At 41.4% G+C, this 72,089-nt stretch overlaps 1 long non-coding RNA gene and 1 pseudogene across 1 annotated transcript; both read right to left on the minus strand.

The window, feature by feature from the left end:
- LOC136849334 (uncharacterized) overlaps positions 1 to 6,983 on the minus strand; it is a 25,299-nt pseudogene extending 18,316 nt beyond the window's left edge.
- Positions 6,984 to 19,269: 12,286 nt separating this feature from the next.
- LOC136849335 (uncharacterized) lies at positions 19,270 to 46,662 on the minus strand. Its single transcript, XR_010856293.1, has 2 exons — positions 46,494 to 46,662; positions 19,270 to 22,083 (listed from the first exon to the last, which is right to left on the minus strand). It is a non-coding gene; the product is annotated as an uncharacterized lncRNA (long non-coding RNA).
- Positions 46,663 to 72,089: the final 25,427 nt, after the last annotated feature.

Genomic DNA, 72,089 nt, shown 5'->3' on the forward strand with positions numbered 1-72,089 from the left:
TCTTTGCCCGGAAGCAGAGGTCATATGACTTAATCCCGCCAACTAAAAATGCACTAAGGGAACATGTAAGAAGAGCAGCCTATCAGGCAGGTCATATTTGGGGACAATGTGTTAAATGTGATCCAGAACTTCAATGTCCTTCTAGGTGGGGATGGACGAAAGTGGGTGATAGTTGGAGAATTGTGTGGACCACACTTGAACCGATTTCTAAATGCTGCTGGGAACTGACTAAATGTGGTGGAAGACGGACTGTGGTGGAAGGTGCACATGCAAAAAGACAGGATTAGACTTTACTGCACTCTGTAGCTGCCCTTGGATGTCATGCATCTTCAGCAGCAGTCTACAACACTGATGTTCAGCAATGACACAAGGAGAATAGACGATAATATATTCACAATCATAATTCCTCAAGTTTGGACAGTTAATAATTAGTTAGTATATTTGTCACACACACACACACACACACACACACACATATATATATATATATATATATATATATATATATATATATATATATATATATATATATATATATATATATAATATATATATTCCTTCAAAAAAAACATCGTGCTTGCCCCATATAAAAAATGGGAAAAAGCACGTTAAACGAAGAAGATATATATATATATATATATATATATATATATATATATATATATATATAGCTTAATGATAAATAATATTGCCAAGACCAGGAAGAACATTCTTTATTGTACAAGCTTTGAGGTATAAAACCTCATCATCAGGCTGAAAAAACCGACAAGGATGAGAATCAATAAAATTACAATAAAATGAATTGTCATAATAAATCTTCAGCAAAAATACTAACGAAATATATAAAATGAACAAGTAAATACAAACTAAAAGGGTGAGATGTAAAATAACGAAAAATTAAAAACACAAACATAAAAATATGAAAATAAAACTAAAGTGAAATGTAAACAAACTACCACTCACAAAGTAAAATATTTAACGACCTAATTGAGTACCTACTATGAAATTACACGATAGCTAGTTGAATACCAGACGAGTTGTTGTTCAATTCCGGCTTCATCTTTTTAATAGTCAGCGACTCTGAAATTAAAAGGTCCAGTCTATTTGAACAAAAAGACAGTACCCGAAAATCCAGGTCAGTGAAAGGATGGTCCTGTGTTAAACTGTGTTCTCTAATGGCAGAAAAAAAAGGGTGGTTTGGAAAGGGGAAACCTAGTTCTAATAGAAAGACCTCTGTGTTCCAAAATTCTGTGTCTGAGCCAGCGGGAACTAGATCCCACGTATCGCAGACCACACTGCGAACAAGTGAACAAGTAAACGACACAGGAATTAAGGTCCACAGGCAGAGTAGGCTTCTCTCTCAAAAGTGATCTTATTGTAAAAGGATTACAGAAAACAAACCGGAAACTGATTTGAGGGAAACAATGCTTAAGTATTTCTTGTAACTTTTTTCGGACCATATAGCTACTATGACCAAGGTAAGGCAATTTAATGTACTTTACATCTTTACTAGCAGTACTGTACACCGGTCTGGGACAAAACTTTTCATTTAAAAATTTTTCAGAACTTTGTAAAATACAAAAATGGGATATGAGTTTTCAGAAAAATAATTCTGGAGGAAAACCATATCTTGATGAAATAAATTAAAATCACAACAAACATTGTAGGCTCTATTAATCAAAGTGCGTATTGAGTTCATCTTATACAACTTTGGCGAAAAACTGAGGTAATTCAATCCCAAGCCAGTAAAAGTACTTTTCCTATAAACAGAGGTCTCAAATTTGCCACTATTTCTGTATACCTGTACATCTATAAATGACAACTTATTATCCTGTTCCGTCTCACAAGTAAAAGAAATGTTAGGGTGACGAGAATTAAAATATTCAAAAAACAAATCAACATGTGATAATTCCTTAAACACAAGGAAAGTATCATCTACATACCTACGGTAATACAAAGGTTTGAAAGCACTAGGGCATTCAGACATCCAAATCCTTTCACAATAACCCATGAAGCAATCCGCATATACAGGTCCAAGGGAATTTCCCATAGCTACATCAAAAGTAAAAATGCCATCAGCAGTTGCTAAATGTAATAATTTTTGCAAGTCTATTTTATTAAGTCCAAACACTGATAAATGGTTTTCACATATATTATTAAGAATAATGTCGGTTGTTTCTTTTAATGGGATATTGGTGAAAAGAGAGGTTACATCGAAACTAGCCATTACAACATCTTGGTTAAAATTGAAAGAGCATAATTCTTTAACAAATTTGGAAGAATTAGATATGTTAAATTCACCTAAAGTTAGAGGGTTTAAAACTGGAACCAAAAACTTGGACAGGTTATAACTAAAAGTACCAATTGAGGAAATAATAGGTCTTAAAGGGTTTCCTATTTTATGTACCTTAGGCAGGTACAAATAACCAGACCCTGAAGCAAATAAAGAGCTATATGTATAATCTTATCTCTCAGACCTCTAGCAACCTATTTAGTTTGTCTTCAATTTCAAAATGTGACCTATTCATTTAAAATCCTAAATTTTGTATTGTCAGAGAGTATTTCATTAATTTTATCTAAATAATCAGACCTATTCATTAATACAACACCCTACCTTTATCTGGCTTGGTAATAACTATACTATTATCGTTCTTAAGGTTACGTAAAATATTGATTCTGTCTTTATTTAACTGATTGTCACCCTCCTTTTTCGATTAAAATTTTTGAAGGTATCGTTTGCAATTACGGAAATTTTGCTAAAAAGTGAAGTAAGGGTTTCACTGCCAAAAATGTCACAGCCTCTCAAAGTAGAACATAGTTTTTCAAAACTTAAAAAATACTTAAAGAAACTGAATTTCATGGGGATCAAAGCAAAATCAAGACCAAGAGAACTTCCTCTTCATCTGTTGTTAAATTTCTGTTAGAAAAATTAAAAATAACTTTACTACTATCTATTTTCTTATTAACGTCAACACCGAGATTTCTTAACTTTCTATTGTGTGTAAGCCTAACATCAGCCAATTTTTTCTCAACGTTGGAATCTAAAATCGACGACAAACACTTAAAATAAAAAAAAGAAAGGTTGTTCTTTAAATCCCTATCTAGTGAAGACAAATCTGTTAAAACTACCTCTTTCTTTCGTTTTTGTGCTCTAACCTCAAAGTCTAAAAGTTTAAACTGCCATGAGAGATAAGTTTTCGTGTTGTGGAAATCCCTGGAATAAACCTTAAATTTTAAATTTAATGAAATTATGAATAGCACGGTAATCCTTGCAAGTATTCAGAAATCGTATGTCTTCCTCAATCTTCTTGGATCTATAACGAACCTTCTCAGTCCGTCTAAACAGCTGTAACGTCGAGCGGCCATAACGTCTCAAAATAGTTCTTCCTGGTCTTGGCAATATTATTTATCATTAAGCTAAGATTTCCAAGTAGCTGCCCAATTATGAGTATATATATATATATATATATATATATATATATATATATATATATATATATATATATATATATATATATATATATATATATATATATATATATATATATATATATATATATATATATATATGACTTTTTATCACATCACCGTGATTCATATACAGTCAGTAAGCTACAAACGTCCTTTAATATCCAATTCGCTCTACTGAATATATATATATATATATATATATATATATATATATATATATATATATATATATATATATATATATATATATATCTTCTTCTTCTTCTTTGTTTAACGTGCTTTTTCCCATTTTTCATATGGGGTAAGCACGATGCCTTCTATTGAAGGACTTTGATTTGGCTTTGGGGTAGGCCGTAGCCTCGATCGGCTGCCCTGCCTGACATCGCTTAGACCCCGGTAGCACATGTGTATACACACCATAATACAGGATACTGAATTCACTACACCTTGGACAACAGGATACTGTAAAGGAGCTCATTATCCTCCAAGTTGAGCTCATCTATAAGATTTGCATGCTTTTTTTCTAAGATCTGCAACTGGAAAAAAAGAGCAAACAAAGACCAAAATGTGAACAAAGTGACAGCAGTAGTTGAGTAGGAGCCTGCACAAAGATACAAAAAATGACTGACCATCAGGCAGTGGGTTCATACAGGAAGGCCAACCTTCTGAGAACATGAAGTTCCTTATTATCGCATAAGACTATGGCGAAGAAGTTTGCAGCAGTGTAAAGGTAGGCTTGCACTTTTTATGTATTCACTGTGCTTGTTGTGCAATTATGACTTTTGTGTATTGTATATTTTGTACAAAGAAGTCTGTAGAAAGTTTTGATTCTAAAACAGTGTATGAACTTAAATGAATGCATAACTTTATGAGACAGAAATAGTATTATTAAATGAGGCTTATTATTATAGCATGATCTTTCATCTGCTTTAAGATATAAGGAGGTTGGAAAACAGTGACAGACTTAGTTCTAGCAAGATTCGGACTTCATTTAGTGTCATATGCATTTCCTGTAGGCAGTTATGTCTTAAGTATTCCAATTGTACTTTGTGTCAGCATTCCATGTCTGCCAGCCATGTCTACTTACTACAGCAGGTTGGTCACAAATGTACCATTACCCACTGTCTCCTACCTGGCTCATATCTCCTCCCTAAACTTGTATATGATCAGGTGACACAATCCTCTTGCCTCCATATAGAGAAGGCAGGACGAAACATCATCACCATTACCGTGAAGTCTTGATCAGTGCTCCTTTGAAGGATTCAAGTTCAAAAGTACTGTTAAGTAGAAGTTTGTGTTAATATTGGATTACGAGGTATGTGAAGCCTAAGAAGGGTCCCCTTGCCAACAGGGAAAAGAAGCCAGGGTTCTAATTTCAGATATGACATTTGAGCTCTTTGACTTCAAAGAACATGAGTTTAAAATAATGCAAAAGTTCAGCTGCTCTTCTTACCAGAAAAAGTCTATGTGAGCATAACTAACTAGAACAGTTCCAAAATGGTGGTAGCCTAACTGTGAAGGAAACAGCATAGCACTTGCTTGAAAGTTCTTAACTGTACTATACATATGCATAGCTCTGATAACGAGAATGAAGTTTACAATAATACTGTCCGGTACTGAATAAAGTGAGCACAAACCGTCTAAACAGATTATGGTATATTTTATCTTGTATACCATTTCTCAATATCGCAGTTTTTTGCTTTGTTCTCAAGTCTCCTTAATATGCACACTAAAATTTGTCGCAAATTTGCTGTCACTCAGATACTTACTGAGATATTTACTGTTGAACATTGTTACCTGTTTGGACGTTTTCTAAGTTCTTTGTTAATGTTCCGACAATCAAACAAGTGGAGCTCCTGATCTGATTTTTTTGTTCCAGTGCATTGTGGGTATGGACGACTAGTGTATTTGGAACGTCTTGTTGTTTTCATCTGGAAATTTGGATACACAGACAATGTTAAAACCTGACTGGTCCTTGCATTGTAGGTTTCATCAATTATGTAGGATTTAGTAACTGAGGCATTGCTTAAAACACCGGCTTCAGTTTTTAGTGATGGATCCTTTTGAGCAGACGTGTACTGTAACTTTTGTTCTTTGGATTATTTTGGCTGTTTCAGTTTTTTTTTTTTAGTCTTTTGAACCTTTCTGACATTCATTTCAATAACAAATTAGTAATTTAAAGATACTGGAACCTATTATATCCAACAATTATGGGGGACCACAGTGGGAAGCCAGGGCTCGTGAGTGAGGGAAAATACAAAAAAGTAAAATACATAGATATATTCTAACATCCCCATGAGACTTCTGCAAGTTCTGATTCTTATTAAGGTTTGATTTATTGAATATTTATATAGTGACACCACACACTAGGTAAGACCTGCCGACCTACCTCAGCCTGGTAAGGATCTGCACACTATGTTAGTTAGGTTAAATACATCCTTTTATTTCACTCGTTTTGTGTTTTCCTCCCAAAATCTCCACTTCATTCTGTGATCCCCATAATGGAAGGACATAATTGGGGTTACAGTATTTCTAAAAATACTAAGTTGCTACCAGAATAAACATTAAAACAAAGGAAAATTATATTTTCAACTCCAGAATGCAACTATGGTTTAAAGCAATAATTCACTGACATTATGATCTACTAGGGTTGCCCAGCTAAAACCACAGTTTGTCTGACATACTGTAGTTTTTGTCAGCCTGGAGTAGCCTATCTGACTTTACCAAGAGTGGCTCAACTGCAAGTAAGTAGTTTGTAGAATCATGTTGAGATCTTGACACCAGAGGTTGAGAAAATTTTCAGCTGTTGTGATTTCAGTAGAATCTGCGATATAGGCAAGTATACTATAATTCATGTATCTTGGAGCTGTACAACTAAAGAACAGCCAGAGCTCTGGAAAAAAGAGAAAAGAGTAATCCAATTATAATATTGTCTATGCCGAGAAAACACTGTCTTACAAACCTGAGAGTTTCTTTTAAACAGTCCTGATAACCTGCAACAACATCTGGATCAACACTGTCTACATGTTGAGGATTGTTGTACTTGCAGGAGTTTGTGCCGTCTCCTGCACTGGTATGGTCATTGCACCAGGAATGCCTGCTGAAGCACTCTGACTAGATTCGTCTTTACATGGTGACACTGGCACAGGCATCTGAAAATAAGTGAATTTTTTTTAAGATAAAAAAATCCATCACTGACCTTTGGTAAATTCAAAGCATAATTTATGAGATTTTAATTTTCTCTTGTATAGTTTCCTCTAACACTATTTTCTGTTGAAAAAAACAAACAAAAAAGTAAGAACTTGGTAAATTTCTCTTACATTCTAGATTCTTTAATAAAGCTATCTTAATTTTGTATATAAGTTTAGTTTGCAGAAATGTTTACTGATAAAGTATTAGTGAAGTTTTATAAATCTGTAATTTCACTTAAAACCATGTAAAAAATATATTTTATAAGGAATTTTACAGGATGTTTTTTATAAATGAATCTTACCTCTATTATGACAGCTGTATTTCCCACGTCAGGCGGGAGGACGATAGAGTGTGAAAAATAAAAAAAATTAATAGGATTGTTTAGTTTGAACCACCTATTCACCCAACCCTTATGGGTGGTTTGAGCGTCTATAGTTTTCCATTAAATTTTTTCGCTGTCATTGGCCTGTGAGGACGCATTGGAGTGTTGACGTGGCATCAAAGATTAGGTCGTTACCTGAATGTGGTTTGGGTTTTCGTGTGTTTTATATTTGTCATTATATAGGATATCTTCCAATGAGGAGAAAGAGACGTCATTTCCAGTCTAAAGGAAGAGGGTGCATACCCAGCTTTGCTCTTCAGTTTATGATGGTCACAACCAATGTGTTAAATGTAGGGACAATGATCGCTAGATTAGTGTATTGGTTGGTCAGATGAAATAATTAATATTTATTTAAAGTATAAGCAGATGTGAGAAGCAGATAAGAATAGTAAAGATAGAAAAAGATTCTTCTAACTCTAGAACAGAAAGTGAGGTTAGAAGTAAGTTTCTCATTTTTCACAACCTTTCAAGTAGCAGCTCTTGCCACTCTCCCTGTTTTCCTAGGCATGCTTCTCCTTCAAAATTTTCTCCTCTCTAAGCTCCCTGTATTGCTCAGGATATGAGGTTTGGCAATTAGAAGCAATGTAACTAGTCTTAGGGCTGCTTGCTGCCTTATCAGCCCTATTATTCATCCTTTTTCTGGTTTCCCCGTTGTGGCAGAGGAAGTGCCAACACCCATCCTCCCTGCTAGCCATACCCTAGCCATGCCCTATGACATTTCCTCTACTATTGGAGGTACAGGGAAGCGGGGTATGTCTGGGAGTGGAAGCAGTTTGTGCCCGTTGTCTTCTTCCTCTGGCCAACCTTGTGCGTGTCACATACAGGTTGGCACTCTGTCACCGAAAGATAAGCACAACAAGGTCAAGCAAATTTCAGTAAAATTACATTATAGTAACATTCTTGTTGCAGAAAAGGGTAATGTTCAAGGATTAAAATAAACAGACTGATGAAATATTAAAGAAAGTAATGCTAAAGACGATTAAATTATAAATCAGACTATGAAATATTAAATAAAGTAATGCTAAAGACGATTAAATTATAAATAAGGGAATTCAGCATCGGTTTCTATAATGTAATAACAGTATGAAAGAGAATGCTATAAGTAAAACTGTTTCAAGTTATATAACTCTGCACGTAACTCAAATAGCATAATGTGCCTGCAACTGTGTTTGTGGAGTGAGCGCTTAGGAACCAGGAACCAGGCAGGGGGTAGATATGCTACATAAGGTTAAGTGCACTCACTCAATATCCGATTTTATATCCTGTAGGCCTTGCTGAAGGCTGCGTACTCCTAGCGATCCCTATCCGGGTTCTTCCTGTTCTCTTCCCTTGCAAGATGATTTGGTATTCACTTGGAGGCGTTTGCCTGACACCATACGCTTGCTTGACAGCAGGCACTCACCTTACATTGAACATGTGCTTGACAGCAGGTGCTTGCCTTTTATTGGACTCACGCTTGACAGCAGGCGCTTGCCTGACACTTAATGCTTCCCTACCATTAGACTTTCACCTGACACCAGGAAATTCTTCCCTGGATGGGTCGATATCGTACTCGCCTCGCACTCTCCTAGGCCCGTGTTCGATTCTCCGGCTGGCCAGTGAAGAATTAGAGGAATTTATTTCTGGTGTTGGAAATCCATTTCTTGGTATAATGTGGTTCGGATTCCACAATAAGCTGTAGGTCCCATTGCTAGGTAACCAATTGGTTCTTAGACACGTAAAATAAGTCTAATCCTTCAGGGCAGCCCTAGGAGAGCTGTTAATCAGCTCAGTGGTCTGGTTAAACTAAGGTATACTTAACTTTTAACCTGACACCAGGCACCTGCATTCTTCTTCTCAGGCTCCCAGGTGGTCTGGCTATGCTGGTTCATCTTCACATTTTTTGTCCAATGTGAGGGATCTTTGTGTGAGTAGCTGCGATCAGGTGTGTGAATGCATTTGTTCTCCACATTCTCAGGTGTTCTCATCAACTTTTGATGCCTGCCTGATAGTTACCACTCTTCTCAGATGTCACATTTTCAGTCTCAGTCCCGCTTCTTTGTCGACTTGGGCTACTCCTGAGTATTTTAGGTGTTTTCTTCAACCACATCCTACATAGTGGACACCTCGGGCTGCTTGCCAGTCTCTGAGGCAGGATTCAAAGTATTCTCGAGCCTCTTTTAAGCATTTTTGAGCCTCTTTTAGGCGTTCTCAAGCCTGTTTTAGACATTCTTGAGTCTCTTTTAGGAATTCCCAGTCACCTTTTCAGTGCCGAGGTTTGGCGTATTCATCTGTTAGTCAAGCAGACCCTTCTTTGATTGCCACTGTCTCAGTTGCAGAGCAGACTGGAGTATCTTCCCCTCAGCCAAGTTTTTTGAGGTTGGCTCCTCCAGGATTTTCAGTTTTTCCTCCTGCTACTTTGATGTCAGTGCAGGATGGTGTGAATAGCCAGGAAGGCTTTGTTTTCTGTGCAGATGATTCTTTTGTGCCAGGCATCATGGCACAAAGTGGAGCCAACCATTCCTCTGGTATGAAACGATTTTTGCTTCCATTTAATTCCTTTTAGAGGAGATGAAGCTCCTTTCATCTCAGGGAGCAGGGGGTTCTGCTGCTGCCACCTCTGCTTCCCAAGGATTTCCCTCTGTGAGCCTGCGGCTGGAGAATTTGACTCTGATGCTGATGAACAGCAGGTAGTATCATTAGTTGTTCAGAGACTGATTAAGGTTTGTGCTAGAAAATTTAATTATTTCTTTGAGGAACCAGTAGTTCAGGATTCGAGGTCCCTTAGGACTGCTAGGCTGGAACCTAAGGCATATCCCCTTCCGTTTTCAAAATGGGCTAGGTTGGCACTGTACAGATTTGACTTAGTGGCTAAATTGCTCCATCAGAAAGTTTCTTCAAAAAGTTCTTCCCCTCTTTATAAAAGAGAGGAGAGTGATGTCTTATGATACTAGGCAGTTACCCTTTATCGGAAATGGCTATAGCAGCAACAGATGAATAACAAGTGAGATCATTTCTGCTCTTCTGGAATTTTTTGGCTACTTGGATAGAGCAGCTTCAGAATCCCTTGGGGAGTCTGTGCACACCTTTACTAAGGCGTTGATAAGTGTAGAAAACAATTGTGTTCTTTTTTGGCTTCCTCTGTCTCTTCAACAAAGAAGGCTGACGTTGTCGCACATCACCCTTTACATTCTTTACTGGACATCTCAGCATTAGGTACGATAGTGCAAGAGGTGGAGAAGTGGAAACCAGATCTTTGTTGCATCGCTCTCAAACATTTAGGCATACACAACCAGGGCAGTAGCCACTTCTGCTGTTAACGCAGGTTTCAAGGTTCCCCCCAGGCAAATGGGCAAGTCATTGGGGCTCTTGAGCCAGCCCTTTTGGGCTTTCAGGGAGGACAATGAGCATCCTAGAAATCCAGCTTCTGATAATATGATGCATCAAGGCCCCAGTCCCCAGGAGGAGGGAGGATGAGCCTCTTTTATTCAGTTTGGCAGGATCTGGAGGCAGGTCGCTGGTGGTGGAGATACTGTAAGAGGGATACAGCATCCCCTTTCTTTCCCAGCCTCCTCTAGCCAGTTGTCCTCTGGAGTTTCCCTCTTATCTTCACAACAAGAAGTTCCAGATCTTGTGAGAGGAAGTAGTCTCTCCTGGGCTAAAAGGAGCTGTGGAGAACCAGTTGATGATTTTGTATGCAGAATCAAAACTAAAGCCAGTATGTGTAAGTTCCCAGATAATAATACCAGGGATGAACAGGTCAAATTCAAGGTGATAAAAGGTATTCTTTGGTCAGAAGAGAGAAAAATTTAATCAAGAAAGGGAATAACTTGAAGCTTCCAGATGCAATTGGTTCTGCTCAGAGTTTCCAGGCAAATATGCAGAGCACTAATAGTTTTGTTCAAGGACAGTCACCAATAGCAGCAGTGAATATGTGTGATAGGATCATAGGTTCTTGTAAATTTTGCATATAAGCAAAAGTGTAGTGTTTGTGGTCACAGGGGGCTCTAGGGTTTTGCGCCTAGGCTAATATTTTAATTTGCGCCCCAGGTCCACCAGTTGAATTTTGCAAAAAGTCATTGTAGTGTATATTTTTCTTTATTGTAATATATATATATATATATATATATATATATATATATATATATATATATATATATATATATATATATATATATATATATATATATATATATATATATATATATATATATATATATTTCTTTATTGTAATATATATATATATATATATATATATATATATATATATATATATATATATAAATTTATGTATAATTGTTATAATTGTTCTGTATATACATAATTGCTTTGCATATATATTTATTTGATTATTTATTTATTTATTTATTTAGTTCCCAACGAAAATTCTCAAAATCAGGCGACTGCCTAGTTTCGCCTTAAGGACGAGCCGGCCCTGTTTGTGGAAAATTTAACCATTTTGCTAAAATGTGTAAGAGCAATCGTAAATATTAACGAAAATGTCAAAATCACCTATTAGGTCTCAAGAAAATGGGAAAAAAGTGGTAAAAGTTCTGAAAATAAGCAAGTTCACTATGTAGAAATGAATGGTGATATATTAGACTGTGGGGGAATACTTGTAATAAATGAGATAACAGGTGATGTATGCCAATCAATCATAGCAAAATTGAATGCAAATCCAGAAAATGTCAGGTGTCGTGTTACACTTAAAGTCAAAGCTGACACTGGAGAAAATGGCAATATCCTTCCTGTAAGATGTTTAAAAAACAAGTGTATCCTAATGAGTCAAATCCTTGTCAAAGATTAAAGCCAACTTCTGTGAGATTAGCCGCTGCTAATGGCACACCTATTGAGCACCTGCGGTATATTGATATCCCATTGCAATTAGATGATTCTGATTGGTGTAATGCTTGATTTTATGTATGTGACATGGATGGTCCTGCAATTTTATCCTGTGATTTATCAGAGAAATGAGGAATTGTCGAGGTTTCTAAAAGTAAGAATATTAGTGTTGGCAATAATTTTAAAACGTGTAATAGTGAGATCTCAAAAGCTGTAACAGGAATAAAGAGAAATTAAAAGAATTATATGCTGTATGTTTCGAAGGTATTGGTCATTTCAAAAAGAAATATGCTATTCAGGCAAAAAATGATGTAAATTCTGTTGTATCACCTCCTCGTAAGTACCCCATACAGTTCAGAGATGAAACTTGTAACAAACTGAATGAAATGGAGAAATTAGGAGTCATAACTAAATTTCCTGATGATAGTTCATGTGACTGGATAAGTTCTCTTGCTTTTTCCAGAAAAGCTTCTGGTGAGCTTAGAATATGTCTAGATCCCAGAAATTTAAGTAAAGCTATTACGAGAACCTACCATAAAATTCCTACTATTGAAGAAATAAGTCATAAACTTGCTGGTGTTACTAAATTTTCTACGTTGGATGCCAAACATGGTTATTGGAGTATAGTATTAGATGATGAAAGTAGCAAGTTGTGTATTTTTAATAGTCCTGTTGGTAAATATAGGTTTTGTAGATTACCTTTTGTTTGAGTGCATCGCAAGATATTTTCCAAAAGTATATGGATGAAATTTTATGTAAGGTTGGAAAAGGGCTAATAGGTAATTTAGATGATGTTATTGTATATGGCAAAACTATTGAGAAACATAATGATGCCTTGCACAGGCTTATGAGAGTTGCACAGGAGTAATGGCTTGGCATTTCGATATGAGAAATGTGAAATTCCGAAAGACACTACTGTATTTTATGGATTAATATGGTCATGTGATGGTACGAAACCTGATTCCAAAAAGTGTGACGACATTCGCAGTCGTCCTCCTCCTAAGTAAAGCAGAGCTACAAAACTTTCTAGGTCTTGTTCAGTACTTACTGTAGGTCCTTTTATACCACATTTGTCAGACAAGACCAGTGTTTTAAGACAACTACTCAAACAGGATTCTGATTGGTGCTGGGAAAGTGAACACCAACAAGCATTAAATGTTTTGAAAGACACTATTCATAGTAATTTGACATTAACTTACTGTAACCCAAATATGCCTGCTGAAATAGAGGTTGATGCCTCAATGATTGGGTTAGGGGCAGCATTAATTCAGTTTGGAAAGCCAATAGCTTTTGCATCTAAAGTATTAGCTCCTACTGAGTCTAGATATGCTAATATAGAAAGGGAATTGTTAGCTGTTGTTTTTGGATTAGAGAAATTTCATACAGTTGTTTATGAATGTTTATAGTGATAATAAACCCTTTGAGAATATTATTTTGAAGCCATTAAGTTTAGCTCCTCCAAGGTTACAAAGAATGCTGTTAAGGATTCAGCCATATGATATAAGTATTGTATACCACAAAGGTACAGCAATGATTTATACTGATTACTTATCTCGTGTACAGCCAACTTCTGGTCCTTGTATAGAACTAGAGAAAGCATTTCACATAGTTCAAATTTCAGTTGGTCAGTTAAGTAAGTTGAAATTGGCAAGTCAGCAAGATGCTGTATTATGTTTTATGTGAACAAATCATAAATGGCTGACCTGCACAGGCTAAGTCTGTTCCAAAAATAATCCGTTCCTATTGGTCACTGAGAGATTATCTATCATTTGAAGATGGTTTAATATATAATGGACATAGATTAGTTATCCCTGAAAATTTAAGAAAGGAATACAGTAATATCTCGAACTTGCGCGATTCGAGTTGCACGAATTCACAGACACAGACACACGAATCTTTCATTGGAACCTAACTAATGGTCTACAAAAGTTTTTCACAGACACGCGAACATTTGCGAACGCTGAGAAACCCAGCAAAAGTGTTTAAGTTTTTTTTATGTAATTTATAAGTTTTCAAGCTTTTATGTGTAAATTAAATAACATTAAATATTATTAAAAGTAATAATTTCTCTCTCTCTCTCCCTTTCAGTGAGATGAATTTTTATGGTACATGTATACAGGCATGTTTATTTGTATGATAAATAAACATTTTACCTAATAATAAGTACTAATTTTCAAATAATAATAATAATAATAATAATAATAATAATAATAATAATAATAATAATAATAAAACTGTAATTACAAAATTCGTATTATTTTGAACAAACAAATTCTTCCCTCATCTTTTGTAAGAAGGAGGTGAAGGCAAAAGCTGTCAGACATGTCATTTAACATGACAAGAAGGGGAGTGTTGCTTATCAGTGGTCAAATTTTTCTTGTAATTCTCTCTCTCTCTCTCTCTCTCTCTCTGTGTCCTCTCTCTCTCTCTCTCTCTCTCTCTCTCTCTCTCTCTCTCTAAAAATTTGTCCTTAAGTAAAGACAATTCATAAAAATTTCACTCTCTTAAGTAAAGACAACTTTTCTCTCTCTCTCTCTCTCTCTCTCTCTCTCTCGTTCGAAGTTAGCCAACCTACATATTACAGCACTGTTTCTCTGTATGTCTTTAACTGTACTGTACAGTAGATAATTTTGAATTGATCTAATTTTACCTGTACCATTTACAAACTGTAAATGCGCCATTCTAAAACATAGAGACATAGAGCATTTCAAAACATAGAGTATTTCAGAACAAAGAGAAAGTGACAGAATAAAGAAGTTTTTAAAAACGAGGTTGAGAAGACTTCTAAAAATAGATCAGCAGAATAGGGAGAGAGTCACACCATTTATTTCTTTTTTTTAAGGGTAATGTATTGTTAACTTTTAAATGAAAATACAGTAACTTTAATTTCATTTAATAGTTAGTTTAATACTGAATTTCCATCTTTTGATATCTAATGTAAGAATAACTTTCTCTCTCTCTCTCTCTCTCCCCCTCTCCCCCCATAATAATTCATAAATAATATAACTTGATATTTCAAGTAAGGACAAAATCTCTCTCTCTCTCTCTCTCTCTCTCTCTCTCTCTCTCTCTCTCTCTCTCTCTCTCTCTCTCTCATTCATAGTTAGCGCTCACACATTTTTACAGCTTATCAATTTTCTGTACGTCTTTACCTGTACAGTAGATAGTTTAAATTGATCTAATTTGACCTGTATCGTCTATGAAGTGTAAATGCGCTAGTGTTGCAAATATGTTATAAAACATAGAGACATAATAGCTAAGAGTTGTATTAGTCAAAATATAAAACACTGTTTGTTCATGAAAAAGCATTTCAGAACAAAGAGAAAGAGATGCAGAATAAAGAAGTTGTTAAAAAGAGGTTGAGACGATTCTAAAAATAGATCGTTTGGAAGGAGGAGAGAGAGAGAGAGAGAGAGAGAGAGAGAGAGAGAGAGAGAGAGAGAAATTCTCTTCCAAATCTCAGTTTTTATGTCAACCATTTATTTCTCTTTTTAAGGGTAATGTATTAAGCTAACTTTTAAATGAAATTACAGTAACTTTAATTTCATTTAAAAGTTAACTTAATAATTTGGGAGCATGATTAGGGTCATATTTAGTATTTAAACTTTAGAAATAAGCATTTATTAGCATTTTTAGAGACTTTGCCAAACTTAAGCGAAAATTCACCCTGCGCAAGGGGTTCTGGAACCTAACCTTGCGTAAGTTCAGAGTATGACTGTACTCGGATTGTGTGCATGCTGGTCATTTACTGTAGGTGTAACAAAATCTTAGCTTAGAGCTAAGGACTATATTTACTGGTCTAACATAATGACTGATATTGAGAAATATGTTCGACTGTATTGTATGTTTACAAAATTCCAAGAGTAATAAGAAGGATCCTATGCTTTCACATGAGTCACCTTCTCAACCATAGGAAATCTTGTCTAGTGATCTATTTGAATTAGATGGTCACTCTTATATATTGTTAGTTGATCTTTACAGTAAGCTACCCTTTGTTCGTGGATTAAAATCTGCACCTTGTAATGAGGTAATTAAGTTTTGTCAAGATATGTTTGCAATTCATGGGATACCAAAGCGCCTATATAGTGATAATGGGCCACAATACAGTGCTGCTGAATTTAGAAATTTTGCAATGACTTGGGAATTTGAACATATAACAAGTAGTCCACATTACCCACAAAGCAATGTAGGCTATTTGCTGAAAGAATGGTTGGAGTGGTAAAATATGTGCTTAAAAAAGCAAAGCAGTCTGGTAATGACCACAAGATGGCTTTTTTGTGCCTACGTAGTACACCTATTGATAACAGGATACCCAGTCCTGCTGAATTGTTATATGGAAGAAGAGTACATTCTAACTTCCCGTCAAAAAATTATTGTAAGTTATGTATGTTTGAAGATAAAGAATCTTTTGGTAAGTTATGTATGTTTGAAGATAAAGAATCTTTTGTAAATAAGAGTAATCAAATTGCCCACTATTATAACCAATTGTAAGTAATGAACTTCCAGAGTTGTTTCCAGGTATGAAAGTTATAGTACAGAAAACTGATAATCAGTCTTGGGTACCAGGAACATTACAGAAAAATGTGTTGAACCTAGATCTTATGTAACAGAATGATCAAATGGCAGTAAAGTCAGGAGAAATAGACGTTTCATTAAAGAAGCAAGTCCAGATGGGTACTAAATTGTTTCAGTAAAGATTCGTTGTGTGATGAAAATGCACCTGAATTTCAGCCTGTTAAAGAATGTTCAAAAGATGTTACACTAAGATTCGTACGATTACTTTTGAAAATGAAACAAACGTTTCACATTCTGAAAACAATGTTCCTGTTGAAGACACTTTTGCAACTCGTAAATCAACACGTAATGTTAAGAACCCTTGTAGATTAATGAACAGTGTTGAATAAATATTTGGTCCGTTTTCTGAGTTTAGCATGATATCGAAATGTCTTGCTAAAGAAATTGTTTTATTGATGATGCTACAAGATTAGTCAAAGTTACATGTAAAGTTTATGTACACACTTATTGCCGTAATTTGTGCTTTTCATAAAGAGAGGGATGTCATATAATTGTATGCCAGCTGAGTGTCTATTGTTTTCTGTATGCTAGCACTGTTACTGTTTGTATATACACGCTACCCTGAAGAAGACTAAACAATGTCATAAGCACCACGAGTCTTACCCCTCAAGCCTTCACATACATTATAGAATGAAAACCCCGAGATACTCCCGATGCATATGTTCGCGCGGACACGTTGGCGCCATTAAACTCAATAACGACCCATTGAACTAAAAGTAAAGAGAAAGTGAACGTGAATATTAATGGGAAAGAACCTATAGAATAAAACTCGAGAAATTTATGCTGGACATGGCCGCAATTCGCACTCTCAGAGACAGATCCCATACACAGGGGAGCCTGCAATCGGACAGCAGTAAGAACAGGGCACCAAGAGAGACTAGGGTGAGATTTTGTGTGAAGTGACAGTAAAAGGCCCTGAGTCAGATTTGTGGTCTTTAAAATTTCTGTGTGCCCAAAGAGTAATTGAAAGTCCTAAGTCCAAATTTGTGGACCTATAGAATTTACCGTGTGCCTTTTAAGATAGACTCAGTCATAGCTACTACCCAAGAAACAGGTGGAAGAAATTATAAATTTTAAGACACCAATAAATGTAGAAAGGGAAACATTACTCTCATTCAGAAACCAAAAAGGCGCAACTTTATTATTACTAAGATAGCTGACACCTGAGCATGTCTAAAGTGAATTCAAGAAATTATCTTTACAGACCCAACAGTGCAAACAGATATAGCTTCCAAAGAATAAAATTCTACTACCTATGTATGTGTGTGTGTGTGTATGCATATATATATATATATATATATATATATATATATATATATATATATATATATATATATATATATATATATATATATATATATATATATATGATGAATTTTTCTAACTTAGAAACCACATGAGACTATATTCATGAATACAATTTAATACTGAATTGACTATACTCCGAGAATAACTTAGACCCTAGGGGAATCAGCCGGGTAGTCAAAATCACTGTCTCTCGTTTCTACACCAGACCATAGTTCAAATCCTGGCTGGAGCAGAAGTATTTATCAACAACAACTCCCCTTGGACGTTCCGATATGTAGGATAAATACACACACATGTATACGGTATATGTAAACCGAAGGGGAATTACAGTTGATAAGCTCGTTGTCTCATGGTCTTGAACCACGGAAACCGAGAACTCATCCGGCTATCGACGTACAGTGACTGTACAAAACCCTGTCGAACACAGGCATTTGTAATTATCGTTGCTATCAACCCACCTCTGAATAGGCTAAGACGTCACTGTACGTCGTGAGTTCTCGGTTTCCGTGGTTCAAACCCATGAGACAACAAATTTCTTATCAACTATAATTCCCCTTCAGTTTACACACAGACACAGACACACACACACACACACACACACACACATATATATATATATATATATATATATATATATATATATATATATATATATATATATATATATATATATATATATATATATATATTATTTCCGAGGTAGAGCGAATTGGATATTAAACGACATTTGTAGCTTAATCCTTGTACATAAATCACGGTGAAGTGATAAAAATTTATTCATAAAATGGCTACGTGCTACAAACGCACTAAACGGATATCATGGTGGAGGTGGGTTGATACCGACGATAATTACAATTACCTGCCTTCAACGGGGATTAGTACACGAGAGTCGGTATCAACTTGAACCTCTCGTGATAGCCGGACAGTATCCGTGGTTCGAGCCCATGAGACGAGAACTTCTTATCAATTATAATTCCCTTCAGTTTACACACACACACACACACACACACACACACACACACACACACATATATATATATATATATATATATATATATATATATATATATATATATATATATATATATATATATATATATATATGAATTTTTGTCACATCCACCATGGTACTTTTTATATTCACAAATATTAAACCATATATATATATATATATATATATATATATATATATATATATATATATATATATATATATATATATATATATATATATAATCATATCACATTCAATTCCCTATACCTTGGGAATAACTGATACCAGCTTCGTCACCAGTAGGATTCGAACTGCTGCCTGGTTCAGAAAAAGTAATGTATAGTGAGCCATCAAGTTGTTATTCAAGTTGATATTGACTATACTGTACATACTGTCGACAATTTACTTGACGTGAACTGCATATTTAGGTGTATGCCCGATGTTTTGGGCTGAGATATGTAGCCTAATCAAGAATGACACTGACTCGGAACCAGAACTCACACTAGGTAGCTATCCAAACACAAAGGCATTTTTATAATTTTATTACAAAAATAAACCATAAATAATCTGCCCAAGCTACAAACACTTACTTAACTTTCAAAAATGACACAATCACCTTACACATACATTAATTTAACACTGGCTTAAGCTGGGTTAACAATGCTGAGGACGACGTGGTCCTCGAGAACACATGAACTGAATTTACAGAAAAACGAAGGATTGCACTAAAATACTCAGATCTTGACTTTACAAAGTAAACTTTGCTATGAATGACATGCTATAGTGACTTTACTGACAAGGGAAGAATTCTGGATGCGTGTGGGTCGCTCGACAATATAAAAAAACTGAAAGTTCAACAAACTTACTTGAATCAATTCTCATACAAGTAATCGTATAGTACTCTGTCTCTGGACATGCTACATGCCCTTGCAGTATAGTGGATGGCCTCCAATAAACATGATAAAATGGTAGTGCTGAACTTGGTCACTGTGCACATATCCGGCCATTAACCAGCTTTCCACTATGCTTTGATCAGCAGCCCACCTACTGTGCGTATGACAAGGTTCGCGTCTAGGGAGGAAGAGAGTGCACAGGGGCTCTGCTAGGGTTTTTATACTCACTTGCTACGATCTTTCTAGGGCTCTGTTAGGGTTTTTATACTCCCTTGCTATGATCTTTCTAGGCTCTGCTAGGGTTTTTACACTCCCTTGCTATGATCTTTCTAGGGCTCTGCTAGGGTTTTTATACTCCCTTGCTACAATCTTTCTAGGCTCTGCTAGGGTTTTTATACTCCCTTGCTACGATCTTTCTAGGGTTCTGCTAGGGTTTTTATATTCCCTTGCTACAGTTTTTCTAGGGCTCTGCTAGGGTTTTTATACCCCCTTGCTACTATCTTTCTAGAATGTTAAAAATTCCAGATTAAATATAACATCTCCACAGCTGAGTATTTCTAGCGCAAATCTCTTATAAGATAAAGGACAACCTACCGAGCACTTTACAGAAACCAAAAATGTGTTACAAATTAAATGAAATCAGTAATTTTTGAGTCAACTTCCATGCACTTCACTTCTACATCAGCTTATGACTTGGTGTGTCCTAAATGCGTGCAATTGCAATAAAAAAAATTATACTAAACAATTATTAAAACGACTAGATGGAAGTTTTATGTTGGCAAAAATCCTGCAGCAAATTTTTTTCAACATTCTCCCAGCCAGATGGATCTGACAGCAAGGCCACAAAACTAAGAAATGACAGCTGAAGCAGATAAGGTTCGGTTTTGATTTACAGCCCTGATGTGACTGGAGACCTCCACAATTGCAGCTGGCTTGTAGTATGAGTAGAATATTGACACTATTTCTTGCCCTACAATCTTACAATACATCAGTACGTAAAACAATGAAATGCAAACAATTGTCACAGTGGTGCTCCTCTCTCTCAGTAGCACACAGAACTATCAAACTATCTCACAGTTCCATTACGCTCGTTCCTCCTCAAGGAACAATGTTTATACACAACACTCAAAATACTAGCGTTTTTCCTCTTGTATCCAAGATTTCATTTTTCCCTCATTGGGCAAGAACAGATTTCCTTTTGGGTCTATCCCAACGCTATCAAAATTCATTGGATTCTGTCTATTGCTACTGTCATCACCCAATGTCTCTGATACATTACCAATTAGTTCATGATTCTACAGTATTCAGCACTTCATATTTGTTATCATTCACAGCACGCTCTATATCTCATTCTACACTTACGAGTTCGTTCTCGTTAGTCACCGCATTTGACGTTACATCACTATTACAGTCTTCGTGTCAGTCATTTACCTCTAACAGCACAGTGTGTTCAACAGGTATGAGACATTCCTCACCTTCACATAAAACCTTTGCTGAATGTACAACATTGTCTTCTCCGGGGTACAATTGCACAACTTTCCCCAGAAGCAAAAACTGTGACAAAGGTCAATCTTCTTCACTAAGATGACGTCACCGCATTGAAGTGGAGTTGGCGTTCCAGGGCTGAAATCATGACACTGGCCAAGAGCCTGTAGATATTCTGAGCTCCAACATGATCTAAATGCTCGTGAGCATCAACCAATCTGAAGTATTCGGCACGAATCTTCTTGGTGGTGAAGGTGTCTAACATAGCTTCGTGAGTGCTGCAGCAGGCAGCAAGTGAATGATCCCACTGGTAGGAAATGTGATGGGATGAGGACTTCATCCTCGCAGGCACCACCACAATAAGTAAGAGGACGGTTTTTGACAACACACTCTGCCTCTTTGGCTAACGTTCTCACTTGTTCTTCAGTGAACAAGGCTCTATTGAGTGAGACTACCAGGACACGTTTGTTACCACGATTAGTGTTCAAACATTCCACCCTTCCAAGGCAAACATGGAGTCTGGAATTTCCAACGAATTCCTCGCTGTTTCAAATATGTCTGGGTCGCATCCTCTTCACAATGGTTGGCCAACAAGTCACTTGCTGACTTGAATTTAGCACGATTATCGGAATACATCTCTGCTGGTGCACCATGACAGGCAGCAAATCTACGTAGACACAAGATGAAGGTGTCAGCACTGAGGTTTGTTGTCAGATCCAAGTAAACGGCAAGAGTGCTGAGACAAGTAATTAGGAGAATGTAGGCATGACCATCCTGAAGGTTGATTGGACCTGTGTGATCGAGTTCTACATAGGGAAACGGTATCATCAGAGTCACAGAGGGCTCAGTAGCGTGGGTCGAGGAGGTCGCGACAATGGAGCTCTGTGCATCCTTTTATAGTCTAAACAGCTACTAACAACTCTTTGGCTAGCACTCTCACTGTTGGCGTCCAACACTCTTGCCTGAAAATTGAGATAAATGTATTGACGCCACAGTGAAGGTTGGTGTTATATGCTTGAGATACAGCAATACAAGCTTTCCCTTAAGGAGCAACAAAATCAAATCATTCTTGGTGGTACTAGGGTGTTTCAATCTATATCTTGAAAATATTACGTTATTAATTAATACTAAATTTAATTATCTGGCAAAATTGACAGCTTCATGAGAAGTTTCTCCACCTTCCTCCAGATAACTACATAAAGTGGGCCAATGGTGGAATTGTTCTACACATGCTAGCTTTGTTAATGGATTATCTCTAATCTTCAAGAATTTACAAACATGATACATGATATTGTAAGGAGAGCTGTAGTTGGATATACTCTCCCAAAAGTGAAGTAATGGAGCAGGAGGTGCTGGCTGAAGTTCTTTCTGCAACTCTCATAGTGCAGACATTATTAGTGATGAAGATGCATCGTCTCGTGGGTCATCAGTTGCTGCCAGGGGTTCCTGAGTGTGCAGCGGGGCTGGGCCTCTCGCCCACAAGGACTTCTCATGCAGTTGTTTGATGTCTGCCCCGCAGGACAAAACATTGGCAGGGTTTTCTTTGGTTGCGATAAAGGATAAAGGATACCTCCCATGTCCTACTGGCTATGAAAGTATTTTTGTTCTCAATCTTGCTATCCACCCACACCACTGCTACTTTGCTATCTCCCCAGATAGTTACTTTACTGAATTTAAAAATCTGATTGAGATACTTTGCTAGTCTGGCCCCAACGAGTAAGGCCATTAGCTCCAATCGTGGGATCGTTAGCGTGTGTTTCTTACGAGGGGCAATTCTTAATTTAGCAGTTAAAAGATAGGTCTCCCCATTGACATTTCTAACATAGGCTACTCCCCTTTCGAATTTTAGTTTGTCTACTTCTTGAAAATCAGCAAGGATTTCTCTCACTTCTGCTGCTCTTTCAGGGGTCAGCACATCGTCCCAACCCACTTTCTCATTCCACAGAACTTGCAAAAAAATCTTACTTCTAACAAAGATAGGGAAACAAGACCTACAGGGTCGAAGTTTGACACAACTAAGGACGGAACTTTTTTGCTTGATGGGTTCCCATTAATTACTCCCTTCCCCTTGAATGGTTTGAGTGACAGAGTCTGATTCGTGATTCCAAATCATTCCAAGAATTGGAATCTCTACTGGTTCTTCTACATGAGTCTCCTCATCAAATTGCCATTGTTCTAGCCCATCGCCTGAGCGGCAAGTGAGCGCACTCCAAAACTGCTTTTACTTGGTCTGAGTCTTCCCTCATATTTTCTACAGAGACGTACGTTTTCAGAAAATTATCAACATAAAAATGCTTTAAGAGCTCATCTCTACCCTCCCTCCTCAGATGAGTTTGTAAGACTTGCTGCAAGAGGTAGGGGCTCGAGGTTACACCAAATACTACTACTTTGAACTTGTAGGAACTAATGTTGCTGGAATTTTCTGGCCACAGAAAACGAGCATATTTTGCACCTTCAGGGTCCAACAGAATGCAATGAAATGCTTTAGTTATATCAGCTATCACAACATAAGGCTTAGATCTGAATCTCATCAACAAATTAAACAATACTTCTACCAAGTTAGGTCCTGCATAGAGCCACTCATTAAGTGACCGCCCACCAGGGGCGGCTCGTCAATAGGGACTGTGAGACTGCAGCCCCCAGTGGATTTTGCGAAAATAAAGTTAATTTATTGATGTTTGACTATCATTAACATGAAAACAATTCTCATATATTTATATGAAAAAATTACTGCAAAACAATGAGGAACGTGAATTATTTACTATTTAATGATACTAAAGGGAGAAGGAGGGGAAGCTTCCTGGGCAGTATGGAGAGTGGACTGCCTCCCATGCAGTCTTGTTCAGACGTTGGTGTGACGGTTGTTTGAATGGGTGTGGAGAGCGGGAGAAGGGGAGGCTTCCCGGGTGGTGTGCAGAGTGTGGACTGCCTCCCACCAGTCTTGTCTCAGACGTTGGTGTGATGGTATGTATGTTTTTTGGTCGCTCTTATTTTTTGATAGTGTTTAGCAATTTGCCAGGGATGATTTTAAAATATTATTGATCAGTGATGGCTTGTGCTCAATTTTAATTATCATAGATGTTGTAAGATCACAGAAACATCGTATAAAATAGTATTTATTCTTCTTTTCACAGGTAGGCCTAGCATTATTTTGCAAATGGCACAAGAAGCAAAGACGGTTTCTTCATTGAAAGAACTCAATTTTTCACAATTAACAGCCCTCCCATCAATAACAGTCACGAGTCGCCACTGCCGCCCCACCACTTTGCTTTGAAGAAACATTAAACACTACTCTAGTGATGTAGTTGCGCTTACCTTAATTACCCTAAAGTGAGGCATGTAATACCCCTCGATGACTGGGCTGGTTACTTTACCAATGAACCTGGCATCTACGTACGCTTGAATTACATCTGAATATTCCTGATAATATAAGGGATCATGACTGAATCAAGCTTCTAACGATGTCAAGTGAGCAATCACAAGTTTGTAATTGGTAGTTGGCCTCTCGCAATCATGGAATGGCAGACTGACCATATAACCTTGCAAGGCTTGCTTAATGCTGCTTACAACACGATGCACCACAGCAAGGTGCAAAACAGTAAATTGCTCATCTGGCTGAATACCCAGCGTATCTAACCTCCACCACTCATCTGCGTCATGTTCAGTCTCTTGAACTCTACACATAAGTAGGGTTCTCACAGTGGACATGTCAACACCCTGTCTAGCCCATCCTGGGAGTCTCCTATAAGGGGATACCCCATTAGGTGTCACAAATAAATTTATGCCATTGCACTTTTCTAAGCCTTATACAAAATGGTTGAAATAATTGATCTTTACATTCTCTAACATATCACATTTAACCTCCTGATCAGCTAGGGTGTAACCTCTCTGTTCTAAATGTTCTCTAACTTTCATTAGCCCAACGTTGTGAATGGGAGTATTTACTTTGTCGTGAACTAACAACCGTAACCTCAGGACTCGCTGGCCTATTTACAGCCTACATGCTACCAAATCAAACTCTCCTTCAATTACATCAGTCGCAAAAGGCGCAATGTTCAATGACTCTCTTAACCTCTTCTTTACCGACAATTTGTTTGGGGGTACTGGGAGTACCAACATTGAAGACTATTGCACAGTACCAGGTACATGAAGGTGGTACTTGCATACTACCAACCTTCCTCTTTTCAGCTCTAGACCTCTTATGATTTCGTAAATTCGGTTTGAAGGGTTTGGAGCAAAACAAACAATATTGGCACTTTCAGGCATATGATGAAGCAAAACAAACGTTATTGCTGGCTATAGATTCAGACATTTGGATACATACTGTGTATACATACATGCACACATACACATATACAAGTGTCTCTCTCTCTCTCAAAAAGATGATAAAAAAATTTAGTATAGTATTTGGAAACAAGTGTAATCTCTCTCTGAAATAGATGAAAAAGTGTTACAAGGCAACACTCACTGTATATTCATGCGTGGCAAGTGAAAGGGTCATTTCGCTTTGCACTTCTGAGCAATATAGATGGAGTATCTAGTAGGCTCTGGGTGCTGTGTTTAGTACCAGCCCCTTAGCGATGTACCTAAAAAACATAAACGTGTATATGTATATATATATATATATATAATATATACGTACACCAGGAAATTTGGTGCAACAGCAAACGCAATGTTTATGTTTTGTTAAGCTTCTCGGTAAAGAAGAGGTTCATGACTGGAAGGTCTAATTCGGCTACCAAACAACTACTTATAAAGCTCCTTTCACTTCCAGTGTCAAAACATACTTGCGTTATGCATTCTTGGTTATTACTATTGCGAATAATAGCTGACGCAGTTGGTAATAAAGTAGGTGGCAACTCCACGCTGCTAGTAGAATTCAAACGACTAGCATTAACCGTTGGTTTCTCGTCTGATATATTACACTGACAGTTTACATTAGGTGTTCTCTTTGGGCTTTCTTTTGACTGGCTCTGATTATGAGTGATGGCTTTAGACACAAGGTTAGATCTAGGAACAGTGTTACTAGCTGAAGCTACGTTATTTTGACCAGATTTTACGTAACTAGAACAAATGAGGGAATGATAACATCATCCACAAGTTTTGCAATTTTGGTTACTACTGCTCTCATGACTACGATGTCCTTTCCTAGGGCAATTGAAACAACGTTGTTTCTGGATTAAAACCCCTCTTATGGTCATTGACAGTGGTAAATTTGCGACAATCATTCATGGAACGCCCTTTGTTACAAAAGGGGCAGGATTTGATGCGAGCAGCAGCTGCTGGCTGTTTGGTCTTAGGCTTTGAGTCTGACAATGACGATGGCATCATAATTGCAACGTCGCTCAAAGTAAGAATATGGAAATCTAGGGCATCATACAATTCAGATATGGTATAATCTGCCTTACGCAGAAAATTGACTACTTGAGGATAGACTCTCCCGAAACATGTTTCTTGTTTACTACATTAAGTACTATACCTTCTCTGCCTGAAATGGGACTAGTTCTTTCAATTTGCTCTAGTGCAACATTAAGCTCAATACAAAATTTTCTGAGGTTTTCATGCTCAAATGTAGGGATAGGCAAATCCCCTAGGCGATTGAACAACAGAGCCAACGTCTGTTGCGTATTGCCATACATTGTGTCTAGGAGACTTATCGCTACTTCGTAGTTCTCCTTGGTAACACAGCGATTTTATCAATCAGAGCGTCTCTTCTCCCAATACGCTAACAGGTGTGTGAATTTAATGATCGGACTCTGCTCCAAACGGTTGTGTATGTACACATTAAAAATTGTCTAAATGTTTCATACTCACTCAATTCTCCTTTAAAACTTGGCAACTGGATCCATTTCAATTCACCTTGCAATGGCTGATGGGTCTGGGCAAGTTGTGAAGCTCTGGCCTGAAGGGCGCTTTTTGCAGCTCCAGTATCGCTGAGCGCATTACACGTATCTTGCTTAGTAACACCTTCTAACTTAATCCCAGACTAAAAAACCTCTTCAAGTTCATCATGATCTCACTCAATCTTCTTGATGAGATCTCTATAAGTTTCGACAGAACGAGCCTGTTGCAGCTCTAGTTAGCTTCCTTTTGGTAATGTGCAAGGAGAGTTAATAAAGCTGATACTTTTAGCTGCTATTTTGTTATGTTACGTTACAATGAATTTACTAAAATTAATTTTACTTTAGTTATGCACTTGGGTGTTGCAACTCGTTACTGCAGATCAACAGCATTGGTTCGGACCCGACCACCACTACTTTATTGTGACAACAAATTCATTTGTACAATACACATCCAGAATTCTGTAATTAATGTTACTTAAAATGGCATAGCCTACCATGCGCATTCTGGCTCTTTGTCTACGTATCTGGTTTGAAGGACCAAAATGTCGAGAATTTTCTCGACGTGATGTGAACTGTATATTTAGGTACATGCCCGATGTTTTGGGCTGAGACATGTAGCACTCGCTGGTCCGGAGTTCGATTCCCCGGCCGGCCGATGAAGAGTTAGGGGAATTTATTTCTGGTGATGGAAATTCATTTCTTGCTATAATTTGTTCGGATTCCACAATAAGTTGTAGGTCCCGTTGCTAAGTAACCATTGGTTCTTAGCCACGTAAAATAAGTCTAATCCTTTGGGCCAGCCTTAGGAGAGCTGTTAATCAGCTCAGTGGTCTGGTAAAACAAAGGTATACTTACTTATCCAAACACAAAGGCATTTTTACAATTTTATTACAAAAATAAACCATAAATAATCTGTCCAAGCTGCGCACATTTACTTTACTTTCAAAAATGACACAATCAACTTACACATACATTAATTTAACACTGGCTTTAGCTGGGTTAACATTGTTGAGGACGAAGTGGTCCTGGAGAATACATGAACTGAATTCACAGAAAAACGAAAGATTGCACTAAAATACTCAGATCTCAACTTTACACTTCACAAAGTAAACTTTGCTATGAATGACATGCTATAGTGACTTTACTGACAAAGGAAGAATTCTGGATGCGTGTGGGTCGCTTGACAATATAGAAAAACTGAATGTTCAACAAATTTACTTATCAATTCTCATACAAGTAATCGTATACTACTCTGTCTCTGGACATGCTACATGCCCTTGCAGTATAGTGGATGGCCTCGAATAAACATGATAAAATGGTAGTGCTGAACTTGGTCACTGTGCACATATCCGGCCATTAACCAGCTTTCCAATATGCTTTGATCAGCAGCCCACCTACTGTGCGTATGACAAGGTTAAGTGTCTAGAGAAGAAGAGAGTGCACAGGGCTCTGCTAGGGTTTTTATACTCACTTACGATCTTTCTAGGGCTCTGCTAGGGTTTTTACACCCTTGCTACAATCTTTCTTGCTCTAGGGCTCTTTTATACTCCTTGCTACAATCTTTCTAGGGCTCTGCTAGGGTTTTTATACCCCCTTGCTCGATCTTTCTAGGTTCTGCTAGGGTTTTTACTCCTTGCTACAATCTTTCTAGGGCTCTGCTCTACAATCTTTCTAGGGCTCTGCTAGGGCTTGCCACGATCTTTCTAGGGTTTTTTATACTCCCTAGGGTTTTTTGCTACAATCTTTCTAGGGCTCTGCTAGGGTTTTTATACTCCCTTGCTACAATCTTTCTTTCTAGGGCTAGGGGGTTTTTACTCCCTTGCCAATGATCTTTCTAGGCTCTGCTAGGTTTTTATACTCCCTTGCCACTGATCTTTCTAGGGCTCTGCTAGGGTTTTATACTCCCTTGCTACAATCTTTCTAGGGCTCTGCTAGGGTTTTTATACTCCCTTGCTACGATCTTTCTAGGGTTCTGCTAGGGTTTTTATACTCCCTTGCTACGATCTTTCTAGGGTTCTGCTAGGGTTTTTATACTCCCTTGCTACAATCTTTCTAGGGTTCTGCTAGGGTTTTATACTCCCTTTGCTACAATCTTTCTAGGGCTCTGCTAGGGTTTTTATACTCCTTGCCACGATCTTTCTAGGGCTCTGCTAGGGTTTTTATACTCCTTGCTACGATCTTTCTAGGGTCTGCTGGGTTTTTATACTCCCCTCGCCTGCTACAATCTTTCTAGGGTTCTGCTAGGTTTTTATACTCCCTTGCTACGATCTTTCTAGGGCTCTGCTAGGGTTTTTATACTCCCTTGCTACAATCTTTCTAGGGCTCTGCTAGGGTTTTTATACTCCCTTGCTACAATCTTTCTAGGGTTCTGCTAGGGTTTTTATACTCCCTTGCTACGATCTTTCTAGGGGTTTTTATACTCTGCTACAATCTTTCTAGGCTCTGCTTTATACTTTCTACAATCTTTCTAGGGCTCTGCTAGGGTTTTTATACTCCTACAATCTTTCTAGGGCTCTGCTAGGGTTTTTATACCCCTTGCTGATCTTTCACGATCTTTCTAGGGTTCTGCTAGGGTTTTTATACTCCCTTGCTACAATCTTTCTAGGGCCCTGCTAGGGTTTTTATACTCCCTTGCTACAATCTTTCTATGGTTCTGCTAGGTTTTGTATACTGCCCTTGCTACGATCTTTCTAGGGTTCTGCTAGGGGCTCCCTTGCTACAATCTTTCTAGGGTTCTGCTAGGGTTTTTATACTCCTCTTGCTACAATCTTTCTAGGTTCTGCTAGGTTTTTATACTCCCTTGCTACGATCTTTCTAGGTTCTGCTAGGTTTTTATACTCCCTTGCTACAATCTTTCTAGGCTCTGCTAGGTTTTTATACTCCCTTGCTACGATCTTTCTAGGTTCTGCTAGGTTTTTAAACTCCCTTGCTACAATCTTTCTAGGGGGCTCTGCTAGGGTTTTTAGGCTCTGCCATGGTTTATACTCCTTGCTATGATCTTTCTAGGGTTCTGCTAGGGTTTTTATTGCTACGATCTTTCTAGGGTTCTGCTAGGTTTTAAACTCCCTTGCTACAATCTTTCTAGGCTTTGATCTTTCTAGGGTTTTTATACTCCCTTGCTACGATCTTTCTAGGGTTCTGCTAGGGTTTTTATACTCCCTTGCTATGATCTTTCTAGGGTTCTGCTAGGGTTTTTATACTCCCTTGCTACAATCTTTCTAGGGTTCTGCTAGGGTTTTTATACTCCCTTGCTACGATCTTTCTAGGGTTCTGCTAGGGTTTTTATACTCCCTTGCTACAATCTTTCTAGGGCTTTGCTAGGGTTTTTATACTCCTTGCACGATCTTCTAGGGTTCTGCTAGGGGTTTTATACTCCCTTGCTACGATCTTTCTAGGGTTCTGCTAGGTTTTTTACTACACTTGATCTTTCTAGGGCCCTGCTAGGTTTTTTATACTCCCTACGATCTTTCTAGGGTTTTTATACTCCCCTTGCTACGATCTTTCTAGGTTCTGCTAGGGGTTTTTATACTCCCTTGCTACGATCTTTCTAGGGCTCTGCTAGGGTTTTTATACTCCTTGCTACGATCTTTCTAGGTTCTGCTAGGTTTTTATACTCCCTTCTGATCTTTCTAGGTTCTGCTAGGGTTTTTATACTCCCTTGCTACAATCTTTCTAGGGTTCTGCTAGGGTTTTATACTCCCTTGCTACGATCTTTCTAGGTTCTGCTGGTTTTATACTCCTACAAGTGTTTACAATCTTTCTAGGTTCCTGCTTGGTTTTTATACGATCTTTCTAGGGTTCTGCTACTCCTTTGATCTTTCTAGGGTTCTTTTTATACAATCCTTAGGGGTTTTATACTCCCTTGCTACAATCTTTCTAGGGTTCTGCTAGGGTTTTTATACTCCCTTGCTATGATCTTTCTAGGGTTCTGCTAGGGTTTTTATACTCCCTTGCTACGATCTTTCTAGGGTTCTGCTAGGGTTTTTACACTCCCTTGCTACGATCTTTCTAGGGTTTTTATACTCCCTTGCTACGATCTTTCTAGGGCTCTGCTAGGGTTTTTATACTCCCTTGCTAGGGTTCTTAGGGGTTTTATACTCCTTGCTATGATCTTTCTAGGTTCTGCTAGGGTTTTATACTTTTACGATCTTTCTAGGTTCCCCTTGCTATGATCTTTCTAGGGTTTTTATACTCCCTTGCTACGATCTTTCTAGGGTTCTGCTAGGGTTTTTATACTCCCTTGCTACGATCTTTCTAGGGTTCTGCTAGGGTTTTTATACTCCCTTGCTACGATCTTTCTAGGGTTCTGCTAGGGTTTTTATACTCCCTTTTACATCTTTCTAGGGTTCTGCTAGGGTTTTTATACTCCTTGCTACTGATCTTTCTAGGTAGGGTTCTGCTAGGGTTTTATACTCCCTTGCTACAATCTTTCTAGGGTTCTGCTAGGGTTTTTATACTTTCTAGGGTTTTATACTCCTTGCTATGATCTTTCTAGGGTTCTGCTAGGGTTTTTATACTCCCTTGCTATGATCTTTCTAGGGTTCTGCTAGGGTTTTTATACTCCCTTGCTACGATCTTTCTAGGGTTCTGCTAGGGTTTTTATACTCCCTTGCTACGATCTTTCTAGGGGGTTCTGCTGGGTTTTTATACTTTTTATCTTTCTAGGGTTTCACTCCCTTGCTATGATCTTTCTAGGGTTCTGCTAGGGTTTTTATACTCCCTTGCTACGATCTTTCTAGGGTTCTGCTAGGGTTTTATACTCCTTGCTATGATTGCTACTCCTGCGATCTTTCTAGGTTTCTGCTAGGTTTTTATACTCCTTGCTACGATCTTTCTAGGGTTCTGCTAGGGTTTTTATACTCCCTGCTATCAATCTTTCTAGATCTTTCTAGGGTTCTGCTAGGGTTTTTTTATGATCTTTCAGGGTTCTGCTAGGGTTTTTATACTCCCTTGCTACGATCTTTCTAGGGTTCTGCTAGGGTTTTTATACTCCCTTGCTACGATCTTTCTAGGGCTCTGCTAGGGTTTTTATACTCCCTTGCTACGATCTTTCTAGGGTTCTGCTAGGGTTTTAGGGCTTTGCTACTCCCCCTTGCTACGATCTTTCTAGGGTTCTGCTAGGGTTTTTATACTCCCTTGCTACGATCTTTCTAGGGTTCTGCTAGGGTTTTATACTCCTTGCTCACAATCTTTTAGGGCCCTGCTAGGTTTTTCCCTTGCTACGATCTTTCTAGGGCTGCTAGGCCAGGGTTTGCTATGATCTTTCTAGGGTTCTGCTAGGTTTTTATACTCCCTTGCTCACGATCTTTCTAGGGCTCTGCTAGGGTTTTTACTCCTTGCTACGATCTTTCTAGGTTCTAGGGCTTCTACAATCTTTCTAGGGCTAGGGTTTTTTTTTGCTATGATCTTTCTAAGGTTTGCTAGGGTTTTTATACCCTTGCTACGATCTTTCTAGGGCTCTGCCAGGGTTTTTATACTCCCTTGCTACGATCTTTCTAGGGCGATCTTTCTAGGGTTCTGCTAGGGTTTTTATACTCCCTTGCTACGATCTTTCTAGGGTTCTGCCAGGGTTTTTACACTCCCTTCCTATGATCTTTCTAGGCTCTGCCAGGGTTTTTACACCCTTGCTATGATCTTTCTAGGGTTCTGCTAGGGTTTCTTGCTACGATCTTTCTAGGTTCTGCTAGGTTTTAGAAGTTTTACTCCTGCAATCTTTCTAGGGTTCTGCTGCTACAATCTTTCTAGGGTTCTGCTAGGGTTTTTATACTCCCTTGCTACGATCTTTCTAGGGCTCTGCCAGGGTTTTTTACTCCTTGCTACGATCTTTGCTAGGATCTTTCTAGGGCTCCTTGCCACGATCTTTTAGGGTTCTGCACTCCCCTTGCTACAATCTTTCTAGGGCTCTGCTAGGGTTTTTATACTTTACATCTTTCTAGGGGTTCTGCTAGGGTTTTTATACTCCTTCTATGATCTTTCTAGGGCTCTGCTAGGTTTTATACCCCTTGCTCTGATCTTTCTAGGGTTCTGCTAGGGTTTTTATCTCCCTTGCTACAATCTTTCTAGGCTCTGCTAGGGTTTTCTACACTTTCCTAGGGTTTTATACTCCCTTGCTATGATCTTTCTAGGGTTCTGCTAGGGTTTTTATACTCCCCTTGCTACGATCTTTCTAGGGCTCTGCTAGGTTTTTATACATCCTTGCTACGATCTTTCTAGGGCTCTGCTAGGGTTTTTACACTCTATGATCCTGCCCGATCTTTTAGGGTTCTGCTAGGGGTTTTTATACGATCACGATCTTTCTAGGGCTCTGCTAGGGTTTTATACTCCCTTGCTACGATCTTTCTAGGGTTCTGCTAGGGTTTTTATGCTCCCTTGCTATGATTTTCTAGGGCTCTGCTAGGGTTTTTTACCCTTGCTACGATCTTTCTAGGGCTCTGCTACGATCTTTCTAGGGTTCTGCTAGGTTTTTACACTCCCTTGCTATGATCTTTCTAGGGGCTCTGCTAGGTTTTTATACTCCCTTGCTGATCTTTCTCGATCTTTCTAGGGCTCTGCTAGGTTTTTTACCCTTGCTACGATCTTCTTTCTGCAGGGTTTTTATACTCCCTTGCTACGATCTTTCTAGGGTTCTGCTAGGGTTTTTATACTCCCTTGCTACGATCTTTCTAGGGTTCTGCTAGGGTTTTTATACTCCCTTGCTACGATCTTTCTAGGGCTCTGCTAGGGTTTTTATACTCCCTTGCTATAATCTTTCTCTCTGCTAGGGCTACGATCTTTCTAGGGTTCTTTAGGGTTTTTACACTCCTTGCTACGATCTTTCTAGGGTTCTGCTAGGTTTTTTTACTATCTTTCTTTCTCCCTTGCTACGATCTTTCTAGGGCTCCCTTGCTAGGGTTTTTACACTTCTGGTAGGGTTTTTACGATCTTTCTAGGGTTCTGGTAGGGTTTTTATACTCCCTTTGCTACGATCTTTCTAGGGCTCTGCTAGGGTTTTTATACTCCTTGCTACGATCTTTCTATTTTCTAGGTTCTGCTAGGGTTTTTATACTCCCTTGGATCTTTCTAGGGTTCTGCTAGGGTTTTTATACTCCTTGCTACGATCTTTCTAGGTTCTGCTAGGGTTTTTATACTCCCTTGCTACGATCTTTCTAGGGCTCTGCTAGGTTTTTTATTTTGCTACGATCTTCTAGGTTCTGCTAGGGTTTTTATACTCCCTTTCTACGATCTTTCTAGGTTCTGCGATACCCTTGCTAGGGATCTTTCTAGGGTTCTGCTAGGGTTTTTATACTTGCTAGGTTTTTGATCTTTCTAGGGTTCTGCTAGGTTTTTTACTCCCTTGCTAGGGCTTTTATCTTTCTAGGGTTCTGCTAGGGTTTTTATACTCCCGACGATCTTTCTAGGGCTCTGCTAGGTTTTTATACTCCCTTGCTACGATCTTTCTAGGGTTCTGCTAGGTTTTTATACCCCCTTGCTACGATCTTTCTAGGGCTCTGCTAGGGTTTTATACTCCCTTGATCTTTCTAGGTTTTTATATCAATCTTTCTAGGCCCTGCTAGGGTTTTTATACTCCCTTGCTACGATCTTTCTAGGTTCTGCTAGGGATCTTTCTAGGGTTCTGCTAGGTTTTTATCTACTGCCCTTGCTACAATCTTTCTAGGGTTTTGCTAGGTTTTTATACTCCCTTGCTACGATCTTTCTAGGGTTCTGCTAGGGTTTTTATACTCCCTTGCTACGATCTTTCTAGGGCTCTGCTTGATTTTCTACACTCTTTCTTGCTAGGTTTTTATATCCTTCTATGATCTTTCTAGGGTTCTGCTAGGGTTTTTATACTCCCTTTTGATCTTTCCGATCTTTCTAGGGATTAGGGTTTTTATATCTTTCTAGGGCTCTGCTAGGGTTTTTTACACTCCTGCTATGATCTTCTTTCTAGGGTTTTATACCCTTGCTACAATCTTTCTTGCTAGGGTTTTTATACGATCTTTCTAGGGTTCTGCTAGGGTTTTTTACTGCTACTCTGCTAGGCTGATCTTTCTAGGTTTCTGCTAGGGTTTTTATACTCCCTTGCTACGATTTTCTAGGTTTTTATACTCCCTGCTAGGGCTCCCTTGCCAGGTTTTTATACTCCCTTTATGATCTTCTTTCTAGGGTTCTGATCTTTCTAGGGTTTTTATACTCCCTTGATCACAATCTTTCTAGGGTTCTGCTAGGTTTTTATACTCCCTTGCTATGATCTTTCTAGGTCTGCTAGAGGTTTTTTACGATCTTCTAGGGTTCTGCTAGGTTTTATACCCTTGCTACGATCTTTCTAGGTTTTTTATACTCCTTGCTATGATCTTTCTAGGCTCTGCTAGGTTTTTATACTCCTTGCTATGATCTTTCTAGGGTTCTGCTAGGGTTTTTATTTAACATCTTTCTAGGTTCTGCTAGGTTTTTCCTTGGATCTTTCTAGGGCTCTGCTAGGGTTTTTATACTCCTAGGGCCCTTGCTAGATCTTTGCTAGGGTTTTTTACGATCTTTCTTTGCTGATCTTCTAGTTCTAGGTTTTTATACTCCCTTCTACGATCTTTCTAGGGTTCTGCTAGGGTTTTTATACTCCCCTTGCTGGCCAATCTTCTTTCACGATCCTTTTCTTAGGGTTCTGCTAGGTTTTTATACTCCCTTGCTACGATCTTTCTAGGGTTCTAGGGTTTTTATACTCCTTGTGATCTTTCTAGGGTTTCTAGGTTTTTATACTCCTTGCTACGATCTTTCTCTGCTAGGTTTTTATACTCCTGCTGATCTTTCTATGGTAGGGCTCTGCTAGGGTTTTTACACTCCCTTGCTACGAGATCTTCTAGGTTTTTATATGATTTTCTTTCTAGGGTTTTTATACCCTTGCTGATCTTTCTAGGTTTTATAGGGTTCCCTTGCTACGATCTTTCTAGGGCTCTGCCAGGGTTTTTACACTCCCTTGCTACGATCTTTCTAAGGGTAGGTTTTTATACTCCCTTGCGATCTTTCTAGGGCTCTGCTAGGTTTTTTTTGCTAGGTTTTTATATTTCTTGCTATGATCTTCTAGGGTTCTGCTAGGTTTTATACTCCCTTGCCATGATCTTTCTAGGGTTCTGCTAGGTTTTTATACTCCCTTGCTACGATCTTTCTAGGTTCTCTTTCTATGAGGGCTATGATTTCTAGGGCTCTGCTAGGGTTTTTATACTCCCTTGCTACGATCTTTCTAGGGTTCTGCTAGGGTTTTTTACTCCTTTGCTATGATCTTTCTAGGGTTCTGCTAGGGTTTTATACTCCCCCTACAATCTTTCTAGGATCTTCTAGGGCTTGCTACGATCTTTCTAGGTTCTGCTAGGGTTTTTATACTCCCTCACTATGATCTTTCCTATGATCTTTCTAGGTTCTGCTAGGGTTTTTATACTCCTGCTATGATCTTTCTAGGTTCTGCTAGGGTTTTTATACTCCTTGCTACGATCTTTCTAGGGCTCTGCTAGGGTTTTTATACTCCTAGGGTTTTTTACCCCCTTACGATCTTTCTAGGGTTCTGCTAGGGTTTTTATACTCTCCTTGCTATGATCTTTCTAGGGTTCTGCTCCCCTCTGATCTTTCTAGGGCTCTGGTAGGGTTTTTATACTCCCTTGCTATGATCTTTCTAGGGCTCTGCTAGGGTTTTTATACTCCTTGCTACGATCTTTCTAGGGCTCTGCTAGGTTTTTATACCTTCTGATCTTCTAGGATCTTTCTAGGGCTCTGCAGGTTTTATGATCTTTCCTAGGTTTTTATACTGCTTGCTACGATCTTTCTAGGGTTCTGCTAGGTTTTTATACTCCCTTGCTACAATCTTTCTTGCTAGAGGGCTCTGCTACGATCTTTTAGGGTCTGCTAGGTTTTTTACTCCCTTGCTACAATCTTTCTAGGCTTTGATCTTTCTAGGGTTCTGCTAGGGTTTTTACACTCCTTGCTACGATCTTTCTAGGGGTTCTGCTAGGGTTTTTATACTCCCCTGCTGATCTTTCTAGGTTCTGCTTACGATCTTTCCTCTATGATCTTTCTAGGTTTTTATACTCCTTGCTACGATCTTTCTTTCTAGGTGCTATGATCTTCTAGGGCTGCTAGGTTTTTACACTCCTTGCTACGATCTTTCTAGGGCTCTGCTAGGGTTTTTATACTCCCTTGCTGATCTTTCTAGGGGTTCTGATCTTTCTAGGGTTCTGTTTTTATCTGCCCTTGCTAGATCTTTCTAGGGTTCTGCTAGGTTTTTTATACTCCTTGCTTGATCTTTCTAGGGTTCTGCTAGGTTTTTATCTGATCTTTCTAGGCTTTTCTAGGGCTCTGCTAGGGTTTTTACACTCCTGCTTGATCTTCTAGGGCTCTGCGATGTTTCTGAGGTTCTGCTAGGGTTTTTATACTCCCTTGATCTTTCTAGGTTCTTCTAGGGGCTTCGATCTGCTAGGTTTTTATACTCCTTGCTGATTTTTTTCTAGGGTTACTCCCCTTCTGATCTTTCTAGGGGTAGGGTTTTTATACTCCCTTGCTATGATCTTTCTAGGTTCTGCTAGGGTTTTTATACTCTGCTAGGGTTTTTAGGTTTTTATACCCTTGCTACACTCCCTTGCCATGATCTTTCTAGGGTTCTGCTAGGGTTTTTTTGATCTTTCTAGGTTCCTGCTACGATCTTTCTAGGGCTCTGCTAGGGTTTTTACACTCCTTGCCATGATCTTTCTAGGGCTCTGCCAGGTTTTATACTCCCTTGCTACGATCTTTCTAGGGCTCTGCTAGGTTTTTTACCATGATCTTTCTAGGGTCTGCTAGGTTTTTATACTCCCTCTATGATCTCTTTTTATGCTAGGGTTTTATACTCCCTTGCTACGATCTTTCTCCTTTCTAGGGATCTTTCTAGGGGTTCTGGGCTCTGCCGATCTTTCTAGGGTTCTGCTAGGTTTTTACACTCCCTTGCTACGATCTTTCTACGGTTCTAGGGCTAGGCGATCTTTCTAGGTTCTGCTAGGGTTTTATACTAGGATCTTTCTAGGGTTCTGCTAGGGTTTTTATACTCCCTTGCTACATGATCTTTCTAGGGCTCTGCTAGGGATCTTTCTAGGTTCTTAGATCTTTCTTTCTGCAGGTTTTTTTATCCCTTTGATCTTTCTACTAGGATCATGATTTCTAGGGTTTTTATACTCCCTTGCTACGATCTTTCTAGGGCTCTGCCAGGTTTTACACTCCCCTTGCACGATCTTCTAGGTTCATAGGGTTTTTATCTTTCTAGGGCTCTGCCAGGGTTTTATACTCTTTACACTTCTCTGCTAGGGTTTTTATACTCCCGATCGATCTTTCTAGGGCTCTGCTAGGGTTTTTACACTCCTTGCTATGATCTTTCTAGGTTCTGGGTTTTTTACACTTCCTTTCTTCTAGGGTTCTGCTAGGTTTTTATATGCTATGATCTTCTAGGGCTCTGCTAGGTTTTTATACTCCCTTGCTACGATCTTTCTAGGGCTCTGCCAGGGTTTTTATACTCCCTTTCTACGATCTTTCTAGGGCACTCTGCTATGATCTTTCTAGGGTTTTTACACTCCCTTGCTACGATCTTTCTAGGGCTCTGATCTTTCTAGGGTTTTTACCTTGCTTTGCTAGGTTTTTATACTTCTCTAGATCTTCTAGGCTCTCTAGGGTTTTTATACTCCCTTGCTACGATCTTTCTAGGGCTCTGCCAGGTCTTTTTACTCCTTTGCTACGATCTTTCTAGGTTTCTAGGGCTGCTGATCTTTCTGCTACGATCTTTCTTTCTGCTAGGGGGCTGCTAGGGACTCTTTACGATCTTCTAGGGTTCTGCTAGGGTTTTTACACTCCTTGCATGATCTTTCTAGGGCTCTGCTAGGTTTTTATACTCCTTGCTACGATCTTTCTAGGGCTCTGCTACGATCTTCTAGGTTTTTATACTCCTTTGCTACGATCTTTCTAGGGTTCTGCTAGGGCACTCCCTGCTAGGGTTCTTACACTCCCTTGATCTTTCTAGGTTCTGCTAGGGTTTTGCTATGATCTTTCTACGATCTTTTACACTCCCTTGCTACGATCTTCTAGGGCTCTGCTAGGGTTTTTATACTCCTTTGACGATCTTTCTAGGGCACAGGTTTTTACACTCCCCTTGCTACGATCTTCTTTCTAGGGCTCTGCTGTTTTTATACCAGGGCTCTGCCAGGTTTTTACTCCCTTGCACGATCTTTCTAGGGCTTGCCTTGATCTTTCTACGATCTTTCTAGGGCTCTGCTAGGATCTACGATCTTTCTAGGGCTCTGCCAGGTTTTTTACTCCCACCGATCTTTCTAGGCTCTGCTAGGTTTTTATACTCCTGCTACGATCTTTCTAGGGCTCTGCTAGGGCTCTGATCTTTCTAGGGCTCTGCTAGGGTTTTTATACTCCCTTGCTACGATCTTTCTAGGGCTCTGCCAGGGTTTTTACACTCCCTTGCTACGATCTTTCTAGGGCTCTGCCAGGGTTTTTACACTCCCTTGCTACGATCTTTCTAGGGCTCTGCTAGGGTTTTTATACTCCCTTGCTACGATCTTTCTAGGGCTCTGCCAGGGTTTTTACACTCCCTTGCTACGATCTTTCTAGGGCTCGATCATCTTCTAGGGCTCTGCTAGGGTTTTTATACTCCTTGCTACGATCTTTCTAGGGCTCTGCTAGGGTTTTTATACGATCTTTCTAGGCTCTGCTAGGTTTTTACTTTTGCGATCTTTCTAGGCTCTGATCTTTCTAGGGCTCTGCTAGGTTTTATACTTTATATGATCTTTCTAGGGCTCTGCTAGGGTTTTTATACTCAGTTTTGCTACAATCTTTCTAGAATGTTCAAAAATTCCAGATTAAATATCACATCTCCACAGCTGAGTATTTCTAGTGCAAATCTCTTATAAAATAAAGTACAACCTACCGAGCACTTTACAGAAACAAAAAACTTGTTACAAATGAAATGAAATAAGTAATTTTTGAGTCAACTTCCACGCACTTCTAAGTCAGCTTATGACTCGGTGTCCTAAACACGTGCAATTGTAATAAAAAAATTATATACTAAACAATTATTAAAACGACTGGATGGAAGCTTTATGTTGGCAAAAATCCTGCAGTAAATTTTTGTCGACACACTTGTATGCCTGTCGAAGTCAGGTTCTGTACTTAGTTTTACCGAAAAGTAGTTCCAATGCATTTACTACAACACAATTTTATATCGTAGAATATACTCTGTACATAATTTCATGATGGTAATTACTGATAATCGAGTGAAGCTCCATGTGGATTTTCTTGGGGGCTCCATATCTTGTCAGTGATGAAAATCCTGAAATATTTTGGAAAAATTACCTTTATAACATCTTTTTCCATTCATTATTAGAAAGCCCTTTGAAAATATGTGGAGCACCTGTAGTCAGACACAAGAATGCCTTTGGAAAGACGAAATACCCATTATTTAGTAGCAGAGAAATTTCTTCTCCTGAGGCCAGCAGCAGTCACATGCATTAGGTTTCTGTGACACTGCAATCCTACACAATGCCAGGGGAACGAGATGCAAATGAAATACCTCCCGAGGTCCGGGAGTGCTTAGGTAGGGGTTGTTGATTTCATGGTGGGCGGAAATACTAAATCGCCTACAAGCTTCTTCTCTCAAGTCCTAAGGCCAGCTATAACCACACTCTTTTGCTTTACAATACCAGGAAATTAAAATTATCGCATTCTCGTTTTTCTACGCGCTGTGCTAATCGCGAATGGCTAGGGTCTAGAGGGTATAAACCCCGTGCTCTCTCTGTGCTGTTGTTGCAAAGATTTCTTATATATATATATATATATATATATATATATATATATATATATATATATATATATATATATGTATATGTGTGTGTGTGTATATGTGTGTGTGTGTGTGTGTGTGTGTGTGTGTGTGCAGTCTCTACAAGCTTCTCTGTCCCTCCTTTTGCCGAGCCAATACACTACTGTTGTATCGCATACAGGTCATTTACTCATTACCGAAAGACTATTTTCTCGCAGACGAAAAAAAAGACACTTGCAAAATAAGTGCAATTTCGCAAATAAAGACATTATATGCTACTTTTAATCATAAGCAAACCCACAGTCGATGACAATAAAAAATTTGTTCGTTTTTCCGGACCTTTTCAAGGTGCAACTGATAGATAACACACGTCGCACGTTGAACACCAGCACATATTAGTCATATTCAAGTATAATTATATCTGAAACAACATTCGATTACTTCCCTACCAAAAATCAGAGAGCGACTAGCCACTGTAGAACGTCAGTTACCAGTCATAATAACATCTAATAAGATGCTGATTTTCATACGACTCAAAATATTGGAGACAGAGGCGTTCGACAGTTATACTTCATTTTATTGACAAAATATCGATCGTCCATCAAACCTACTGGCCCATGGTACGCCAAAAGCCCCCCTCATCCAAGCTGGGGGACAACGGAAACTCGTCTCGCACCCACCTGCTCTCCTACCCCGACCCCCCCGACCCAACAACCCTCGATAATCCTACCAGCCATAACCCCCAGGGAAGACTCTTCCACCACATCCACAGTATAACAGCTGGCATGTAAACGATATCTCCCGTGGGAGGGAGGGAGGGCGGGGGGGGGGAGAGGGACACCAGACACAGGACAGCAGTAGGGAAAATGAGGGAGGGGAGGAGGGAGGGAGGGAGGGAGGCTTCATGTGGAAGGGTCCAGTGGGTTTCATATATCTGCTGAACCTTTTCCTTTTAGTTCCAAGGTTATGCTGCACAAGTTACTCGGGGTTACCGCCAGCAGTATATCCTCAGTTTAGATAAGGAGAAAAGCAAACCATGATTAGCCTAAGTTCCAATTATAAATCGAAATAAAAAATACTTCTCCCGGAGGGATTAACTACGGTAGTAAACCTTAGGCCTATTATGCAAACACATACATAATGCACACACACATACATACATACATACATACATACATACATATATATATATATATATATATATATATATATATATATATATATATATATATATATATGAATTGAATTTCTTTTACTGTAATCCAGCAGAGCGCCGTGAAGATAAAAACGCCCATAAAAACACTACCTTTCATCTTCACGCACACACTTCACAGCGTGCTGCTGGATTGCAGTTAAAGAAATTATATATATATATATATATATATATATATATATATATATATATATATATATATATATATATATATATATATATATATCACTGGCACATTCATAGTTGCAGAACATTTCCAAATGAATAGCAACTTTATACACCTTCAAACAAGGTTCATGAGCACACGTCGAACCCCCTGCATGGTCAGATCCATTCACCATCTAATTGGGCCTCCAACCTTAGGCTCTTTCCCCCCGGCCTCGTCCCCTTCTTCCTTCTAACACTTCCAAATACTGCACTCTTCCACTAACCTACTGCCCCCTATTCTTGTTACAAGACCGTATTTTTACTGCTCACATTGGTCAATGATTGTAATTCTGATGTATCAACTCCCAGCTGAAGAACGCGGGTCAGGAGAAAGATTGACAAAAGTAATAAGAAAATTAATGACTGCCATGTTCACATTAATTCTAATATGTACTGTACACACACACACACACACACACTCACACACACACATAGATATATATATATATATATATATATATATATATATATATATATATATATATATATATATATATATATATTATATATATATATATATATATATATATATATATATATATATATATATACATATACATGTACATATTACACACACATATATATACATATATATATATATATATATATATATATATATATATATATATATATATATATATATATGTGTGTGTGTGTGTGTGTGTGTGAAGTGACACTCAACTTGGGGCTACTGGATGGAAAATGGATAGCCATAGGCTCTCTCAGAAGGTAATGCTGTCGTCTTATAGTTTTATATCAAGAACTCTAAGCTCGGAAGAGATACATTGAAAAAGTAGTCTGTGTAACACACACTTTATATATTTTATATATATATATATATATATATATATATATATATATATATATATATATATATATATATATACACACACACACACACACGCACACTAGCTGACCAACAAGGCTCTTCCCGGGATGACTGAATGACAACTGATAAACTTTCTCTCTCTCTCACTTTTTCCCTCTTTCTCCTCCCTAACAACCCCTCTACTTTCTCTCTCACTTCCTCTCCCTCTCACTCTTTCTTTTCCTCACCCTCTCTCCAACCCTCCCTGTCTCTTTCCCTCTTTCCTCTCCCTAACACCCCCTCTACTCTCTGTCACCCCCTTCCCAACCCCCACCCCCTTTGGTGCTAGTGATGTCTTACCCCCACAGTATTCTTTCCTAGAATGTAAGTCATAATAATGTATACCAAGTTTGGCTGTAATTACTCAATGCATTTCAGAGTTATGCTGGCACATACACATAAACACACACACACATAATACATACATACATACATCTGCATTTATTTATTATATATATATATATATATATATATATATATATATATATATATATATATATATATATATATATATATATATATATATATATATAATCAAGAAGGAACAGATCAGTGAAAAACATGAGAAGTATAAATAATAAATCATTAAATTTAGTGTCTACTGTACTATACAGAACACATAAAAAAAACTCGCCGAACGGCGCAATCAAGTTTTCTGTGCAGCATACAGCTGTACGAAACTCTCGATGTGCTGCAGTATGAAACTCTCAGCCACAACCGGGCAGCGCTCAGTTGCTCCCCGGATGTGGTCTAGTGAAGATGAGTCGGAGGCGGTTAGCATCTGTAGCGGTGCCAGACGGACGATCAATGGCTAACCTTAAATAAAATAAAAACTACTAAAGCTAGAGGGCTGCAATTTGATATGTTCGATGATTGGAGGGTGGATGTTCAACATACCAATTTGCAGCCCTCTAGCCTTAGTAGTTTTTAAGATCTGAGGGCGGAAAGAAAAAGTGTGGACGGACTGACAAAGCCATCTCAACAGCTTTCTTTTACAGAAAACTAAAAATGATAACTAAATGAGAAATTCAAGAGGTAAGGTAAAGAATTTCAATGAAGTAAATCATAAAAAGTATATAATGACAAAAATATCGTGAAAAAAAATATACAAGCCACAAGCGAGCGATGCATGTAGGCTACACCTGGGCTTGGGACCAGGTCGTACTTTCAATTGAATTTGAAGTTGCTCGAAAACATCATAGACACACACACACACACACATGCGATTTCTAGCTTTTGAGCAGAAAAGAGATGTGAGGGAAACAAAATGACAAAAGAAGACACTGAACGTTCGAAAACGGTGTCTACTTCCGTAACCCCGCACCTGTGATAGATAACAATATTGCACGAATAATTTTTATATATTATATATATTGTACAGGAGCGTTCATAACTAAACCTAATAAATTACATTTCTATTAAAATACATACATAATTAACTACAACTATCATATCCACTACAATTTTGTAAGCATCAAGATACAACTACACTTTCTAAAATCATTACAGTAGGCCTATTGTTCATGATAATGAAGGTATTTATGAAATATAGATAATTTACATATATAATTTATATATATAGTGTGTGTGTGTATTTGTGTGTGTGTGTGTAACATGAAAAATGAATGTTATATGTTAGGAAAATCAGTCAAACACTCTGACTTATCATTGTGATTATTATCGTAATAAAATAATTGAGGGCGCTGAACTATTACCGACTCTGTCGTCAGGTCCTGGAGGATGAGCATTTTTTAATTTTACAGTGGAAGAATTTTCTAACTCTAGTCTTCTGTTGCAGTAATTAACAACATCAAGAATAATATTTGCCTGTTTAAATGGATGTATTTTAAAATACTCATATTTGTTATGATAGCTGTTGTTATAAAAAAAATTACTATTGTGTAAATTCCTATGGTTATTGATTCCTCAGTGTGAAGAAGATCCAGTCTTCCCTACATATTTCACACTAAACACACACACGCACACACACAGCATTTTATCAAACGAACAACTCCTGTCCTTGTACATAGAGGTACCTATTATAATCAATAACGTATTCAGTTCTGAGATAGTCTTTTGTCATTACACTTTTCCAAAATGTTGCCAGGTTACTACCAGGCGATGGTAGTGAAATTTATAGAAACAGAAGTGTATTCAATACAAAAATAAAGATCACCATCAGCGAAAGGAAAGCACTACGTAGTCATTTGACTCAAGTGGTAGTAGATTCAGAGAAATATAGAACTAAAGCAGTCATAGCCAAATTAATAGGAAATATCAGAGTTAATAAGGATTAAAATAAAAAAAAAAAGAATGAACTATGTGTGTTGAGAAGACTAGAATCGGACGAGACACGAGTGGCGAAATTCAAGAAGTCCTTAGTGTCACTCACCCTCAAACATCGTGTCATGTCGAATTCGCTATCTCTCAGCCATTAATTATGCATAAGGGCAATTATAACTGATAGACGTATTGCCTCCGGCCAGGATTCGAACATGGGCCTTAGGTTTAGAAACAGTCGTAAACAGTTGACTTCGATCACTCAGCTATTAAAAGCTGGACCGGATGGACTTTTCGGTTGTAATTCCCCTTGGTAAGTTATTGCCTAGGTATAGAAAATACAATATTAAACGATATTTACGATTTAAATATCTGTGAATATAAAAAGCCTTCGTATGTATGACAAAAATGTGCGCACACACACACACACACACACACACACACACACACACACACACACACACACACATATATATATATATATATATATATATATATATATATATATATATATATATATATATATATATATATATATATCGAATTTCAACAGAGAAAAGAGAAGCCATTGGTCACTCACACATTCACACTGAAGGTAATGAATGCAGTTCTCAACTATGGCACCAGCAGCATTTCCATTCTACTTTTTGCCTTTTGTTTTTGTACTATTTTATTTATACCATTGCGCACAAATGGTAAAGTTTAACATACTGAAATAAAGTAAATCACGCACCCTTGATATTTATAGTCATACAGTATTTCTGTAATTGTGTATGCAATGCTAGAGAAACATCAGTCTAATTCCTTTAGGGAAAAATGTGTTAGAAAAAAAAAAAGAATGGTATACCACGGAAATGGAAGTTTCTGAGGATGGAGCTTTGAAGAAATTTGAGACAAAATACCGTTGCACTTCCTCTGAAATATGGCTTACATCTATAATCACAGCTCAGGGTTATATATATATATATATATATATATATATATATATATATATATATATATATATATATATATATATATATATATATATATATATATATATATATATGCAGTGCACTAGGTAACGAGGTGCTTCATACGGCTAGTCTACACTGTCCAACTACAAGCAGTGTCAGATTATCCTAAATTAACAACAACATTTTAAAAACACTCACTTTTTGACACTTAATAATACTGACTAGAATGGAAGACTAATATACTGGATAAAGGAAAACCGATTCCTTTCCAGCAGAAATTCGTTATTACGAGGGCAACAGGGACTTTCTTGCCTCACTGACACCAACAAAGTCACGTTTACAACTACGACCGTGACTTCGTTCTTCCCCACCGTCTGTCCCCAGACATCTGTCCTCATTGAGTTGGCAACTAGTAAATTTATTGGTCATTGTAAATATCTAATTCCATCTAACACTGGACTAAATTTGCGATTGGCATAAAACTGACTAGTACATAAACGTAGAATTTGAAATGATATTTGAGTTTCGCGTATAGTAAAAATACTGAGTTTTAGCATGATACACCAACATGCAAACCCAGCTGGTGTTCATCTTCTCAGCTGCTTCTGCACTGTCCCCCATCTCAACCAACGCTGAACGATATATTTTGAATTTGGTCTTACTATTGCACTTACTCAGAGAGAAAAAATATATACCATTTACTGGTTCTGGTTCACTTTACGGTTTTAATTGTGCTAAATATTTATCAAACAAAAATAACTAATAAGGATAACTCTTTGGCCTCCCCACCCCAAAAAAAGCAATTTCGAAACACCCCTCAATTGAAATAAATATGAAAAAAGTGAAACTTTCCTCGGTTACGCAAACGAACCACGCGCTATATAACGTGCGGCAAAACCAGACACGCGCCTTTGGATGTTTCTTGTACAACACAGTCCACAGTATTATTCAATGTAAATGAAAAGAGACGTTATTAGCTTTCGACGCTTAACCTTGCATGAAAGAGTTTTGTTCGGTACTAAAGTCTGATTATTACCACAGATATCAGTGTGGAAAAGTGAGATGAAGGAAAATTATTCGGATCACCTAATTCGGATACAAAATATTTTGTAAGCAACTTCATTCAGTAAATTTGCAGAATCATCCTGTTCCACTTGTCTAACCATTCGGGGAAACTTAAAACAGCAGGTGAAACATCTACAGCAAAACACCGAGGTCAAAATCTCCACGAAGGAAAGAAAGAACAAATCTATGAAGGTCTCATCTTTTAAACGAGATCACAAGAACGTGCGATGAGTAGCATTATTTTCCAAAGAAATCGCACGATGAGTGAAAATTAGACAACAGCTTAAACTATTATAAGAATTACCACAAAACACTTTTATTTATAAAGGTTAGTGAATTTGTGCGTTACATATGCACATTATACGCTCAATTGCGATGCGCGTTCAGATGAATGAACCAAATCATATTACTAATATATTTATAACGCCTTACATCGCTTCTCGTCCGTCTGGCTGAACGCTAAACCGTAGTATCACCCACAAAAGGCGGGTTGGGCTGGAACACTGCGTATGAGGGATAATCTTGCTCTTGGACTACAAAGGCCAAAGTAGCTCTTGTCAAAGAAAATGGTGGTTGGGGAAACGGGTATGTTTGGGTTGGCCTTCTTGGGGGAACTCACATGTTTGTAGAGTTTTTGAGGCACCCCTTGATATCTAGTGCAGCAGCGTCGTTCATTTTACTTTCAGCATTACCCTGGAGTATTGTCACCGGTAGACTTAAACATCTTTGGCGTCTTGTTTCTGTAAAATGCTATAAAGACTCATTTTGAACAGGCCGCTAGTCAAGACTGGCGGTCTATTTCATCCAGATCTAAATTCGTTACAAAAGGAAGGAGTACAGCCTTCTGCATAACAACATTCCTGGCTAATAACTCTGCAAAATATTCTTTGTTCTTAGACTTAAAAATGCTTTTGACGAAGTTAATAGACAAAAAATCCTGTATGAATTGACAAAAATGGGTGTAAAAGGTAAGCTCTTGATATAGATTAAGGATTATCTAACAGACAGGAAGGGTTATGTACTTTTCAAGGGAAGAGGTTCTCTGTTAAGGATTTCTAACTTGGCACACCACAAGGTGGGGTTTTAAGTCCAATCTTGTTCAGTGTCCTTATAAGAGGTGCAAAATAATGAGCAGGTGGACATGTACTGCTAGTTTATTCAGAACACTGGCCACCGATAAGGCGGCGTGCGGACGTCACACAGAGGAATACAATAGAATTCAGGTGACCCGAGGTCAGTTACTCTCGGTGTTAATTATAGTAGGTAAATACAAGTAACACGAAAGGTAAGTTAACAAAAATTGACACAACAATATTCTAACACATGTGCAAAGAAAACAGGAGCAAATGAATTAGTAGTAGTACGTATTTACATAGATAAAATGTGGCTATTTTTGCTTGACCCAATCTCATAGTACCGTTACCGTAGAAAACGGGCGGTTCACCATAGAAAACCCACTTAGCGGGAACTTTACATCCTTACTGATATGATTGTTAGTGCATAGCTGCCCAGAGGAACTACAATTACTGCTTATGGAGATGATATCCTTATTCCATCAAGAACTTATCTTCAAATGCAAAATTAGCTGAATATTATTGGCAGAATTTGTGGAGAGCTAGGATTTGTGATCTGAACTGAAAAGACAAAAGTTGTGTACCAAACGGGAACACAGGGAAGACCTGGTACTGCAAGATTATAAGCTTGCATATGTTGATGTATACAAATATTTAGGGGTTTATGTAGGTGGTAATCTTGGCAGGGACATGCTAGTTCAGTATTTAATCACATGTTGCAAAACTAGAATGAGACCTCTAAAAGCCATGGCATTTGGCTACAATGGGGTACCAGTAACTAACTGTACTTCGTGCAATGTATGTGACATACATCAGAGCTGTGCTTGACTATGCTGCTCCTGCTCTTGTCTGCCTATCAAAATCCAAATTGGCAAAGCTTGAAGCCACTCAAAATAAAGCAATGTGACTTATCTTGGGCTGTCTAGTTGTCATGATGGAAATCCTTCTTTTGAATTAATGACAATACCCTTCATAATTGGTGGACTGGAAAAACGAATTGGTTTTCATCTTATCAAGACGTTGAATTAACCACTCAAAATCGAGATTGTCTGTGATCGAGTGCGCATACATAAGTGTGTAAGTTCAACTAAGTGCGTAGTTGCCTAAGCTCAAATTCGCACTGTTCTGGACGTGTATGATGACTTGCGAGGGAAAAGGAATATAGCTCCCCTTATTTTCATTTGAAATGCCATATTTCTCCCTTGTAAAAGGGAACCAGTATAAGAACCAATATAGGAATAAGTATAAGAACCAGTGTAAGGACCTGCTTAGGAACCAGTTCCAACAGTTATGGAAGGAACACAGGAATAAGTTGTTTACACCATGTATCCTCCTAGCGGAGCGGGTAACTACAAAAAAATATGAGAAAAGTGCAAATGGAGATACAAGCATTAAACTTGGCTCAACTATTCTTCTTGTCTCTTGGTCTCATTATCAACCTCCGGCCACACAAAATTTTGCCATTTTCCAAGATGGCCGGCAGGTTTTCAAATTGGCGTCCTGTGGATATTTGAATAATGGTATTTCATTGATTAATCACATTCAGATCCCTAAGTCACTCCCAGTTTATATTAAAATATTAAAACAAACCTTTATATATGTAGATACATCATTTCTCTATACAGAAATATCCAAGATGGCTGTCACTATATCAAAAATGTCTGCCAAAATGCCAAAAATTGGTACTTAAGCTCATATATGAGGCTAAAGGTCGGGTAACACATGGATTTGGGGTAACTTCAGCCTGATCAGTTCATTTTTTGTAGATTAGAAATCAATTAATCCCCTGTTAATTAATTATCATCCTCATTTAGAAAAAAATGAGTAATAAGCTTAATGTAAAAGTGTAATAGTGTAGTGTCAGTGTACTACCAGGGCACACTGGTTGACACTATAGCCTAGCTGTGAAACTCAGCATGGGGTTCAGCGCTAGCTAATGGCAGAGATTTGTTATCAGTTTCCCAAATGCTGTTTAGCTAGCCCCACTTCAAAGTTAAACAGCCGCACCTGAATTGACAGGATGTGCCAGCGCGGGAGAGCCAAGCCAAGGAAGATGGGTCTTAGTCTTCTAGATGGTGTACAGATCACACGGGAATTAAATAGCATTAGATGAATGATCGGGCTAGAGGTAGGATTATGACATATCTGAGCCTAGTTGTATCCCATATCTGAAAGTGCATATATGTTATATAGGTGGTAATAGGATAAACCCTTGGCCTATAGAACAAAAGCAATGGCAGGACAATCTTGGAAGTCAACGTCTTTCCTGAAGGGAGATAGTACGACTAACTGGAAGCTTTGTTTCTTGTGCCAAGAGGACACACGTGAAAGACTAGTTGATGCATCTGGCGCTGGCTATGTTACCCTTGCTACAAACATTCCTGAATTCTATAAGTTAAATGCAATGCCTATACCATTTCATCCCAAAAGGCTTGATGAAGGTGACGGAATTCTGCAGACCTTTGAAAATAACAAAGCAACATATCATGAATCATGTATGCTGAAGTTCAAAACAGCAAAACTAGAAAGGAAAAGGAAGTCATTGTGTAAGACAAAAGAAGAAGATGATGCCCCATCAGCAAAAGTCACACGAAGTAGCCAGAAGGCAGATGAAGAAGATGCAGAAGAATCTAAAACTGAGAAGGAAGGAATATGCTTTATTTGTGACCAACCAGCACCAATCAAAGATTTACGATTGGCCATGACATTGCCTTTACATGAAAAGCTGCAACGATGCGCCACCAACCTACTAGATGAGAAACTTCTGGTCAAGCTTAGTGCTGGAGATATTGTTTTTCAGGACCATATGTATCCCCCTCTTGTCTGACAGGTGTGTACAACAGGAAAAGAGCCTGGCTAAATTCCCAGAAAATTGGAGATGATTATGTGCAGTACAGACAAGAGGCATGTGCCCATGCTCTTGCTGAGCTTGAGATGTACATAAAGAGACAAGCAGTTGACTACAGATGGGTGCTGCTATTTTACAATGGTAGAACTTTATGATTTGTACAAACAAAGACTGGAACAGCTAAATGTTGATGCTTCCTTTGTGCATCGAACATGGTTGAAAGAACAGATACTTGCCCGCATCCCAGAACTGGAAGACTTTAAAAAGGGAAGAGCAATTGGGTTTGCCTACAAAAGGAAAATGGGAGAAGCCCTAGCCATGGCATGTGACTACAATGATGCACTAATCGTGGCCAAAGCAGCTAAGATATTGAGGAAACAGATGCTTGAACATGAGATAGAATTGATGGAACCTTAACAGCAGACACTAGAAGAGAATCTATGCCACCAAGTTTGTTGGAGTTTGTAAGTGTGCTACAAAACGGTGGCGATATAAAATCCCAACTTAAATATGGAACATCATCTACTGATCTAGCTTTAGCACAACTTTTGCACTTCAACTGCTGAAAGAATCCAGCATCTTCAACATTCTCCAGACACTCTAAGTCAAAAGAACCTCCATTTCCAATATATAGTATATTGGTCTCCTGGTCTTTGCAAAAACCAGGAAGCATCAATTAATTGATACATTCCATCACCATGGAATCAGCATCAGCTATGATAGGTTCTGGAATTGACTAAATGGTTAGGAGAAGCAGTTGTAACAAGGGCTGTGGAGGAAGAAGTAGTTTGTCCCACCACACTAAGAAAAGGGCTCTTTACAACTTGTGCTGTTGACAATCTGGACCATAATCCAAGTGCCACAACTGCACAAACATCCTTCCATGGGACAGGCATATCTTTGTTTCAGCATACGAGCACTGATGAAAAGGGCGAGGATAGAAACTTGGCCCAAATCATCCAAAGTGGAACAAAGTAAAAAAAGTACCTTCTCTTCCTGAATATTACACAAATGTACCTCCTGCTCACTTTAAACATGAGAATCCCCTCCCTCAAAACTGAACTATTTGCATATTTGGCAGACACAATCATTTCATCTCAAGCAGATGATACATCATGCATAATTGTCACTAAAGGGGATGCTGCACTTTGTAGCAAAGCTGAACAAGACACTGCTGACCTACAAGGCTGCACTCATGAAGGGGCAGATACTAGAGTCCTTTTACATGCTGCATATGCTGCAAAACATGAAAATATCTCAAGTGCAATCATATGTAGTGCAGACACTGACGTTGTCATCATAGCAGTATCTATCATAGAAAAAACTGGTTTGGACAAACTATGGATTAAATTTGGTAGAGGAAAGGACATGAGGCGGATACCTATCCATGAAATTGCAGCAGCCATGGGAACAAAAGCCTCAGCCCTTCCCTTTTTCCATGCATTTAGCGGGTGTGACATGGTGTCTGCCTTTCATGGAAAGGGGAAGAAGTCTGCATGGCAAACATGGACTGTGTTTCAGCATGCCACACCCACCTTCACCAAACCAAGTTCAACACCAGCAGCTGTAGAAGATGAAGACCTGCAAATTATTGAAGAGTTCATGGTGCTGGTGTACGACAGAAGCAGTTCGTATAAAAATGTAAATGAGGCTAGACTTGATCTCTTTGCAAGAAAGCAAAGAGCTTATGATTGCATTCCCCCTACAAGGGCTGCTCTTAGAGAGCACTGCAAGAGAGCTGCCTTTCAAGCAGGGCACATTTGGTGCAAGTCTTTAGTATGTCATCCAGTTTTACCCAGTCCAAGACACTGGGGATGGCAACAGATTGATGGCACCTGGTTTCCATATTGGACAGATTTGCCAATAGTAGCAAAATCTTGCCAAGAACTGAATAAGTGTGGCTGCAGAAAGGAATGCCATGGCAGGTGCAAGTGCTACAAATCTGGACTTAGCTGCACAGCTCTCTGCAGCTGCACTTGCTAAAACTAACTGATACACAAAACATATTGGTTTCTCTCAGGAGATACATACTTTTTTATCTTTAGCAGCCATTTTGGAAATATGGTGTTCATATGGTGGCCATATTGGAAAGATGGGTTCACTTCATCTCTTCATGACAGTAAGAATACCAAAATACAAATTCTCAATCATTATATGGACAGTATGCAACTTTTATAGGCTTATGAAATGAAAATATTTGAAATATACAGCAAATTTGCTGTCATTTTGGAAAAGTGTCAGCTATCTTGGAAGTAGCCAAATATTGTGGTGGCCAGAGGTTGATTTTGATTTATGGGGATAATAAGAGTTCTCTTGCCAAATCTGTTGCTTGTATTACCATTTGCACTTTTTCCCATTTTCCTGCTCCACTATCCTTGTAAGAGACCTCGTCACGCCGATCGCGGTCTCTTTCGAGCACACGTTTGTGCGTGCGTGCGTCATACCTTCAGAGGGACCCAGACAAAGAGAAAAGCAAGAGCATCACGTTTTCTCTCTCTCAAGAAACGCAACTTCTACTATACAATATATCCGTCTGTTTCTCTCAAACCATTGTTGTCTCAATTTATGTACAATCACCACTACTTGCATTGCCATGCAAGCATTCTAATCATGTACTCATAATGTTCCACCGAATCTTCTGTATCAAACTGTATGTATGTTTCTGTTTGTGAAGACGCCAAATGTCTCTCCATTTTTCACATATATTATGCTACTGCATTGTATCCATTAATCTGTCTCGAATCTCATGCAATTGGCCATATGTGGAATTTCTTGGCCTTTCCATTGATATATGTTTTATCACTGTACGTTTATTATGTCTCTCACAATTGCCATCTGTTTGTCTGCCGACAAACACAGATGTCCAAAACATTACCTCTGTTTTGCCCTGTCTGTGTGTAGTGCTACTTTGCAGCTCACACCAGCCAATAACAACTTCGAAGATTCTGTACATTCATTCAGTAAGGAACCACCAATAAACCAGACAACACCCAGCCAGTATGTCACTCAATCCGATCCTTACAGGTGTACCTTTGACAGTCATTCTTGATATGGTGCTGAATTCACCTCAAACCAATTTATGCAGTTATGCCAAAAACATAAGCTGGGGCGTCATTTATGGGGGGCAACTGCCCCCCCAAGCCTCAACTTGCCCCCCCTCACCCCACCAAGCCCCACGAAGTAACAGCAGCTGGTTTTCCATTATTCCTACTGAAATTCAAATGTGTCATCACATTAAGTTATATCTTTCTATCTATCTATCTATTTTATGTGCTTCAAAAAGCACATAAAATAGCTCAAAATCAAAAAACCCCAGGTGATTAGGCTCGCTTCGGTCGCCAAACCACCTTTGCCCACCCCATCAAAAATCTGAAATGACGCCCCTGAACATAAGATAAATACGGGTTATATTCCCCCGTATCATCCACAAGGAAATGGAGTAAGTGAAAGGATGCATAGAATCATGAAAACAGTACTAAATGTAATATGTAAAGGACATCCTTATCAATGGCCTAAGTACTAAGGTGAAACACAGCGTGTGCTCAATTCTGCTTTTCATACTAGCCTACTCTTGGTGAACAACCCCACTATGCATTTTTCTCTCATAGAGCACCTAGACCCTGCGGTGACTACAGGCGGCTCAACCTCGCAACTGAACCAGATCACTATCCCCTTCCAAACATGCAAGATCTCACGGCCTCTTTTCACGGGTCCAAAATATTTTCTAAATTAGATTTGTTGAAGTCCTACTTTCAGGTACCAGTAGCTCCAGAGGACATCCCAAAACCGCCATCATCACGCTCTTTGGATCCTACGTCTTCGCCTTCTCCATCTTTGGCCTGAGAAATGGAGGGGCAACCTTCCAGAGACTGATGGACAGCATCCTGGGGGACCTGAACTTCTGCGTCTGTTATGTACGTAGATGACATTCTGATTTTTTCCAGATCCCACAAAGAACACCTCCGACACATCTGGAAGGTCCTGCAGTGCCTGCAGGAGAACGGCCTCGTCGTTAGGTTCGATAAGTGCAACTTCGGCGTTGAAAAAGTCGACTTCCTGGGCCACGAGATATCCTGGGGGGGCGTCCGTCCACTCGCATCAAAGGTAGCAACTGTTGCCAGGTTCCCCACCCCTACCTTCGTCAAGGCCGTACAGGAATTCCTCAGGATGGTCAACTAATACAGGGGGTTCATCCCTGGGGTCGCGCACACCATGGCCCCCCCTGACGGATATCCTGAAGGGCCACCCGAAGACCTTAGTGTGGGGCCCTTGACCAGCAGCGGGCCTTCTCCCTGACGAAGGCCACCCTCGCCGAGGCAACTGCCTTGGCCCACCAGGACCCCAGCGCCACCCTCCAGCTGATGACGGATGCCAGCAACATTGCCTGTGGGGCCATCCTGGAGCAGGTCGTCGCCGGAGCCCCCCAGCCTATCGCCTTCTTCAGCAGGAAATTCAGCCCCACAGAGTCCCGCTACAGCAGTGTATCGGGCGGTACATCACTTCAAGTTCTTCCTGGAGGGCACGCCCTTCACAATCTGGACGGACCACCAGCTGCTGGTCCACGCCTTCACAAAGCAGGGGGACGCATGGTCTTCCAGGCAGCAGCGGCATCTCACGGCCATCGCGGAGTTCACCTGCACAATCAAGTACCTCCCCGGCAGGAAGAACCCTGTAGCTGACACCCTCTCAAGGATCGAGCTCAATGCGGTGCAGCTCGGGATTGACTACGAAGACCTTGCCCGGGAGCAGACCACCGACCCAGAGGTTCCAGCCTACCACACCGCCATCATGTCGCTCAGGTGGAAGGACGTGCCCCTCGCTCCTGGAGGGCCATCACTGCTGTGTGACATAAGCACTGGCCACCCCCGCCCTCTGGTACCCGCCTCCCACCGCTGTCTAGTGTTCGACGTCATCCACGGGCTGTCCCACCCCTCCGGCAGGATGACGGCCAAGCTGCTTGCAGAGAAGTTCGTCTGGCACAGTATGCAGAAGGACATGACGGCCTGGGTGAGACAGTGCATCCGGTGCCAGACCAGCAAAGTGGGACGATACACCGAGTCAGGGGTGGGCGAGTTTCCCCAGCCGGGGAGGCGATTCGGACACATCCATGTTGACGTGGTAGGCCCCCTTCCCCCATCAGGTGGGGCCAGGTGGCCCGAAGCTATGCCCATGCAAGAAGCCACCGCCAGCGTGTGCGCCGGGGCCTTCTCTCCAGCTGGATCAGCCGGTTTGGTGTCCCGGACCACATAACAACTGACAGAGGTCCAGCTTTCCTGTCTGAGCTGTGGACTGCCCTTGCACGCCTGCTGGGGACCTCTCACCACAGCACCACTGCCTACAACCCCACGGCCAACGGATTGGTAGAAAGATTCCACAGGTCCCTGAAGGCGTCCCTCATGGCCTGCTGTACCACCGAGGATTGGAAGTACCAGCTGCCTTGGGTCCTCCTCATACTGAAGACCGCCCCCAGAGCCAAAGGCGACCCATCTGCAGCAGAGAAAATCTACAGGGAGCCTCTCAGAGTCCCGGGTGAGCTCATCACGGGGGATTGCCATAACCTGACAGTCCAGAGGCTCCATGACACAGTCGGAAAGTTCGCTCCCTGCCAGTGGATGTATACCGACAGGGCGTCGCCTTTCATGCCTCCTGGCCTGTCCCCTACCACCCATGTCTTTTGTCAGGAATGATGCCGTCCGCCTGCCCTTAACCAGGTCCTATAGGGGGCCCTTCCGTGTGCTGGAGAGGAACAGCAAAGCATTCCAGTTGGCCATACATGGGAAAGATGACTGGGTGTCTATCGACCGACTCAAGCCCGCCCTGTTGGAGGAGGACGTCAACGATACCACGCAGCGCCCTCCGCAGGACCTGTCGCCCCTGCAGCTGCCCTGCCCAAAAGGAAATCGCGCGGCTGCCCCCGGAAGGCCCTGAACCCGGATAGCACCACAGCCAACCACTCTCGCTCACTTCGCACCCCCCAGCTGACATCGCGGAGCCACGGCACTCTCCAGCGCCCCAGCAGATACCTTCATTAATCAGACGTTACCTATGTCTTGGTGGGGTGGAGTATTGTAAAGTCCCCGCTCGACGGGTTTTCTATAGTGAACTCCCGTTTTCTACGGTGCCTTTCCCATGAACTTAGGTCGCGCTAAATTGCCATATTTTATCTATGTAAAATTGTATGTTACTTATTCATTTGTGCCTGTTTATGTTGTACATGTGTCAGAACATTATTGTGTCCATTCCTGTAATTTTACTTTTACATGTTATTTGTATTTACCTGTCCTGTTTCGCATTAAGAACAATTGACCTCGGGTCACCTGTATCCTATTGTATGTCTTTGTATGACGTCTTCACACCACTTTATAAGCGGCCTGCTCTCTCAATAAAATAGCAGTACATGTCCTCCTGCTCTCTTCTTTAGCACCTCTCACAAGCCCACCTGGCTTCCTTAAGATTTTCACAACAACCCTTTCCGTAACTGACAGGACAGGAGGCAGTTGGGAATGTCCAATTAATGCTACCCAGAATGGCATAGCCTGACCATGTGCGTCCTGACTCATTACCTGAGTATCTGCCATCGAAGGACGAAATGTCGAGAATTTTGCCTCTACAATAGCTCAGCTTAGAGCCTTAGACTGATAATTTGATTTACAAAAATAATCTATAGTACAAAAAATATACCCAAACTATGTAATATTGAATTAACGTGAAAAAATATAGGCAAATTTACAATAACTTTACGCTAATTCAAACTGTAGCTGGGTTTACAAAGAAATTTATTAAGGACAAAGTCACCAAGCAAGATATGTGAATGCATAAAAGTAAATGAATCACAACTACCACAAATGAGGATACACACTGAGATATTTAGCATTTTAATTTCATAATGAAGTAATGTAGGCTTCGGCTACTAATAACTTACGTTAAGTTTGCTAGTATATGGACTGAACAAAGAACAAAGGATGAATTCTGGAGCACGTGGGGGGCTGAAGTCCAGGCGCAAAAGTTATGTTAAGTTCCCACAAAATCAATGACATCGCAATTTAATTGAGCGTACATTTTACTCATCAGATTCACTAATGTTGTGTTGTTTCATGACATGTTGCTAATCAGTACAAAAGCTCAGATAGATATCGATTAAACTGGATAAAAAATACTATAATTACCTAAGGATTCATGGTCCATCTAGTAGGATGGTCGCCCGCATAAAACACGACACACACAAGAGCACATTAAATTTTAACCTATGTGAGGTCTAGAAGATGAGTGAACTACCAGCGCGTCGCTTGGCTTCACCAAGGAGATTCTCTTCAAAAAGCTCAAGTTCAAATTTCTTAGGTTCGTAACTAATTTATGAAGTCTGCAACGTATAGTGTATTCCTCAATGACAAAAGACATGTAGTAAAGGAAATAGTAATATCACTTGAATCAGAACCATCACGTAAGTCATCACTCGTCTGCTATTCCTATTGATCTCTAAACCTGACAAGATGGTAGGTTTTGTAGGCAAAATCCCTGCAGGAAGATTTTGTTGACATAAGGTACCAGAGCTTTGTAGAAACAACAACATAACTTGCCAGAATTCATGTGGAGACACTCGGGGACAACAACCTGATGTAAGATTAAACATTATATATGAGATATAATTACTCACTTTATTCTTCAAATTCTTCTCCTAATAACTGTTATTGATAGAGGGACATGTTTTTATTTAGCCTGCTCAGTTAATCTATGCCAATGTTGAGCTTTCCTGGAATGTTCTCCACGCAAAATTTGTAGCTCTGGAGTTCCATGGCCCACCTCATGATCCTTGTATTTTCAATCTTGGAATGTTTGTACTCAAGAGGCCCATGGTCTGTATGAATATAAAAAAATCCTACCAGTACAAATACAGATGGAATCTCTTTATTGTGAATATTATAACTGGGCGCTCCTTTTAGATGGTACAGTGGTTGCACTTATTTTTCTTAAGTTTCCTACTCGCATAAGTAGGCCTAATTGGAGATATGCCCTCCATAAACTCTTACATCTGTATGCCTCCTAGACTTCATTCAGTGCATCTGTCCTCATGATGAAAGTCATCTTAGTCCTTGGTGGGGCGGCATCCTAAATCTGAATCAGCTTTGCTTCATCCTAGCAATCCTATTACAGCTGACCTTGTGTTGGAGGGATTCCACTTTGCTGTATCTAATGTAACACTTGGAAGGTTGGAAAGTCAGTTCTACTTCACTCACCCTTCCTTTGACACTATGAGTCAACATGTTGTACACAAAATGGTCAGTGTTCTTGGTTCCACTAGCAGCTTCCTCATCACCCTGTTAAAAGTTGGTCTGTCGACAAATAATTTATGAGATTAATATTTTTCTTTTATAAAGCTCCCCTAACATCATTTTCTGTTTTAGTTTCAGATATAACAAAATTCTTCCATTTTTTAAAGTTCCAGAGCTTTTTACACAGTAAAGCTAATTTTGCACATAAGTTTACTTTGGAGACACATTCATTTTTTGAAAATGCCAGATTTTTCAGGCTGCCTGAATTGACCAGGATTATGTAACTTCTATGTGGGGTAAAACAAGCATGTACCGGAATCATTGAGGATTTGAGCAACTATATATAATGGCTAACGAAGAGAGGAGAAAGAGTAGCAGAGCAGAGCAGAGAGAGAGTGTAAAGTCCCCGCTAAGCAAGTTTTCTTTGATGACGGCCCATTTTCTTTGTACCTACGATTCGTCACGGTGGACGGGCCAGGTCACGAAAATTCAACTGTTTAAACTGTGTATGCAATTATTTATCTGTTCATCAACTGTGTACAAACTTTAATTCTGTCTATTGTTGCATTGTATATTGTACTCATTCGCTGTATTTATTTATTAATTGTTATCGACCTCAGGTCACCCTTGCTTCCATTGTCTTCCGCGGCCCGACGCCAGTCAGCCGCTATATAAACCGTCTGGACCTTGAATAAATCAGCAGTAACTTTTACCTGCTCGTTTCTTTGGCACCTCTTATAGTGGTGACCCCTGGAGTGGTTCCTGAAGCCATTAGCGGACCAATACAGCGACTCAGTCTTGGCTTCAGGAGCTTACTCTCGCCCTTAGCGGACTAATCACGGTGCTGAACCAGCGTTTGGGCATGCTGACTCTCGTTGGCAAATTCACCAGTGTCATTAGCGGACTCACACGGCGCGCTCCCAAGTGCGTTTTGACGCGAGTACCCTACTCCATATAAGAGGGCAAAGAGCGAGTAGGGACGCGGACATACCCTCCCTCGTTCAACTAGCCGGTGACCTCATGGATTCGGAGGTCTACCTCCCTCCCATATCACCCACACCCGTCCCATCGCCGAGGCTCTCACACTCCTCCACACCCCTGCCCGCGCCCCGCACTCTCCCCAGCCCAGCAGGCCAATCCAGGGCCGCCCTGTCCATAAAACTGCCACCGTTTATGCAGGGGAATCCGTCGGCGTGGCTCTACAGGGTCGAGAGCCAGTTCAGGATTGCGGATCTTAACGACGAGGTGCTGCAGGTGGATATAGTACTCAACGCCCTGCCAGAGGAGATCTACAGTAAGCTCGTCCCGTGGGTGTCTGAAGCATGCCCCCTTACCTACCACCTCCTGAAGAAAACCCTCCTCCAGACATGCTCCCTGCCGGTTGCCGAGCGGGCCACCCGCGCCCTCGACCTCGCCATCAACCCGCGGCAGGATCAGAGTGTCATGGAGTCATGGGGCACGATCCGAAACCTCCTCATCATCCCAGACACCGACGGCAGTAAAAAGAAGTGCGAGATAAACCTGTTGTGGGAGATCCTCCTCTGTCAGCTCCTCCTAGAGGTCCGCGCACAAATCCCGGAGCCCTACGCGATGCCCCTTGAAGACCTGATCATCTCAGCACAGCACTTGACGGACTCCGTAAAAGCAACAAAGCGGGTACCAGCGCCCACACTCCCAGTCAGTGCCATCCAGCAGGAGGAGGGCACAGAGGAAGAGGTCAACGACGTCACCACGAGGCGCCCAGTGCCTCCCACAGGTGGAATTCCCCGGGTCTTTGCCATTACCACAGGCGGTTCAGCAAAGACGCCCAGAACTGCCTGCCGCCGTGTTCATTCGCCCGTTCAAAAAACGGGGGAGGCCGCGGCCAGCAGGACAAGCCACCATGGCAGCAGAAGAACCCAGGGGCCCAGAACGAATAGGCTTCTACGTCCGCGACACCGTCTCCAGCAAGATGATGCTGGTCGACACGGGGGCTGTTAGATCAATCTTCCCAGCATCTAGAGGGGACCGCAAGCGGGAACTGGACCCGGCTGTCTCCCTGACAGCCGCCAATGGGTCCCCCATCCTCTCCTATGGAACCAGGCCCCTGTTGATCTCCATCCTTGGCCGGAGGTACTCCTGGGACTTCGTCGTCGCGGACGTTAGGACCCCACTCCTGGGCGCGGATTTCCTGGCGCACTTCGGGCTGGCAGTTGACGTCGGTCTGAAACGCCTCCTAGATACAGACTCCTGCCAGTCCCTACCATTGGCAACGGGACCCAAGGCGCCCACCATCTGCTCTGCCGCCCCCCACCAATACTCGCAGCTGCTGCCAGAGTTCCCTGACATGTTCAGGCCCGAGCTCCGCCAAAAGTCTGGGGCCCCAGCCAAACATGGCATATATCACCACATAAAAACAAAGGGCCCCCCGCCACACGCGAAGTTCCGGAGGCTTCCCCCTCGATGCCTTCAGGAGGCCAAGGACACATTCGCCGAAATGGAATGATGGGAATCTGCAAGAAGGCCTCCAGCCCGTGGGTCTCCCCCCTCCACATAGTGCAGAAACCGGATGGTTCCTGGAGACCCTGCGGCGACTACAGGCGAATCAACCTGGCAACGGATCCTGACCATTAGCCCCTGCCGAACATGCAGGACCTCACGGCCTCCTTCCACGGGGCCAAAATATTTACTAAGTTGGATCTCTTAAAATCATATTTTCAGGTACCGGTCGCGCCAGAGGATATACCAAAGACTGCCATCATCACGCCTTTCAGGTCCTGTGTGTTCGTCTTCTCTACATTCGGCCTGAGGAACGCTGGGGCGACTTTCCAGCGGCTCATGGACAGCATCCTGGGGGACCTAAAGTTCTGCGTCTGCTACGTAGATGATATCCTTATATTTTCCAGGTCCCACAAGGAGCACCAGAAACACATCAGGGCAGTCCTGCAGCGCCTGCAGGAGAATGGCCTCGTCGTACGTTTTGACAAATGCACCTTCAGCGTACAGAAGGCTGACTTCCTGGGCCATGAGGTATCCCCAGATGGCGTCTGTCCGCTCACATCCAAAGTTGCAGCCGTCACCAGGTTCCCCGTCCCCACCTCCGTCAAGGCAATCCAAGAATTTCTCGGGATGGTGAACTACTACAGGAGGTTCATCCCCGGGATCGCACACACCATGGCCCCTTTGACGGAGACCCTGAAAGGCCGAACAAAATCCTTGTTGTGGGGACCCAGCCAGCAGCAGGCCTTCTCCCTGATGAAGGCCACCCTCGCCGAGGCAACTGCCTTGGCCCACCAGGATCCCAGCACCCCCCTCCAGCTGACAACGGATGCCAACAACGTCGCCTGTGGTGCTGTCCTGGAACAGGTCATCAACGGCGGCCCCCAGCCCATCGTCTTCTTCAGCAAGAAAACAGAGGCCCGCTACAGCACCTTCGACAGGGAACTCTGCGCAGTGTACTGTGCAGTCCGGCACTTCAAGTTCCTCCTGGAGGGCACACCCTTCACAATCTATACGGACCACCAGCCGCTGGTCCACGTCTTCACCAAGCAGGGGAATGCGTGGTCCTCCAGGCAGCAATGGCATCTCTCGGCCATCGCCGAGTTCACCTGCTCCATCAAGTACCTTCCCGGCAGGAAAAACCCTGTGGCGTGGACGCCCTCTCCAGAGTTGAGCTGAATGCGGTGCAGCTGGGAATCAACTACGAAGACCTTGCCAGGGAGCAGGCCGCCGACCCAGAGACCCCAGCCTACCGCACCGCCATCACGTCCCTAAAGTGGAGGGACGTGCCCCTCGCCCCCGGGGGCCAAAATCTCCTCTGCGACGTCAGCACTGGTCAGCCCCGCCCCCTAGTGCCAGCCTCCCGCTGCCGCCAGGTATTCGACATCATCCACGGCCTATCACACCCTTCCGGCAGGACGACGGCCAAGCTGCTGTCAGAGAAGTTCGTCTGGCACGGAGTGCAGAAGGACGCAAGGAACCTAGGCGAGACAGTGCCTGCATTGCCAAACCAGCAAGGTGGGGCGGCACACCGAATCTGGGGTAGGCGAGTTCCTGCAGCCACGGCGGTGTTTCGACCATGTGCACATCGACGTCGTCGGGCCCCTTCCCCCGTTGGACGGGTCCAGATATCTCCTAACGCCAATGCAAGAAGCCACCACCAGCGCCTGCGCCGAGGCCCTACTCTCCAGCTGGATCAGCCGCTTTGGCGTCCCTGACCACATCACGACCGACAGGGACCCCGCCTTCCTGTCCGAATTGTGGTCTGCCCTGGCCCAGCTGCTGGGGACAGCTCATCACACCACCATGGCCTACAACCCAGCCGCCAACGGCCTGGTCGAGCGTTTCCACAGGTCCCTAAAGGCATCCCTTATGGCCCGCTGTACCGCCGAGGACTGGCAGTACCAGCTGCCATGGGTCCTCCTCGGGTTGAGAACCACCCCCAGGGCCGACAGCGCCCCTTCCACAGCTGAGAAAACCTACAGTGAGCCCCTCGTGGTCCCGGGCGAACTAGTGACAGAGGATCGCCTCAACCCATCAGTCCAGAGGCTTCATGAAATCGTCGGCGAGTCCGCCCCCTACAATAGGACATATACCGACAGGTCGGCCACCTTCATGCTGCCCGGGCTGGCCTCCACTACCCACGTCTTCGTCAGAGATGACGCCGTCCACCTGCCACTGACCAGGCCCTACAAGGGGCCCTTCCGCGTGCTGGAGCGGAACAGCAAGGCATTCCTGCTCGCACTCCACAGGAGGGACGATTGGGTATCAATCGACCGGGTCAAGCCCGCCCTCCTGGAGGAAGACACAACCGTTGGCACACTGCACCCTCCACTGGTGCAGCCATCGCCACAACCGGGCCCTCGCAAGATGTGGAAATGCGGCTGCCCCGGAAAAGGCCGCCCGCACCCACATTCAGCCACCCTCGCACACAGGGGCACCCTTCAACGCCCCAGCAGATACGCCGATTAATCAGACGTTACCTATGTCTTGGGGGGGGGGGGGAGTATTTGTAAAGTCCCCGCTAAGCAAGTTTTCTTTGATGACAGCCCATTTTCTTTGTACCTACGATTTGTCACGGTGGACGGGCCAGGTCACGAAAATTCAATTGTTTAAACTGAGTATGCAATTATTTATCTGTTCATCAACTGTGTACCGTGTATTTCTTCTTTCGCAGGCGTCAAGATTATACTCAACTTTAATTCTGTCTATTGTTGCATTGTATAATGTACTCGTTCACTGTATTTATTTATTAATTGTTATCGACTTCAGGTCACCCTTGCTTCCATTGTCTTCCGCGGCCCGACGCCAGTCGGCCGGTATATAAACCGCCTGGACCTTGAATAAATCAGCAGTAACTTTTACTTGTTCGTTATTTTAGCACCTCTTATAAGAGAGCAGAATGCATAAGACCATGATGTTTCCCTTTAGTTGTCTTAAGCAGAACTTAATTATTCAGTTACGAGGAATTTATTTTAGCATTAGCTGAAAGCAAGAGGCTATTCTAAGTTAAACAACCCCCTGTCAACTACTGTCAAGGCACATCTACAAATTACGATTGGCCAAGGTAAAAATCATCATGTTTTGGTTATTAAATGAATTCTATATTTTTATCTTTTCGTAAGAGTTTTAATCATACCATCATAACAACAACTACTACCATTTTTCACTCATTGTGTAACTTACTACTAAATTCATTAACCTGATCAACATCATCTTAAACTGGCAGCATTCACTTGAAGCTGTGAATGCTGCCTTCTCCTTTGATGCTTCTTCTGTCATGATCTACCAATATCCCCTGCTGAAGTCCACCTTGGCACAAAATCTTATTTTGCGAATTTTAACATCACATCCTCGGGATCTCCCATAGGTAAATTGTCAAACTTAAATATGACGTTGATGGTTTTCCATGCAGAACCTGTTTGATCCATCCGCCTTCCTCACCATTACTACTAACAAACAGTATGCATACATATATTTTTTTATAATTCACATCTCCAGCATCTCCTCAACTTATTTCCAGATCAATTCCTTAGTAGCATATGGTAAAGGATTCATCTTTGCTGCCAGGCTGCTCTGCAAGTGTTCTCCCAGTGTAGCCTTTTCTGGATTGCTGGTTAAGATTTCTTGGTATTCCTCCAGCAACTACAATACCTGCATCTTCAGCTGCTTACTTCAGTCACCACTAGCATTGACATCTTGATATGTCTTCTCCCTTCCACAGTCAAAGTTCCAACCAGTCTTTATCCAATATAACTTGGTCCTTGTCAGCTTATCTGCATCAGTGATGGTTGCACCTAGGCCTTTTTCTTCTTCAGCAACAAATACTGCTACTTTATTCAATTCCCTCTTGTTGCAGCCAGTTAGTTCACTTGACAAGTCTTCAGTTATCCACTGACATCAACCTTGTAGTACATGTGATTAACCACCTTGTTGATTTCATACAGCCCTCTCCATTGCATTGGTTTGTATGCCTCCATTGAAATCACTTTCTTTCACACCTTGAGTCCATGGTCTCTCGTTCTCTGGTCACAGTGATCCTTCTGGTATCCCTATGCCACTTATACATACTCTCTGGCTAGTCGACAGATCATTATATTGTATCGAATTGAAGGTGTAAGACATAGTACCCATCAAAGAAACTGTGATGTATTGAAAAATTACCATTCCTGTTACTTAGAAGCAATACCTCTGTGATGATCTACCATGCACCTTGTGTATGTTTTTAAGCCAGAGTAGTAGAATAAATCTTAAAAACTATGAACGCTCATTAATTTAGCTCTTACTAAAAGATTTAGAGCCTTGGTCCGGGTGTTTTTCCGGAATAACTTTTTTTCTGTGCATTTGACAAAGATATTACTTAGCCATAGCATACTTTACATCCCTGCCTAATTTTCGGCAGCATTCTTTATTACTTATATTAGAAAAAAGATTATTCATAAGAGTAAAATAAAGCAGCCGAAGCCAGTGGCGGCCCACTCTAGTGAATGGGTTCAGTTATATGTGACGTAAACATTATGACGTCCCAACTCCTCCCACATGGCGATGACGACAAACAGCTGTCTCTGAAATTGTGAATGAATATTCGTACCTTGTCAAGGCTTCAAGAATGGCGGCTATGATAAATCATTGTCCCCGTGGTTGCAGGACGCTTTTGTGATTCGACTTGCACAATTGTTTAGAAGTGAGGAGACCGGTGGCAAACCCTACGTAAGCTTGAACGGGTAAATGAATAACAGGGCCCTTTTTTGTGTAAGGAGTACACCCGGACATCCAAGGCTACCAAGTTTTCGTCATTTGTTGACTTCCATAAGGTGCAGAAAGATAATTATATATGCTCTATAAAGCAATAGTTGTTGATTTATTAGTAAAATATAACTTGTGAAACAACATTAAAACTTGCTTTGCCAAAAAAAAATGTCATGGGGGGTAATACATCACTGAATGACCTCTATGGGTCCCAGTGCTTGGGCTTAGCCCGAAACGCCATAATCCAACCATTGATTATAATGTCACGTTTCGTCATATGTAATGTTTAAAGGATCCATATAAAGACATGTCATTTCATATGATCGCTCCTGTCCTCTTAGTGACAGAGTACAACAATGGCTGAATTGTAACATAATGAAAGTTGTTTTCATATTCCACACAATATTACCGGCATGGTAGTTCGATTGTTGGTAGGCTTGTAAATACCAAGATTGCTTGCACACTAAAAAGTATAAGTATACTCGTTCCTTCAATTTGCTCACTTGAATGATTCTTAATTGAGAGTGATGAATTGGCAGATCATCCAATTACGACCTACAATAAGCAACTGTTTGTCTCTAAGATTAGACAAAGTCATTCTGGACTCGTAAAACCTGATAATAATAAGCGAATGAAAATATTAACAGTAATTAGCTGTTCGTGCATTATGCAGCAAAAGTCAAGCGACCATTTATTTTTCCCCTTTTTCGGACACCAAGAGTACAATAAAGTGAATCCCCCCAATTGCTAATGTATAGTAACAAGCATTATCGTCTTTCGAACGAAAAATACCCGATAGAAGATGGGTTACAGGCATAAATCCTATATACTACCACTATGACTATAAAGTGTAAACAAGGAGTACTGGCTGTATTTCACTGTTGCCAGAGGTTGAGACTTTTTCATGAATAGCCAATTATCCATCGAGAAGGAGGAAAGTTATGACGTCATAAGTTACGTCATTGTATCTTCGCCATTAAGACACTCCTCTGAGCTTGTTTGTTGGCGATGTTTTCTACAAGCTAAATTAGTGTTACTCTTAAAATTACAGGTCAGATTTTAATGCATTTTTACTTTTTATTTATACAGAATACAGTAAAAAATTGGTAGGGATGTTTCTTCAGATCCCTGTGCATCAAGTGTCATCTTATTGTGTCGTTGATATGTTTTTATTGTAAAACACCGGGACACTGCATATGATTCTTTATTGTTTCTTCAAGTCACAGTTATTCGTTGCATTTTTGACAACGCCAGGATGGTGGCAAGATAAGCCGCCTGGAGTGGATAAATCAGCTGTAATCTTTTAGGTGCTTTGACACCTGTAAGGTGTCAAAGAAACGAGCAGGTAAAGGTTACTGCTGATTTATTACAGATCCAGGCGACTTATATTGGCTCCAGGATTTCGTGAGAGACAATGGAATTGACTGTGACCTGAGGTCGAAACAATAAACAATAACCAGCAGTGAGCGAGTACTGAATTACAATACGGCGAAACATACAGAGACACAATATAGATACAGTCTTGATGCCTGTGAATGAAGAAACATGTGATACACAATGTGTGACATTCGTATAAATACCATAAAGTAAAAATGATTAAAATGCGTGACCTGGGCACGTTTTAGGCGTGACTAATTTAGCTTGAAGAAAACGGGAAGTCACCAAAGAAAACAAGCTCAGCGGAGACTTAATTAATGGCGCCGCCGAAACACTATCCTGGCGCCGAATTGGTGACACAAATACTCCCCAAGACGCCGGGGGACGCGTCTGATTAATCCCTGTACCTGGTGGGACGCTGAAGGGGCGCGGCTCCTTGAGGATAACTGCGGGGCCTCCCGCCTGGTGAGGCTGCTGTTTGGGCGGTCCCTTCCTGGACGAAATCCTACAGGGTGGTGAGGGTGCTCAGTGCGTTTGGGCGGAAGGGGTGCAACAAACTCGCTGCCGGGACTCTCCGACAGGAAGGCAGGGCTTTAGCCTCCTATGGAAACCCAGTCGCCCTGCCTGGAAGTGCCAGCTGGATCGCCTTGCTGTTCCGTTCCAGCACGACCGGAAGGGTCCCCAAGGGCTTAGTTAGTGGTGGACGGTCAACGGCGTCGACTCTGACGAAGACGTGGGTGGCGGATGGCAGCTGTGGCGGCACGGAAAGGTGGTTGCTCTGTCGATGTATGAGCGCCTGCAACCAGATCGCGCACTTACACCACGCCGCGGAGCCTCTGCAGAGATGGGGAGTGGCGATCATCCGTCACGAGCTCTCCCAGCACCACGAGGGGTTCCCGGTCAGGTTTGTTCAGCTGCGGATGGGGTGCTGTCGGCTCTCGGGGCAGGTCCTCACCGAACCACAGTAGAGGTGGACCCACGGCAGCTGATGTTTCCAGTCCAAGTGGTGCAAAGGGCCATGAGGGATGACTGCCGGACCTGTGGAACCGTTCAAAACCAGGCCGTTGGCCGCTGGGTTGCCAGCTGTGGTGGTGTGGTGCGTGGTTCCCAGCAGTTGGGCCAGGGCAAAACAGCTAGGAGAGGAAAGCGGGGCCCGCCTCCGGTTGATGATGCTGGTCCAGGAGCCTTCAAGTCGGTCTAACCCAACTGGAGAGCAGGGCCTCGGCGCACGACGCCAGACCCGGTGGCTTCTTGCATGGGCGCCAACGGGCCACCATCCTCTCCGGTCTACCACCAGGTGAGGAGGTATCTGGATCCTGATGGGGAAGGGCCCGGGACTTCGATGTGGATGTGGCGAGGAACGGCGCCCTGGGGGGCCGATTTTCTGGCGCCCTTCGCCTGCGTGTGTCGACGACCCACTTTACTGGTCTGGCACTGCAGGCACTGTTTTGCCCAGGCTGTGGCGTCTCCCTTTTGCACCCCGTGCCAGACGAACTTTTTTGAAAGCAGTTTGGCCGTGGTCCTGCCGGAGGGGTGAGAGGCCGTGGATGATGTCAAATACCTGGCGGCGGCGTGAGGCTGGAACCAATATAGGGGCTGGCCTGTGCTGATGTCACAGAGCAGGCTGGGGCCTCCGCCTTCAGAGGGTCACGTCCCGCCATTTGAGGGATGTGATGGAGATGGAACGGATATGCTGGGGTTTCTGGGTCAGGCCTGTTCTCTGGCAAGGTCCTGGTAATCTACTCCTGGAGAGCTGCACAGACGTTCAACTCGACTCTGGAGAGGGCGACCACTGCTGCCGGATTTTTCTTGCCGGGAGGTCCCTCACGGAACAGGTAAATTCGGCTATGGCTGAGAGGTGGCGCTGCTGTCTGGAAGACCATCGTCCCCTTGCTACCAAAGACAGTGAACCAGTGGCTGGTGGTCTGTGAAGATTGTGAAGGGCGTCCCACCTCCAGGAGGAACTTGAAGTGCCGAACTGCCTTCCAGCAGGTTCCCTGTCGACAGGTGCTGGGGACTCTGCGGGATTGAACTTCTTGCTGAAGAAGGCGATGGGCTGGGGCTCATATTGATGATTTGCTCAGAACAGCACCAAAGGCAACATTACTGGCGTCTGTCGTCAGCTCCAAGAGCCTTGGGATCCTGGTGTGCCAAGGCGTTTTGCCAAGTGAGGGCGGCCTTCGTCCAGAAAAGGCCTGCTGCTGGCTGGGTCCCCAAGACAGGGACTTCCGTTGACCTTTTAGGACTTCCGTCAGGGGCCGTGGTGTCGCGCAAAGATCCCGGGATGAACCGCCTCAAAGTTTACCATCCCCAGGAACTCCTGGACGGCCTTGATGGAGGTGGGTGTCGGGAACTTTGCACCACGGCTGCCACCTTCGATGTAAAAGGGCGGACGCCTGTCGGAGATACCTCGTGACCCAGGAACTCTGCTTTCTGGACGCCGAAGGTACACTTGTCAAAACGGACGACGAGGCCGTTTTCTTCCAGGCGCTGGAGGACTGCTTTGATGTGCCTCTGGTGTTGCTGTTGAGACCTGGAAAATATGAGAATGTCGCCCCAGCTCAGCAGCCTTCTTCAGCAGGAATTTCAGGTCCCCAGGATGCTGTCCATGAGCCGCTGGAAGGTGAACCCCGGCGTTCCTCAGCCCGAAGATGGAGAAGGCAACACATAGGACCCGAAGGACGCGTGATGATGGCTGTCTTTGGACCACCAGCCACTGGCGCAACAGGTACCTGAAAATAAGATTTAAGAAGGTCCAATTTAGTGAATATTTTGGCCCCGTGAAAGGAGGCCGTCAGGTCTTGCATATTGGGAAAGAGGGTAGTGGTCGGGCTCCGTTGCAATGTTGAGCCGTCTGTAGTCGCCGCAGGGTCTCCAGGAGCCGTCCGGTTTCTGCACCATGTGGAGGGGAGGCCCATGGACTGGAGGCTTTCCTGCAGATGCCCATCCGTTCCATCTCCGCGAATGCTTTTTCGCCTCCTGAAGGCGCTGAGGGGAAGCCTGCTCTGTGACATCAGCATGGCGGGGCCCTTTAGTCACTATATGGTGGTATATGCCTCTTGGCTGGGGCCCCAGGGACTTGGCATCATCCATGGCTTAAACACCTCAGGGAACTCCGACAGAAGGTGTGCGTACAAAAAGGGGCGACGGCGCTGATGGTGGGTCTGGGTCCCGCCGTTAACGGGAGAGACCGGCAGGAGTCAAATCGAGGAGGCCTGCAGTGCCCCACCCGTAAAGCAGGCCGTCACAGTGCGCCAGAAAATCGGCCCCCAGGAGTGGGGTTCATCCGTCCATCGACGATGAAGTCCCAGGAGTAATTCTGGCCATCAGGATGGAGATCGACAGGAGCCTGGTGCCGTCAGGAGAGGATGGGGTTCCGTTGGCGGCCGTCAGAAAGCGGCCGGGTCTGGTGTCTGGTTGCGGTCCCTCTGGATGCTGGGAAGACCGACTTGAAGGCTCCTGTGTCGACCAGCATCATCCTGCCGGAGACGGTGTCGCGGATGTAGAAACCTACTGTTTTTGAGGCCCTGGGTTCTTCGGCTGCCATGGGGCCTGTCCCACACCACCCGCCAGCGTTTTTGAAGCGGGTGAACGAGCAGGGCGGCAGGCAGTTTCGGGCGTCCTTTCCAAACCACTTGTGATAGCGACTGAAGCCGGGACCACCGTCACTGTGGTTCGTGGTCGTCTGTTGGCGATGGCGTTGAGCGGGCTGCTCCACCCTCTTCAGGCTGGACAAGCTGACCGGCTGAGTGGCCGGTTTTAACCGCTGTGGTGCCACGGAGTCTGTGAGGTGTTGTGCCGCCTCTCTGAGGTCCTCGACAGGCATGGTGTAGGGGTGAGCGATCTGCAGGCGCTTCCGGGAGGAGTTGGCGAGGAAAACCACCGTACGAAGCTTATCTCCTGCAGCTGTCATCCGTGCCACCCGAGACTGGTG

Source organism: Macrobrachium rosenbergii, chromosome 20, assembly GCF_040412425.1.
Source record: "Macrobrachium rosenbergii isolate ZJJX-2024 chromosome 20, ASM4041242v1, whole genome shotgun sequence".
Lineage (NCBI taxonomy): Eukaryota > Metazoa > Arthropoda > Malacostraca > Decapoda > Palaemonidae > Macrobrachium > Macrobrachium rosenbergii.